The 60,948-nt window shown below is 45.8% G+C and overlaps 1 protein-coding gene across 1 annotated transcript; it reads right to left on the bottom strand.

Annotated features, from left to right (window-relative positions):
• Nucleotides 1-3,224: 3,224 nt before the first annotated feature.
• Nucleotides 3,225-58,221, bottom strand: phf14 (PHD finger protein 14; the record flags this gene model as incomplete). Its single annotated transcript, XM_083684898.1, is given in 18 exon segments — nt 3,225-4,509; nt 16,793-16,910; nt 27,415-27,536; nt 27,831-27,887; nt 30,961-31,111; nt 32,206-32,337; nt 32,634-32,740; nt 41,115-41,210; nt 42,526-42,632; nt 43,183-43,453; nt 43,655-43,801; nt 45,733-45,870; nt 46,595-46,706; nt 47,552-47,711; nt 55,362-55,506; nt 55,986-56,671; nt 58,171-58,203; nt 58,206-58,221. Coding segments are annotated over 18 exon segments (2,709 nt in total). The 3' UTR covers nt 3,225-4,398.
• Nucleotides 58,222-60,948: the final 2,727 nt, after the last annotated feature.

Here is a 60,948-nt window from a genome sequence, read left to right as displayed (position 1 = left end):
GGGGGGGGGGGGGGGGTAGAGAGAGAGAGGGGGGGGGGGGGGTTAGAGAGAGAGAGAGAGAGAGAGAGAGAGAGAGATATGTTTTGTACAGTATAAAGGTCCATCGAAATAGACAAAGAACAGATGCTTCCATCCTGTCCTGGAGGCAGTAGGCCCCTACTGCAGTGCCGGAATGATGTAATGTAATTGCAACCTCCTTAAAGGGATAGTTCAGTTAAATTATCAAATTCCTTCATTTTTGGGGGGGTCAACTTGTTCACTTGGTTACAGTCACCTAGCACTACAGCTTTATAGCTTTATCATTTTTATGCCTAATTATGCAATTTGGGTGAACTATTCCTTTAAGTCTTACAGTCTTCCTGAGTCTGGATATGGATACAATATCTCAAACCATAACTACAGTCCCATTTTCCCCTGTTGCTTTTGAAATAAAAAATATGATTTACTGTTATGAAAGGCTTAAAACATTGTATCTGCTACAACAGTTAACCATAGAACAAACATATCTTCCATAATCTCAGGCAGATCGATATGCTTTTTACTGGTCAAGGCAGCGTGTGAATGTGGCTCAGTGATCTTTTGAAGGTAGCCAGTAATCTCTGAAGCTTGGTTGTGTCTGTCTGAATTACACCTCCCATAAAGATGTAATAGGCAGACAATCAGTACCTAGTATCTGTACAGCCTTGCAGGGTAGCCTATTTACCTTTTTATGTGGGTGTAAATTTGACAGATACCAAGGACAGAACCTCTTTCCAGGCATTGTACCTTTATACTGAGAAGTACTGGATCAGACACACACACACACACACACACACACAGACACACACACACACACACACACACTTCAATAAAATTCTACTGGACATTTTACTGCACAACCAACCCTGTGAAAGCATAAAAACACAACTCTGAACAAAGGGGGAGACAGGAGCACAATTTGGTAACGTTGTCTGGAATTGTATCGGCAAGATGTAATGGTGAAATAATACTGTGTGCCTCTCCTCTCCCTTGGCTCCATAACACGCAAACTGAATTTAATACAGCTCAAGCTCCGTTACCCAAGACAACTGTCTCCCTAACTCTAAATATATATGAATTATAACCCTGTCCTATCTGCGTCAGCGTTCTGATTGCTCCTTGTTGTAGCTGTCATAATAACACCAGGTAAGAGAACAGACTGAATCACGGGGTAGTTGTTATGAGTGAAAGTTCAGCGGGTGTTGCGGCAGCACTGGGAGGAACAGTGTGGGCCCTTCGCGTCCCTCTCTGTACACGTGGTCCACGCTCGGTTCTAATTCTGTCCAATCTGTGGGAGTTATTAATTTGTCTGAGTGAAGAGGGAGATTCAATTGTCTCAGGAACCTTTTCAGGACCCCCATCTCTTAATGAGTGTCTTCATCCCGAGGCGTCAAGATGGAGAGATTATATCCCTGTAGAACACACAAACACACACACACACACACACACACACACACAACAATAAAGAAGAAGAAGACTGTCATAACACGGTAAGCCTCGAAAAGGTCACACAGGCACCTCTTACATACTGAGAGGTTGTTATCGTAGGAATTATCCGCAGCAATTAAAACTGAGAGACACGGAGAGAGAAGGAACTGAGGAGAATATTCAAATGCCCTTGTTAATGTCGCAGTGCCACTTAAGTAAATCTTTACTGTTATATCTCATGAGCAAACAGGATGGGTATTAGTTATCATTGAGGTGGAGACTTGGAGAGGGGAGGCTTATGATGGCAATGCTGTCGGAACAAAGATCTGCCTGATTAAGATCCGGCAGAGTAATAAATCTGGAAACTTACCTGGAGAAGCCCCCACATCGCCCCCACATCGAAAACTTTTACAGTGATGCTGGAAAGCAGGCCCTTCTCTTTTATTGGTCTGCAGTGTATTAAGTTTGGTGAGAGAATGTAGTCTCCTTTGCTAGTCAAATATTCCCTGTTCTATTTTTGTACACCCGAATGGCAGAACTGTAAACGGTGTAGGTTCATATTAAAAAGTATTTTGGAATTGACTGAACAAGTCTACCATACAAATGAGCGACACAAACACTCAATTGTAATAACAGCACAAACCAATCATCTAAGCAAATGATCTAAACATACAGTATGATTAGCGAAGGCGGCAGCACATCACCTGCTTCAGCAGCCGTGACGTTGACAAGTCGGTCAAGAGGACCATCAAGGTGACAATAAAGACACAATTAAAGAGGATAGTGCTTCTGTTCTTTTTGTTCTTGACAGCTAGCACAGTTCCGTCTCCATCTCTCCCCCTGTAAGGATATCATTAGGGGCTGTTTAGTATGCGGCGGGTGTAAATGGGAGATTGGCGGGGCACGGGGCGGCGGAGCGGGCCACTCCGTCATTAATGCGCCCATCGCTGTTATTACAGGCCTAATGACATCCTCCTCAGACGGCGTGCTGTGAGCTCGACTGCAGGGAGCCCGGCTCAAACGTCTGCGGGCGCCGAAGCCTCCCATCAAAGCGCATCAATTCTTACGTGTCTCTACCCCCCCCCACCCCCCACCCCACAAAAGAATCAGAGCCCTCCAGATAATGTCTTTCACGGTTCAGCGGCCTTACAGGGGTTCCCTCCTGCTTGGCCTTGAAATGGGCAAATTAATAGTTCCTTTGAAACAAATTGGAATTACACCCCTCGATGCATTAATGTCAGGATGCTACCGCCTTGACATGGGGGGTTTGTGAGGCGATGAAATATAAAGATCCGACAGCTTTTCATTTTTTTTTCACCCTTTTGTGGAAGTATGAGAGAGATTTGTGTGTGTGTGTGTGTGTGTGTGTGTGTGTGTGTGTATATGCACGGGTGTGCACAGCACCCCCTACTAGGCTGTCCATGCCATGTCTGCAGTGTGAATGGAAGGGTGAAAGCCTCTGACCCTAGAATGCTCGGGAGACCCCTGCTGACTCAGGCCCCAACCCAGCACCCTACCAGATGATCTCACTCACCAACACTCTATTTCACCAGCACTCTTCATCACATTACAGACTGCTGTGCAAAAGGAGGCATCAAATTGAGCAAGGAGAGTTTAGCTTTGTATCAACAATAAATTAAATTGAATAACATTTCAATAATAATTTGGCAGTAAACATATCTATATGAAACAAAATAAGCAATATGGTTTAATCATAATCTAATCATAATAATGCATATCACTCAGAAGGCATGTATTATTTCTGCATTGTATGTTTATTGACACTTTAACATTTACAAAGTATCTAAATACAGACTCTTGGTAAACGCATATGCTGGAAATTCCACCTCATTCCTTTTATCTCAAATCGAATGAGGACATGGACTACATTGGTAGCACATAAAGAGGTAATAAACACTGTAAATCAAAGGCTAAAAGTGTGGACATGGATTGTAGTTTCTGAACAGGCTGTGCAGAAAGAGAAAAATCTGTACTAAACAAAATAGAGAGTGTGATTATTCCCAACATTTAGTGCTATAACAAAGAGAATACTTGTAATACTTGTAAGTGCCACCTATGTCGAAACCATACAGTACATGCATAAAAATATAAAAACCAATTCATAGAAAACAAAAGGTAATGACAACTGAGAGAGAGAACAGAGGCCAGATAGAAAAGCTATTTTGAACTGGTGTCACAAGACCGTGGTATTCACATGCTGCACAGAAAATAGTGTTTCAACAAGGGCCATAAGAGTTTAGTAAGACTTATCGAGACTTAACGCACTCTGATGACTTCACATAGCAAACAGTGCACTGAGGATAGACCCTCGAGTCGCTGTGAACACCATTTATACGCCGGCTAGTGTATGAAAATAGATTGCAGGGAAAGGGTTTGGTCAGCCTCATAAATACATCGAGTGGACGTGGCCTTTAACAGTCGAGACTAATCCAACCAGACACTTTCCCTGGGTTTATCTCTGCTGCAAAATAATACCACTGGTGCCCCTGAAAACATTCATCATCAGTCACTCACGCGGGGGCCTCACTGGACAGAATACTCTTCTCTGAATACATTGATGTGCTGCTTCATGAAGATGTTAGAATACAAACAAGATGTCAGTGTCATCATCTCCAGTTACTATCCAGCCAGCACGATGATGTGAGCGCTTTCCTCTGAAAAATACATGCTATGCTGCTTTCTCCCTAAAAGATACCACCATTCAAATACAATCTTTTTCTAAAATATACGGTTCCTCTGGCTACAAAACTAGCATGGGTGGTACCTCAATCCTATAAGTGATTGATAAGTAGAGATGTGTGCAGTAACATTGTTAAAATTGAGAGACACTACAAAAGTAACTCTGCCGTTACCTTGAAGTCCTGAGCCTGGAGGTGATGGCACTGACTGTTACAATTTGATCACTATGCTTTATGATAAGGTCACGCTGTTTCAGTTTGGAATTTCATGCCCCGCCATTTCCTCTTTGACACAATCCTCATCCTCCTCCTCCTCCTCTTGTTCCTCTTGTTCCCCCGGTTCCCCCTCTTCCTCCTCTTCCTCCTGAAAAACACAATCAAATACTGTAAAACATGGATCCAGTATTCACAGAGACAAAAAAACAAAAAAAAAACAGATACCTTTCGACAACAGTTCTGGTGAATCCCATCATGACTGTATATCACAATGACAAAGAAAAGTTTTTTTGTGAGAAAACGTCAGTTGCAATATCAACACCGCGAGATGACTTTCCGGGGTAATGACGAAACGCAGCCATTTCCCCTCAGAACAAAGTCACGATGGGGGCAGCGCTGCGTTCGAGAGAGCCAGCTGATTTAGCCAGGGAGACAAAGTGAAACTGACGGCGGCGGTGGCTACAGCGACGATTAAATGAGTCTGACAGATGCAATTATCTCCTCCTCCAGAGGTTAATAAACACATCTACACACTCTAATGTGTGATCACCATGTTAGAATCACCCGGCCTGGCTACAACACCTCCTCGGCGCCTGCCCTCCCGGGGGCCCCGCGCCCGGCCACCTACGCTCTTGCAGTCAGGATACACACACTCCTGAGAGAAGCGTGGCTGAGAGGAGCCCGTCACCTGTCACTGTCGGTACATCTAGATGGGGATTCTCGTATCGGAGAGGAGCTACGGTGTCAAATGCATCTGGATCTCTCTCTGTTTATATACACTATATCAGATTAGGTCCTCTATGGTATTTCAATACAAGAGCATAGTGCACTCCCAAGTGCACTTCAATACCAGCTAATTGGGCGAATTCAGTCTCTAGGCGTCGAGTCCCCAGGTATCTCTCTGGTATTTAGATATCAGAGCATTATGACTTATACAGTAGTGACTGTAAACACAGGAGTGGAAGTCCCAGGCTAGTTAAGTGTGAAGTGATGCTACGGGTTGTAAATCAGCTGGAGCCGAGTGCTCTTCATATATCAGCTCTTTACTCACAGAACCTTGTCTTTGTCTCACCATGACTTTTGATATGCACCCCCCCCCCCCCCCGCTCCCCCCCCAACCTGATGAAAAATCCATTACTTTTTCCTGAACTCTGGATACTTTTCCTCCGCTGGCCCATGGGCCGATATAAATCTAGCTGTGGGGTGACACCTCATGAACCCCGCCGCTGTATCCACCCGTGCCATCCACCAAATCTCCCTGACAAGCCTGCCAATTTTCCAATTACCTGTGGCGCCATCCGTTATCGGACAACCAGTCAGCTCTTAAATGGGAAACAAGAGGGGAGGTGGGGCCCGCGCATGCTAACAATCTCATAAAGCCAGGGCTGAGCTGAGCTGAGTGTCTCCCCCCTCCCCTCCCCTCCCCTGATTTACAGTCTGTCCCTGGGGAGAGGGGTGACACCCATGCTCCTGGCCTCTGGGGGCTTGATTTGCGGGGGCCTGCTGCTGATCCCCCCTCCCCCTCCCTCTTTCCTGTTTTTGCCTGAGGGAAGGGAAAGGAGACGGTGCGTCTCTGCTCCTGAGAAAGGCTACACAGACGACTGCTCCTCCACCACAGCCACAGTCCTGCTTGCAGCAGCAGCAGCAGCAGACACTTACAGAGCTCACATCTCCAGTTTAGAGAGGAGGGGGGAGAGAGGGGGGGGGGGGGGGGGGTAATCTTCATTTGTTTTCATGTTCCAGCTGCTTTGCCTTTGGAGGCGATGCTAGCAGTGAAGATTGCCTTCCGTTAGGACCCAACACTCCATTCATCCCCCATAGTCAGGCTTATAGAGTGAGTCTACAGAAATTGCCTCTGCGGCATGCAATTTAAGCTGCCAGAGAGATGGAGAAGACTAGCTGTTAATCATATTTGAAATACACATATCACCTGGGGTATCTGAGGAATTCTGGGAGAATGTAATCCCTGTCTCTGAGAGCACACACACACACACACACACACGCACACGTACACAGACACACAACTGCACGCACGCTCACACATACACACATACACACACACACACACACACACACACACACACACACACACACTGCAGCAGATCCTCTTAGTCGAGCGCTGCATGGAAAGCCTCCTCTACAGTATCTGTATGTGTGAAGACTATGACAGCACTATGCATACATACACACACTTAACACTTTATTAGGAACACCTGTACACCTTCTCCTGGTGGAGGTGGTGGAATCGTGTGGGAATGTTTTCTTGGCACACTTTGGGCCTGTTAATACCAATCAATCATCGCTTGAATGCCACAGCCTATTTGAGTATTGTTGCTGACCATGTGCATCCCTTCATGGCCACAATTTACTCATCTTCGAATGGCTACTTCCAGCATGATAATGCACCATGTCACAAAGCAAAAGTCGTCTCAAACTGGTTTCATGAACATAACAATGAGTTCAGTGTTCTTCAGTGACCTTCCCAGTCACCGGATCAGAATCCAATAGAACTCCTTCGGCATGTGATAGAATGGGAGATTCACAGCTTGAAAGAGTACCTGAATAATCTGCAGGAATTGCGTGACGCAATCATGTCATCATGGACCAGAACCTCAAAGGAATGTTTCCAACGGAAGAATTGAGGCTGTTTTGAGAGCAAAGGGAGGCCCTACCCAGTATTAGTATAGTGTAAATCAATGCTGGAGGAGCTGAAGGATGACTGTTTTAATAAACAGTTGGGCCAGGAAGGGTGAAGGGGTATGTATGGTTGTACTTTTACTGATGTGAAATTGTGTGTCTAAATGGCCACACTGTATGAATAATACCAAAATTACCATATACCATACTGATGGGTGAGCCACCAGACAAGGAGCAGTTACAGAAGGCATCCAGTGACCACCATCCCTTAATTCCCTTTGAAGTTTTCTTCCTCCATCAGTAGAAGAGATGGAGATAGTGGGGGCTCGGTGTTGTATCAGCAGCCACCCCAGCCGCCCCCCCCCGACAGAGTGATATTTGCTTTGTGAGGAGTTGACAGGAAGAGCCACGAGGAAGACGCTCCCCCCTCCGAGCTTCCCAGGGCCTGAGAGAAGATGACGCACTCTGGCATTGTGGGATATCTCCATCACTTCCCTCTGGGGAGAGAGAGGGGCGAGACCCCCCACACCCCCATCTCTCCCCCCCCCCCCCATACACACACACACACACACACACACACACACACACACACACACTCACTCACTCACTCACTCACTCACTCACTCTCCATGGAGTAGCGGAGCCCTCTGGCACTTGCATATACATGTACTGTATGATAATGAAATGCCACATTTTTTATTTTTTTTTATTTTTTTTATTCTAATTGAGTTTGGGCGTCCTTAAAGGGCATGAGAAGCCTGTCTCCTGTTCACTGCTGCTGCTTCTCTGGCATGTGAGGCAGGACGAGGAGGAGGAGGAGGAGGAGGAGGAGAGCGTCGACTGAACCCTAGGTGGCAACAAAGGCCCGTCGAGCGCTAATGCGTTTGAGGCTGAGACCCCCCGCTGGAATAGAGGAATAACCCCCCCCCCCGCCACACACACTTCCCACTCCCCTCCCACCCACACACCCAAACGCAGTCAACTTCATAAACTGGGATTAAAATAATGCTGTAAAAAGAATTCAAATTTACAACGCTGCATGTACTTTAATAAGCTTTAGCCTCCTTTATCAAGCCGGCGCAGTCCTCAAAAGAATTACCGACCAATTAGTATGACTTATTCCCTTATCGTGTTTTCTGCTTTTTATTGTATTTACGTGTGTGTGTGTGTGTGTGTGTGTGTGTGTGTGTGTCTACAGTGAACAAGCTGCATGAGGCGCCCAAGCTGCTTTATTATTTCTCTCCTCTTTGATGGGAAGGTGCTGCTGTGACTCTCTGAGGCTTACGGCTCCCCGTACGCAAGACTGATGCTCCCCAAACCCAGATGAAAACGCACATAACACACATCAAAAACAAACAAGAAATCCCACCAAATGACCCCAACCTACAAGTCTGATCAGAAAAGAGAGAGAGCACGCTACAAAGACAGACGCCGGGTGAGGCTTTTGTGTAGATTCCGAAGAAAACGACAATCCTTCTCTTTTCAAAGAGGCAGCACTGGTGTGTGGTCCCTTTGAAAAGCCACAGACGGAATTCAGAGGAAAGAAACAAACAATTCAATAACGTCAATGCTTGGTTTGGGGTGAGGTGAAGAGAGAGAGAGAGAGAGCCATCAAAGTGAGAGAGCCATCAAAAAGTCAAATCAAATGTGTGTGTGTGTGTGTGTGTGTGTGTGTGTGTGTGTGTGTTGCAGCACTGCTGTATGGGTGTGAGTGTGTGCTTGTATTTGCGTGTTACTGCTTGCATGTTAGTGCTTTGTGTGTGTGTGCTTTGTGTGTGTGTGTGTGTGTCCAGTGGTGTGATTTAAAGTTCCTGTTGCCATTCAGGAGATGATACACTTGCAGTCAGTCATAAACAGTAGGTTCATTAGCTCGTTCAGACTGTGCGTTACGCGCTACATTTACCCACCTCTGCCCCTTCCCGCCTCCTCTCCTCTCCTCTCCTCTCCTCTCCTCTCCTCTCCCGCACACCAGTCACCCAGCCACCCAGCCAAACCAGCCACCCAGCCAAACCAGTCACCAGAAAGCACAATTAAATTTCATGACTGCGCATATTTGCGATTCCCATTTCGTTTATTACAAAGGGCATTCATTAATCTCCGGGGTTTTTTTCTCTCTCAGAGAAACGGATTTCCATTTTAGTGAGGCGTGACAGACACTGAGGTGAACTTACCAGGCGATGCCTAATTTAATCAGAGGTAAAATGCACAAGCGGGGTTTTTTTTAATTTTTTATCCCTTCTCTGATAAGATCTGATGCTCCGAGTTGAAAATATACGTCAGGGAGAGGTACTTTCTCTCTGGTTCCAATCTGAACCATTTACAATAAAGCGCTAAATCATAAATAGGTCTGAGTGCTTGAAACTGTGGGCAAATTGGCCGTGCGTCTCAACCATTACTGCTGAACGCTGGAGAGAGAGAGAGAGAGAGAGAGAGAGAGAGAGAGAGAGACACAGAGAGAGAGAGAGAGAGAGAGAGAGACACAGAGAGAGACAGAGAGAGACACAGAGAGACACAGAGAGAGAGAGAGAGACACAGAGAGAGAGAGAGAGAGAGACACAGAGAGAAAAAACTAATCAAAAATCAAAACAAAAATGTCACGTAAGCTAAAAATAAGTGACCGGGGAAGCGTCAGGTCGGGGGATTGTGTATTGTGTATTGTGTATTGGGTTGTGCTAGACTGGTTCTCTGTGGTGAATAATGTCACTGGAGGAGGCTACAGTAATGAGCCACAAGCAGCAGCCAAGGCAAGGCGTGCTGGTCCAGGTGGGGAGCCGGTCCTTTATCCCTGGGTGCTTATCATAAATGGTTCTGGTCGAGGTGGGGGACCCGGGTTGCCAGGTTCCAGAGGAATGGAGACTTCAGGAGAGAACTACTGTACAGTCTATAAAGAAGAAACCTTCATATTATGAACAGGAGGCTTTCCCCTGGTCCCCATTACTGTGATTTATGGCATCGATGAGACACACTCCTCCACAGAGGCATTTGTTAAACGGTGTGTTTGTGTGTGTGTATTTCTGTGTGTTTCCATGTGTGTGTGTGTGTGTGTGTGTGAGTGTGTAAGACAGAGCATGCCACACTACATTACTATTGTATCGTACATTGGGTGAAAAAACCCCCCTCAAAAAACAAGCAAATAAACCCATGTCCGACAAAAGACCCTTGAATTCAAAGTAATGAGAACAAATCGAATCAAGCTGACAAGAAGCCCACTTATATCTGACCAAAGGACTAGAAGACAGAACCAACATCCACATCTCAATTAGCTGGGAGCCCTGTGTGCAGAAGCAGATAACTCCTCCTGTGCCCAATGTCACCTTTATGGAGGTGATAAGGCAACTGTAGCCTACAGTCTATTTATTAATAATGCATGCCCTGGCTGTGGAGAAGAGCTGGGCTGCTCCCTGTAGTCTCACTGTCACCTGGGAGAGCTGACATAACTTTAACTCAAAGGCAATCTTCCAATACTCCTGCCTTCTCTAATACGTCTGTTGGCTGAGCTCACAAGCAAGTGCAGTAAACGCCGACCGGCCTGATGTGTGCTCTTACTGTACTGTGGCTCTGCACCGTACTCAGTAGCCCCAGGGCCCAAAAAACGGTTTGTTTTTTTATATCAGGCCTAGTCTGATATTGAGACGCGAATTACAGTAAGTAAACAAACAAACAAACAAACAGACAGATTTGGTGCTGAAGAACATTACATCACCTTAACTATGATCAGTGCTTAAACCCAAAACATATGGCCACATATGGGAAACGTGTTTAAACGCAGGAGGGAAAGCCATGAAGCTCCGTCTTCATGAAGCTCCGTAGTCACACAGTAAGGGCTTCAGCCTACGTGTCTTGTCCCTGTCTTTATGACCGTTACAACAGAGTACAGTATGTAGGGGGGTCCTGTAAGTGTCTGGCCACATGCAGTGGGCCCTGGCCTGGTCTCTAACAGGGTTATTAAAATGGACTCAGGTCCTGAGTAATGGACCAGCAGGCCTCGCTGGGGACACCCGGCAGCAATCACACACTCATGTTTACTCCGCAAATTGGCCCCAGAGAGGGGCGGGGTGGTCCGGGCTCGCCTTGTTAAAGTGATGGAGGTGACTCCTGCCCATTGATTTTCTCTCTGTCTTCAGCAGCCTCCCCGACCGGCCACCCTCGGCTGTGACCTGCCGGTCCCTGCTGGCTAGTTTAGCAGTCCGCGCTAGCCTTTAAATCACACTAAACTGTGGTTAAACTTGGACCATGTCTGAAATACAACCATTTATGAGTTTATCATGGCAATAGTCACTTGACTGGTTTACATTTTACATCTACATTTATGGCATTTAGCAGACGCCTTTATCCAAAGCGACTTACAACAAATACATTTGTTTAGGTAAGTGAATCATCTATCCAACAGTCATCATAAGACAAAGTAAGCAATGCTCGGGCTAGGGGCCAATGGCAGTCGTAATGCCAGAAGCCTTTTTTATTTATTTATTTATTTTGTATTAACAGGAGAGAACTTGTACAGGGGGGTAGTGGGGGTGAAGAGGTCCTAGGGTTGGGGTTAGGGTTAGTACAGGGGGGTAGTGGGGGTGAAGAGGTCTTTAGGAGGGACTGTTAAGATGTAGCCTGAAGAGATGGGTTTTCAATCTACGGTGGAAGATCGGTAGTGACTCTGCAGTCCTGACAGTGGTGGGAAGCTCATTCCACCAGCGGGGCGCCAGGACAGTGAAAAGCCGTGACCGAGTGGCGCGTCCGCTGCATCCACGTAGAGGCGGCGGTGCCAGGCGGGCACCCGAGGTGGAAGAGCGGAGTGATCGTGCAGGGGTTTGGGGGCTGACCATTGCATGCAAGTAGGGAGGGGCTGTTCTCTTTACCGCCCGGTAGGCGAACACCAGGGTCTTGAATCTGATGCGAGCCGCTACCGGGAGCCAGTGGAGGGTGCAGAGGAGGGGCGTGACATGGAAGAATTTGAGTGTGAGTCTCTGGTATGAGGTCCATTGATCTGGTGATATTACAGCACACTGGGTCCTTATGGATGGAATAAAGAGCACAGTATAGGAACTTCTTTTTGACATTCCAAAAGAGGACGATAGGATTCTCAATCCAGAAATTATAGCTAAAATGTTCTACGATCTGATACAGTTTTTTTTTCTCCAGAGACAAAGTCTATTTGATGTTAAGTTGGTGAGCTGATATGTTTCTCTCACATATCACACGCTTTATGAACGCCATTACATCCGATGAGTAATGATCCCTATTTTTCTTTCAATTTCCCCTCTACAGTACAGGCGACGGAGTGTGACACTTCATTAAGTTAATTAGGCTAACTTAATTAGGCTGTTTCACAGGTCAAGCCTTGAAGCTTCTGATTGATGGCACTGCTTGTAAAGGTAATCTTCCCCTGAATTGGGTCCAACATCAAAAATGACAATAACCCGCGAGCTTATAAACATGATAAACACTTAGGGGCTTTTACATGTGACACGTAAAAATGCTTTGTCGATCGTCAAACGTGAACAGCAAAAATAACACGCAAAACCAGAACTTTCCAACACACAATATGAAGGTCACGCCGGAACTTCACTAACAAATTAGCATATTTAAACACCGCCGGCTTTGCCTTCGGAGGAAGTGGGAAAAAAACCCTTCCGCCCGTTTCACGGGTGGTAAATTGCAAACAGTTACGAGCCTTTTGATGACAACAAGTCCAAACTGTGTCTAAAGAGGCACTTCCCACACAAGCCCTCAGTTGAGCGTTTTAACTACAGTACACTGACTGAGCAACTTAAAGCTGCTGGCATTTCAAACCCCCCTCTCCAGATCCTCTGGCCCGATTCATCACGGAGGCGAGCGGAGCCGGAGCGGAGCCGGAGCGGAGCCGGAGCGGGCTGCAGCGCCAAAAGCCACGCGGGTGTAAATAAAGCTTTAAACAAGCCCCTCTCGGCCCGGTAACGGGCTCTCGAATTAAAGGCCATCCGTATATTACGGCAGGACTGTCACTTTATTACTGGAATCAATTCGGCGAGGGCCCAGGGTGACAGCGGGAGGGATGTGGCCTTGGTTGGCCGGGGGTTTATCTAAGCCAGGCAGGCAGAGGAAGACACAGCCTCCGTAATGAACTCCTGCCTGTCTAATAAAGCCTTTTATTGCCCCAGTCGCACAAGAATGTGTGTGTGCGCTGACACCGACACGACATTCCCTGACCACAATGTGTTTTTTTTTCTTCTTCTTCTTTTCAAATCCTTCTTCAAGACGGGGACAATTAATAATACAAACAATTTAATAAACGCAAACTAACCAACATAAACAAATCATCCTCGGAGACGTTTTTGGGGATAAATCGAGACCTCAAGAGGCAGAATCCCATTTAGCGTGACCTTTAGAGTGGGAGAGAGTGTGAAAGGAACACACAGAGATATACAGAGAGAAAGACAGGGGGAGGTTAGACAGGCCAGGCCGATCACATGGAGGTGGCAGTATTCTCCACTCAAGCAGGAGGTCAAATCCTGCCTCTACTTTTCCATAGCTACCTCACCCTGACCTTTCCCTCTCAGCCCACACTTCTTGTTAAAGTACCCTTGGTTTACAAGTGGGCGAGGACAAATGCAGTACCAGGAGAGCACCACGCGGTGCCGTGACAAACAAGTGCTAGATCCTGCGTTTCTTCTCCTTCAACTTTCGATTCTCGGGGCGCTTGGTGGCGTAGCACACTAATACGCATGCCACGTAATCGCAAGGTTCCTGGTTCGATCCCGACCCTCGACATATCTTGCATGTCATCCCTCCTCTCTCCCACCCATCCGTCCTGTCAATCTCTACTGTCTCTATCCCAATAAAGCAGAAATGCCCTAAAAACATATTTATAAAAAAAAATAAAAATAGATTCTCATTCATCCTTCCACTCACATAAGAGTCAACGGTGGGAGATAATGACAAATGACCTTACCCTCGCTCACACGCACTCACATGCTAAAATGACTACACCTCCATCCCACACCGCCAGGCAGAGTGGAGTGGAGTGGGTGACCCCCACTATCTCCTCAAACGGCTAAATCACAGTCAAGACAGTCAGGTACGATTCTGTACTTAACGTTGGCATTTCAGAAACATTCCTACCCCACAGGCAAAGCCGTGTGCAGCTTGGCATTTACAAGCAGATCATAAAACATTCCTTTTAAATACAGCTCTCATCTCCAGAGTGCTTTCTGATGCCCTGAGTGGAGTCAATTATCTCCCACACTTCCTGTCATTACTGGGGGGACTTCAAATAACCTCACACCTTCAAAAGGTCCTATATACAGTAGGCTTCATCACAAATGGGACAATGGTTTAGTACGCGAGCAGTACTGTATATACAGGAACGATTGTGAGGTGCCTGTTCGACGAGCATTTCTAACATACATTGCTACTTTCTCATTGACATTCAATTGAATGAAATTCGGGTCCAGTTGTTTAATACCTCTGTACTGTACTGTGGGGTAGCAACTGTTCTGATCTCTTCAGTAAGCTGGGGCAGTTTAAATCCATAGTAGTATTCAAATAAAAAACATAGTTTTCTTGGTATAAGCTGACGGAAGTAGAGTAGTTTAGCAGTTGAACTGGGGGAGACATGTTAACATGAAGCTGTGGCGCTGAGATTTAAATGGTGTGTGTAAAAAGAGATAGAGCGGGCAAGTGTACAGTGTGTGTGTGTGTGTGTGTGTACAGTTTGTCTACATGGTTGTGTGCAAACCAATGCTCATGTACTCAAGTGCACACATGCCAAATAACTTATTTGTTTGCCTGTGAGTGTTTATATGTGTTTGTTCCAGTGTGTGTGTGTGTGTGTGTGTGTGTGTGTGTGTGTGTGTTTGTTTGTGTGTGCGCGCGCTTGTGTAAGAGTGTTTTTTCCAGTTTGTGTGTATGTGTGTGTGTGTGTGTGTGTGTGGCGGGGGTGATTAAACAGGATTGGGTCTGGTCTTGGGGGTCTCGGGGGACTGCCTGCTCTCTGCAGGCTGCCAGCGAGCACATTTAAAAAGCAAAGACTAGTTTAATCCCTGTGCCCCCTTCCACCTCCCACCATTAAAAGCTCCTTTCTCTGCCTCTCCCAAGATTCCACCCACTCCTTCTGTTAACAACACACTCCACACAAAATAACAGCGGGTGGCCGATTTGAGCCTTTCTTCTGCGCCTTTGACTTATAATAGCCCTATTAACGACACGATTGTAGACTTATGGGTCATAATGCTCCAACATGTCTCTTTATGATGGGAATTTAGAACAATGTATAATGGGCTTCATCTCTATATAAGGCCTTATAAAAGTCAGTAGCTCTTCACTAATCTCCTCTGACTCTCTGTGAAACAACATGGTGCTACATGGTTGAAGTACCAAGCTCTGGTTAAAACCCAGACAAGAGTAGAACTCGATAGACACACGGGAACATAACGGCAGGCACAAATAACAACTGTTCCCTGTGACATCTATGGCATCGTCCCCTCAGATGGAGGAATAATTGCTAATAATGCACACTGATGCATCTTCATGCCTTTCCCGAAGGGGCTGGAGCCACGATCTTTACGACAGCACAAAGTCTCTACTCGGCGATCCAACATTTTAACTGAGCTTTAACCTTTTCATTTTTCCCTGTAATTTAACGTTTCATTCCCGTTATGCAGCATTTCCAGTCTGCCTTTTATGTGTCGCTTCCTCTTTTGCAACATCAATTAACCCCCATTTTCCACAAAGATAGAGCCGGGCAGGACAGGCTGCCCTTCTCCAGATAAATTGAAATGCGGAAACATTTAATCAACCGAACTTGGTTCCCGAGTAGCTGCACCTTACCCTTGATTACAGTGTAATTCAATAAGAAAAACATTATTTAAATGTAGGGGGGGAAAAGCACTTCTGGCGGGACTTGCCATTTTTCAGGGACATTTCGATGAAAATGGAGCACCTTCACATCGGTGTGAGGTATGAGGGGGGGCAGCCATTTTGGCTCTGCCACTTTTGGTTTCTAAGATAAAAAAGGAGACGCGGGTGCTGCAGTTGTCATGTCTCAGCCCTAGCTGTCTCTTCCTGAGATATTCCGGCCGGCGCTGAACATAGGGGAAGCGGAGCAGGGAGGGATCAGGGAATTAAAACGTAGCCGTCGCTGTTGTCCGCGCCGCAATCGGAACACTCTTACGACTTCAAACACACTCCATTTCCCTTTGATCCGTAATTAAGAAAGCCAAGGAGTGGATAACTCAGGCTGGAGTATGAGTCTGGAGATGTAGGGAGGAGGGGAAGGGGGTTAGTGAAGCAGGAGCGCTGCAGAGAGAGATTTAACACGCCTGTGTGCCCTTCATAATGCACTGGAGATTCTCTCAGTAAAAGAGGAGAGGTTTCTGATTGAATATGGTTCTGCAGCCTAGGACCACTGAGAGTTACACAGACCAAGAGCCAAAGCAACTTCATATACAGCTCTCACTAAAACAGCCCTGGGCTATATTTTTTATGCACTTGCTCTATTCCTATTTGAAACTTCAGCGTTATAAATAAATAGTCAAAATCATTTAGCTTCTGATTCAAGAGTGAAAAGCCATAAAGCAACTGATATAGCAACAAACAAAAAATATTAGCAACAAACATAAAAATCATCTATCTACTAAGCCCAAACCCGAACGAATAAACGAGGAAATATTCTTCACCAGACATGACAGCAAATTTGAAACGTCTATTTTCATTTAATGCTTCAATGCTGTGATGACGTCAAAACAAAGCGGCCTGCATATCCCTCCCCACCCATATGCCGTTTCACACACACACACACACACACACACACACACACTCACCTTGGACGAGGACGTGTCACACTCCTGGCAGATCCAGCCGTAGCCCGTCTGCTTGGGAGACTTCTTCAGAGGAGGGTCCAGGCACTCAAAGTGGTAGCAGAGATGACACTCGTCACACCTACAGGAGAGAGGTAGGGCAGGTGTTACACTCAGGGGATGGGTGTCAGTGTCTGTCTGTTCACACACACAGATACACCCAACCGCTCACACAGACACACACAGGCGCACGCACACACAGACGCAGACACGCACGAGCACGCACGCGCACGCACGCACACACACACACACACACTGATAGATGATGACAGATCTATGAGTTGTCAGGGATGGGATCCTTAATAGATTCAAAACACACTCGAACAGCTCACTGCCTTGACCTTAAACAGGCATTACACAGTGCAATATTTATGACTAGATATTAAGATAGATAGACAGATATGCATGAGCTTCGTTATTATCAGACAAGAGCCTGTGACCCCACCCTGAAACTGTACTGCCTTTGTGTCATTGAGAAAAGCAACAGGGGTCAGCAAACAACACGCAACATGAATATTGACCATCACGCATATCACTATGCTATGGGGGGGGGGGGGGGGGATTGAAGAGTCATCATGTTCAATAGATTTATCAGCGTAAAATTGTGAGATAAAAAATTGAGATATATAAGAGTGGCTAAAACGCAGGTGTGTGTGTGTGTGTGTGTGTACATGAGAGAGGCGACCCCCCGTGGTTGGAGCAAGATGAGACTGGACAAGTGTTCCATTAATTAATGATTCATGAGCTGCCATTGGCGAAGCTGAATGTCCTTCAGTCCAGCTCCAGCTCCCCTCTCGTCCCCCCCCCCTACACCCTCCCTCCCATCCCGGTCCATGATTAACTAATTATGTCCTAATCAATGGAGTAGATTTTTCAATCGAAATCTGATAAAAGGAGATAACAGCCGGGGAGAGGTCAATCTGTTCTCTCTCCCCGTCCGTCTCCATTAACGACGAGGCGGGGTTGAGGGCGGGGCGGGGCGGGAGGCTGAGGGGAAACGGGAATGACTGGGCAAGGAGACAGAGACAGAGACAGACACGCTGCTGCCTAGAGAGCAGAAACACCACCGAAGAGACTTTCATTGAGAGACCAGTGAGACTAACTAGTGATCAGGAATCTATTGGTGAATGACTACACGTCAGAGCAGAGCTTGGCGACTGTAACACACACACCCAACGTACAGAAACAGGGAGAGCAAAACACCACTCAGGATGGGGGGAGAGAGAGAGAGAGAGAGAGAGAGAGAGAGAGAGAGAGAGAGAGAGAGAGAGAGAGAGAGACACACACACACACACACACACACACACACACACACACACACACAGTTGCAGTGTACTATTGTTGTAGAATATTGAACCCAGCACCTCCTGTCAGACGAGCCCTTTTCAAAGCACAACCTACCAGAGACCCCCCCCCCCCCCTCCCCCTAATTAAAGAGAGGCCTGGTCTACATCACACACTAATAAGGAAGTACCCCCTGCATATGGCACATCACCCAGGCTGTCACACAGGTGGCTGTTGTCTGAATAAACATCTTTACAGCGGTGGTTAGCAAATGTTCTCTAGATGAAGTTGAAAGTTGAATAAAATGTTGGATGACATGTATTTCTGGAGAAGAAGCAGCGCTAGGTAGCAGTCAGAGCGGTCAATAATGCCTACGGAATGTGTGTTATTATTAAAACTATGAGGTGAAGCTGAGAAGTGTCTAATAGGCCGTTATGTACCGGCAGACAAACGATGAGCTAACTGGTTTAAAAGGCAAGGACGGCATTCTAGCGCTCCATACAGAAGTTCTCAACATTCTCCATGGATCTATCTCCAAATTCTTCTTCTTTTTTTTTTCCAAACAGACTTCAGGCTACTGTGGGTTCTGAATCATCTTAATCCCTAAATGGGATTGGTGGACTACTGAGACCATTCTGATAGACCACCCGAAGGTGCCCTTGAGAAACAGATACCCACCAAGGGACAAAAAGTCTCACCTGTGTAACCATGCCAACAGTGGCAGTTTCTCCTATTAAGTCTGGGAGGGACTCGTGATTCTGCGCTCCACCACAGCCTCTCCCAGACAAGACAACACTAGCCAGCTATTCCCACAGGATCAAAAACCATTCTGGATCCTGCTAAGCCCTACGCCTAATCTATTCGTTCCACTTCCCTGTCGATAAAGCGGACAGGGTTCATTGTGAAATCTATGGGTGATCATTCACTGCTTCTCCAAATTGATTCTGCTTAATCATGTCGCACTAGTGGGAAATGGAGAAGTCAACCCTTTCCTTTGATGTGAATATGAATACATAATAAAGTTGGTAGAGTATGGAATAGCTTCCAAGGCAACTGGAATTGTGTGGCTGACAGCCTGTGTTGGATGTTCATAAGGAATTACACACTAGTTCTAAAGCAATGCTACAATAGCCAAGGGCTTAAAATATAGGGCTTGATGTAATACTAAATCTAAATTCAGCTTGTCTTCATTGATACAAGCAAAACATGTAAGAAATACATTATACTGAGAGATAAAATGGACAACATCCAACTTCTACGTGGCTAAAATTAAAAAATGTAGCCAACGGTGTACTAAGGTGTTCATCTCATGTAAAAGAAGTGATCTATCTTCAATACCCCGCAGTTATAAAATACCATGTTCATATATCAATGTGATTGCCAATTCATTCCACAACCAGATCTTTTACATACTAGCTATACGTTCAGTATCTCCCCCCCCCCCCATATATTCACTGTGACAGGGCCATGAAGAAACGGGTTGCCCTCGGTGACAGCCTGTCAACTTGGAGCAGCCTCTATTACAGTACATGCTCTCACTTTAAAGTAAAAAAAGAAAAAAAGAAAAAAAAAGAAGAAACATCAGAGGAAACCGCCACTTTACTCACATCCTATTAAACGCAGCGATAAACATTTCCCACCAGTCGTTAGTCGAATGGCTAATGAATGTTATGTCATTTTCTTAACTAATTAAGTGTAAATAAGAAGCATCACATATACATAAGCCCAGAGAAGGTGTGCCTGTGGGACATGGAGATGTGGATATAGGGGTTAGGGTTAAAGCATGGAGAGGGGGGGACGGGGGACGGGGACTAGGTTGCTTCTCTAAAAGCACATCAAGCACGATAGATTTACTGAAACCAGTGTAACGGAACTTGTGCTGGGAACATCATTTCATTGGCGTAGATAACTGGCATCTTACTAGTTTGTAGAAGCAGAGTCCAACAGCTGCTGCACATTAGCAGGGATCTGCAGAGGCAGGTGGATGACATACATACACACACACACACACGCACAAACACACACACCTTTGCACTCGCATAGATGGGCTGAGCAGGCATATCTGCCTCGGAAACGATGGGAATTTAAAGCGCCCTCCGGCCGCCCAGAGAAAAGAAGACAAATTACCACAAGTGTGTCTGCACCACTAATGAGCACACTCCTATTGTTGCACACAAACCGCCAATTGATTTCACATGAATCTCCCGCTCTGCTTGGGCGAACGGAAGGAACAGACTGGCCCGATTCCCTGCTGGAGACACTTGAAACAGCCCCAGACCCACAGGAGGGTTCTGTTTTATTAGACAAGTGTGCGACAATTCCTCCACTCACTTCTTTAATTACTTTACCTTAATGAACCTATTGTTATGTTTGTTGTATATCACAGAGAACATCTTTGAATTAAAACACTGCTCGTTGATGCAGGTCCCATCCGGCTGCGGGTGGGTGGGGGTGGGGGGATGATTATAGTTAATTGGAATTCAAAATGACAAGACCTGCAGTTTTTTTTTTTTTTTACATATTTAAGAGGAAGTATAATCTTTTCTGTACTGCTTGGCTTTCGTTTTCCTCTTCTTCCTCAATGTGCTTATATAAAAATTATCAAATTAATTAATTTTTCCATCAAACTACTTTATATCTTATAGCATTTCTTGGTAACATTTAACATTAAGTTGCCCCTATACCTGTGTAGTAACACTGTAATTACAGTGTATTATTTTTATTATTATTTTTTTCTTTTTACATAGTAGCGGTTTGGAGCTGTTCCTGGAGCTATGGCTAATGCCAACTTATACCTGGTTGACTGGGCAAGCCCTCCCAACCTCCTCCTCCTCACAGTCTCTGTCAGCGGTGGGCGCCCACCTCTATCTGCTCTGAACACTGCCCTTACGGACCCAGTCACACCAAGGTCCTTGATGTTATCAAAGCAATTTAGCTCCGCTTTAATCATTGGGAAAATTGAGCAGCTCCCCCCCCCCTCTAGAAGCAGACAGAATCCAATCACTCATAAGAGAGGTTATTGATTGATGTAATCTTATTGGGTATGAGGTGGTGGTGGCGGTGGGGGGCAGAAGGGACACAATTGATTGCTTTTGTCTGCTACACATGTTGCTCTCGGCTGGCGACTCGTATCCCCTTTCATCTGGTGTTTAATCTCTGCGTGGAGTTCTTAGGGCCCCCTCCCCTCTGCCACCACCCCTGGACCCTCTCTCTGAGTGGGTGGCTAAACTAGGCTTGATCTGGTCTCATCCAGATCCCCCCCCCCCCCACCACCACCTCTCTCTCTTCAAAGTTTGAGCTCCAGAGCCTATGGCCCTGCATGGGGCTTCCATCCCTCGCCCACTCAGCTATGGACATGCCCGTCAGATCAAATTGATTCCAGAGGTACTTAAGCAAAGTTATAATTGGATCGGGGGAGGCTGGTGGAGGTATAAATCGGAGGACGGGCTCATTGTAATGCATGGAACTGAATGAGGAATGGTATCAATGGTATTGTGTTTGACACCGTTCCTCATTCCATTCCATGCATTACAATGAGCCCGTCCTCCGATCTCTACCTCCACTGGATATTAACTGGATATTATAGGGAAACTGGGCAATTACCAATGTTGTTGGATCTGCAGCCATAGCTCTCGACCTGAGGTAAGATAAGCAGGGCTCAGCAGGCTTTAACATGGCTGGATGCTTGTATGCTTAATCTGGTGAATGCACACAGGTACATGGTCACAAGCAAATATGAAATTAAATAAAAGAATGCCTTAATGGCGGCTTCAGGAACCTAGACGTGGGAGCTCTGCTCTGGGGACTAGTGATAGTAGAAGTGCAGCGCTGTATTCAAAATCTGATAACTGACAAAAACACTTCAATAATAATAAAACTAATTAAGCACTTTTTTGTATTTCTTTTTTTTTTAAACTGTAATTAAATGTTGTTTACTTGTTTTGGGAATAATCTGCTTGACAATTGTGATTATCTTCTTTGTGGATTAACGAAAAGCAGAGAAACTCTGAGTTATCCTTAAACAACACACTTTCAAGTTGGCATATCTTTCTTCATCGTTCCCCACATTCTTGCGGCCATCACAACCACCGTCACAACTGAACACATTGTATTCCTCGGGGTAAAAAATAAAAAGTGCAACAGCCAATAAACACCCCATGATGACAACACATCGACGCTGGAAGTACATTGAAGTGTGATTGCTTTGGAACTCCTTTGTGCGCCCACATAGCTACAGCCCATGTATCGACAGCGGGCCTGTGGCTCCAACTTCTTTTCTCTCCCGGCTCGGTGCCTTAGCCCCAGTGGCTGTAACAAGGTGGTGAATTTATCATAAGAGGGCAGTGCAATTACCTGGGGAGTGGCCACGTGACAGGGATCAATATGGCACAAAGCGCTCAGCCATTGACTCCCGCCGATGACAAAGTGCGCCGGTGGCTTTCTGTGAATCCTCTCTATAGTAAGGAGTGGATTATCGGACTTTCCTAGCCTCCCACTTTTTGATTTACTGTTGGGGCCTTGCGACATTATTAAAGAGCCATTGTTTTACAAGGGGGGAGGTAATGAATGGGCAGCTGGAGTCAGGCCTGTGGAGAGACCCCTGCCAGGCCAGCTGCCTTTATTAGCTCATTAGGACACAACTCATTCACCGCTGGGACAGGGCAGTGGAGGGGGGGGGGGGGGGGGGGGGATACTGTAGACGAGACAGATGGGTCAGGAGATAGGACTTCTACCTGGGAGGCCGTGTGGCTGGTGTTCCACTAGTCTGCCAGCAGGGGGCCTCAGTGTGCTGAGCTCAGACACAGTGTTGGGCAGGGTTTTCTACCAGCAGCTGGTCTGTGGCCTCTGCTCTGCAGGAGGAACCTTCCGCCAGCCGCTTCTGACCTAACCAGAGCCCCAGACTGCTCAGTGAGCGCCCGTGTCACAGCCTGGGCCACACAACACCTCTATAATATTAGAGTCTGTGTGCTGGGGCAAATCTTACACTAATTAGGATATAAGGCACCTCTGGGGTTACGTGATTCATCCTTAGTGTGTAGTCAGTGAAACATGGGCAGGTGGGGGTGGGTGGAGATGCACTGCAGAGCGAAAAAATGGGGACAGGAATAAAATGGGGAGACTTAGAGGAGGAGAGAGGGAGGGAGGAAGCAGCATCCAGGGAGCAAGCAGAGCTGACACACACTGCAGAGGATAAAAGAGGCAGCTAGGGGAAGAAGACGCTGGGTGGGTAGTAATAGATTTGAACTGCTTGGCCACTCTTCCCACACAGCCCCGGCCGGCGCTGGCGCTTGCCTTTTCTCTTTTAATGGCGGGGGGGGAAAAAAAAAAGGGTGAAGTCAGCAAAAACAAAATGCCGCCATTAAATCATCTCCCCGGATCCTGTGTCAGAACAGTAATGGGAAACGCACTCATCATCGGAAAGGTTACTGCTCTTCCAGAACCTCCCTCCTTCCTTCCCTTCCCGTCCCCTTTTTCCTTCCTTGCTCCATGCCCTGCAGAGAAACCTGCCGTCTCATCCCCTGAACACAGCTGTAGCAATGCCCCGCCCGTCTCCACCCTGCTCCTCCCTGGTCTCTGTGGACCCAGGGGCTGAGGATGAGGGATTGGGGCATTTACAGTTCGCCACGGTGTTCTGATTCCATCTCTCTAAGACGCACTCAAAGTGAGGCTGCCACTGGGCAGAACACAAGCGTCTCTCTCTCCCTGGACTAGTTGGGGCTGAAGTATACTCTATGCACAAATGCTATCCGTCTGTGGCCAGACACATTGGGCTTTTGTTATGCCGTTAACCAGATTGTCCATGAAAGCCTCTCTATTCTCTCTCTCTCTTCTCTATCTCTGTACTTGGCAGTGTGTGAGAGGGAGATGCAGAGAGAGAGAGAGCTAGAGAGAGAGAGAGAGAGAGAGAGAGAGAGCGAGGGAGGGGTGCTGAAGGAGTACACAGAATCAGGACTATGCTAAAACAAACAGATCAGCTCTGTGTTGTATGAGAACACCCTCAGCTTCTCCTCCAGCCCCACTCAGCCTGAGCCAAGCCGACCCACGGACGAGACAAGACGAGGGGCACTTCCCAGGTGATAAATCAAAGATGACAGAAGGCGTTAAACGCACAAACGGACCGCCGCCTCCACACCTTCAGAAAAATTAATTAGCTCACTGACACTCATTTATCACTGTGGCAATAAGGTGAAAAAGTCAAGAGTTTATTAAAGCTCACGTAATGCTGAGGAGCTACTGTAAATGTCGGGAGACGGAGGTCCCGGATACTTCATAGACACACATGAGAGCAGCAACATTCACATTCTTACTCCATTATCACAGTTATGAATTACACAATGTCTTTACCACAACAATAACATATAGGCATGTCTGTAAACAATGAAATAAGTAACGAATAAATAAGCAGGTAGATTCAACCACAAAAGTAAGTTCAACTATTTCTTCACGACACATTAATAATAATAAAAAATAAAAAAAGGCTTATGATATAATCAATAATCAAGTATGTAGGCACAAAAAGAGTAGGAGAAATGGTTGGCCTCTTCAATAAATACTGTAAACAACACATCACACAACATGGCTATCACGTGTTCTCACACTATTAGAACACATCACATATTCTCATGTTCAAATTAATGTACAGAGTTAGCTAAGGGTTAAATACAGAGTAAGCTAATGAACGGGTTAGTTACAGAGTCAGCTAATGAACGGGTTAGATACAGAGTTAGCTAATGAACGGGTTAAATACAGAGTAAGCTAATGAACGGGTTAGTTACAGAGTCAGCTAATGAACGGGTTAGATACAGAGTTAGCTAATGAACGGGTTAGATACAGAGTTAGCTAATGAACGGGTTAGATACAGAGGAGGCTAATGAACGGGTTAGATACAGAGTTAGCTAATGAATGGGTTAGATACAGAGTTAGCTAATGAACGGGTTAGATACAGAGTTAGCTAATGAACGGGTTAGATACAGAGGAGGCTAAGCTAGCCATGCTGTAGCACTGACAGTCCTTTAAATGTGCAGTGGGGCTCATGGGAGTGACGCGTCGGTAGGCAGCAGGTCACCATGCGCAGGGACCTCTTCATCTCCAAAAGGATAACCAAAGCACCATCTTTTTCTCTGGGCTGATTTTCCAGGACATAAGCAATATCAGGGGTTTTGTCTGCTCCCAGAGGCATGCATAGAGTCCCGGGATGACCAGGGGAGTGACATACGAGGGCAGGATATGACACTTGTCAGCAACCATGACAGGCCAGGAGGCAGCTGTTCAGTTGACTGACTATGGGACACTGGGGAGACGAGAGCTGGGGAGCTGCTTCTGAAGACGTGTCAGTATAAACTGTCAAGTTCTAAACGATAATGGAAAAAGGAAGACTTGTAAAAAATGCCTAAACACATACCACTCACACTAACATTTAAATAAGTACACTTACCAATTATCATTATGTTGCTACTATTGCTGTTTTAACTGTGACGTTGCTATAGAAATGTGGCTACATCTGAAAACACCAGAAAGGGTAAATCATTCTACGAAAAAGCACTACTATTCCTAAGTCTACTTTTCCCTCTACTCTAGAAACTTCTACACTGTGACGCAACGCTATAAAGATGAGAGCTTTAGTTCAAGTGCATCTGCAATTAAAGGCATTTACGCAGGAAAACACAGGGGTGATTTGGGGCACAAATGACTTCAGTCAATACCACTGATTGGATGTGCTGATAAGCTGCCTTCAGGAGGTCAAAAGAGCAAAGCACCATCGTAGCGTAAAATGGTAGAGGAATAGTCCGAGGGGAGGGTAGAGGGACACAGGGAGTCTTGATATGAGTTAGTTTGGCAACTTATAAAGGTAAAATGAAGTCATGATGAGAGAGAGCACCTTTCCTAGAGGAGTAGGGAGGAGACAGGCGAGAGAGGACAGGACAGGGATGATATGTAGAGTTTGAGAGACTACAGGCCTCTTCCAATGGAGAAGATCAGCATAGCTTCAGAATCACTCCACAGTCCAATAAGGCCATAGTCCAGCGAAAGGGCAGTCCCCAACAATGAAGTGTCTACAGCCCCGACTCCATACTACTTAATAAGGGCCGTAAGGGATGGCAATGAAGAACACAAAGACGCACCTGTGTGCCTTTCTAAAACTACCACAATGTCCTTATAAGAGTGTCCATGGTAAGAGAATGCAGTTATACTGACCCCCCCGATCCCCCTTGAAACAAACGTCATTGGCTCACGACAACGTGCAAGTACTTCGATTCCTCAAGTTCATTTTTCGCTTCGCTCATTTTTGCTTTGTCCCTCAATTGTCATTGGACAAGATGGTGGTCCAGTTTGGGGGTCAGAGGTCGGTTGGTCGGAAGGTGACGGTCAAGAGGTGGCCATCCACGTGCGACTCCTGCCCCCGCGACCCCACCGCCATTCTTCAAACACGTTAAATTGCCTCAGTCTCTCTGTCTCTAAGCCAAAGGTCGTCAGTCCGAGTATTTAGGGGGAGGTGAGGTGGGTGCCCCGGCTCTCACAACCTGTGCAATGCAAAGATAGAAAGAGTCAGGGCAGCACACCTCACACCCCGACCGCCCCACCTTAACCTTCAAAACGCAAATACCAAATCTCACAAGAGGCTCAAAGAAGACCATAGTATTGGGATCTACATATGATTACATCCTGTCAATTAAGTCAGATATTACAAAGCCTGATAACACAAATACTTTCAGTTCAAATGAACCAATGACATTTTTTTAAACCATATTGAAGAAAGACATGAGGGAGTTATTTTCAGTCAATTGACACTCAGAGTTCTGGCCTACATTGAAACACATAAAACGATCAAACTACTGTGTGTTAATGCTGAGTGTTGTGATTCAGACACTATTGAAGGATTTCTACTAAACTCAAAAGTCCTGAGTCCAGTTAAAGGGACGTGAGACACCTGAAACTCTGACAGAAGACAAAAACAGATCATGCTGTTCACTATGTCTTAATGAACTGTGCAAATGTATGTGGCAGTTCAATAGAGGGGGCCTATGGAGCAGAACCCCTCAGCCCCCTCATTTTGCAGACGCAAGGCGGCCACAGCCTAATGAAGACTGAACTTTAATCACCAGGAGGATATGGCTCCTACACACACACACACACACACACACACACACACACACACACACACACACACACACACACACACACACACACACACACACACACACACACACACACACACACACACACACACACACACACACACACACACACACACACACACACACACACCCCTCCCACCCCTCACAGACAACATGCTTACCCACCTCACTAGGTTCTCGTTGTCACCTGGCCCTGTGCAGGAGGTGCATTCAGTTCTGGTGTCGTCTGCTTTGGGCTTCTTCTGCATTGCAGACTGCCGCTGACGGCGCTCCCGTGGTGGTGGTTCCTATGGAAACACGGGTGATTAGAACCGACTGCTGTATGTGTGTGTGTGTGTGTGTGTGTGTGTGTGTGTGGTAGTAGGGATGTAAAAGAGGTGGAATGTTAAGTTGTGAGGAAATTTGCAGCGGATATAGCCAATGTCCAGGTGTAAAAAAATAAAGACAAGAAAAACTCTTTGGAGATGGACGTTATAGGAGACATAGATTGTCAGTGAATAGAAGAAAAAATAATTGGACGTGTGATCATGAGTTGTGTGTGATAGAGATTTTCAGTTCAGGACGAACGCAAAGACACACACCTCAATCTTTTCATCCTCGCAGATGGACACCCTCTTCCTCTTCTGCCCCCTGGTTCTCTGTGAAATACAAAACCATTACTTTTAAAACAGAACTATGACACCGAAAAAGCAGCTTAGAAATGGCATGCTGTTTTACGTCATCTTATTTTCCAGCCGAAGGTTGATATCTGAGGGAACCGATCACTCCATATCAATTTCATATCATTTGTGTGAATAATCAGTAACAACATATCTGATACAGCCCAACTGAGAGAAAGTGTCATCTCTTCAAGAGATGTTTCCAATCCACTTGAGTTTCCTCACGTCAGTGTTTTGTGTTGAGATAGTTGGGTGAGGAAATGAGGTGCTTGTGGGCCTGTTTTGCTCTAGTCTGGACTAATGCCCTGATCCTCCGGGTGAGCCCCTCTCTGTCCCATTACCAGGGGCTGCTGTCCCTTTGTTCAGAGCCCAACAGATAAAACAGGCCTGTCCTGACATGGGCTAATGGCTGGCCAGTCAGCACGAAACCCAGCCCGGGTCATGCTGCTGCACTAAACGGGATTGGCTGAACACGCCAGGAAACCAAGAGGGTGGATCCAAACACACACTTCCTCTGGTTCTCTGTCCCAAAACCCCACACTGGCTCTTTGGTTGAGGTCCTTCATGAGATCCACGCTGCCCTGGAAGGACTGTGCACTACAAAGGCTAGGGAAAAAACGCTTCATCTAGCTGATGTTGGAATAAAAACCAAAGGGATGATGGGAAATCAAACGTCTCCTTGTTGACGCGAGTGACGGAGCCTGGTGGGTTTTTAAAAAGGGGGAAGAAAAATCGACAACATATTTAAACAGATTGTGAAAACAATTCCATCTGTCGCCTTTGGCTTGCCACCACTCGCCAGATGGAACACTTATCATTATAAATGCTAACTGCAAGAACGTTGCCAATTGGCTCCTCGACGACTCCGCCACTTCTCCTGCGACAGCACCGCCGCCACCAAACAAAGGCCCAGGTTTAATTAATTATTTCTCCATTACGGCAGACTCCATTAAGGTCAGAGAAAGATCAACACAAAATCCTACAACCGAGAAAAAATCGCTGAGTTCAGCAGCGCTATGCAAGGCTGAGGTAGAAAACCCCACACGCAAACACATACCTAATCAAGAGCTCTGCTCAGGTGAGGAAATTAAAACTGGGGGCAGTTTATAAGACTCGGGCAAAAATCAATCTTTTAATTAAGTACATCATTGCATCTTTAACAGCCATGAATCATTTCGCACAGGATTAGCGAACTTAACGGAGCATAGGAACCAGCGGTAACTAGATGTAGTAACTTAATTCTCATAATTCTCAGCAGACTAATGACATATGTTCATACAGGATGTTCCAGTGTAATAAGAGAGGAGTGCTGCAGGATGCAGTTAATCAAGACCGGTTAGAGATAAGAGTCAGGAGATTCTGTAAGAAGCAATGACCAAGCCTCCTTGAACATAGAGTATGTTTTTGGTCTGAAAACTTTGGATATATGAGGTTCAGAGGTTTTCAACTTACATTGAAAAGATTAGGCATATTTCAAACTAAGAGACAATTTGTGTTACTGAGTACTACTGTTGTGTTTAGGGTAGCTAACACATTTCATAAATGCTTGGTGAAATTCAGGGCAAAGGTGGAATTAAAAGGTTAGGCACTACACACAACAGGGCATGAAGAACGGCCAGAGAAAGCTGGGATTCATGAGAAAGTGGCAGTGGGCCATCTTATTTCTCTCTCTCACTCACTCACTCACACAGACACAGACACATACAGACACACACACACACACACACAGGCCAGCGGGAGGTCGATTAGCCGGCCCTGATAAATTGAAACAGGGCTTTCGAGCGGTGCCAATGCTGGGGCGCCCTGGTAAAAGCATTAAAAATGCAAAGCAGGGCCCTTTCAGCGCCTGCCATCGCACGCCTTGCATTTGAAGATAAATGCTGCATTGAAGCTCCTCGACTGGGCGGACGCGGTGGCGAGAAAAATCAGAAAAAGGCGCTTAATCCCTGAGTGCTCCAGCAGGGTCCTGAGCACACTTCTGGGCACGCAGTTTTCAAAACCTAACAGAAGAACACATTAACCCAGACTGGCACTGCCGGTTCTTCACAGTGAATGCCCACGGAGGACGGCTGCAAGTTCCCCAGACTTGCTCGTTCCATTCAGGTATGGAGGGGGCTGGTTACTGACAGAGTCTCAAAACAAAAGGGGAAGAAAAAGACAAAGGGAAGGAGGGTTGGAGAGCTTTCCCTCCCCCCTTCTCAGATGCGTATCTTGTGTTCCTTAAGGGAGCTGGAAGGCAGGCAGGCCTGTAACGGAGGATCAGGGTATGGTGGGTACAGATAAGTGGGATCCATGGAGAGGTGGAGCAGCTGTATCTCCACAGCTCTCAGGGCTGACTGACAATGTTATACTACACCCACAGTGTGCCTCTTTGTATGGCCACATAAATATATGTTTTTGAAAACAGTTTTTCTTCTTCTGAGGTTTTCTTGGAAAAGACAGAAACCGGGATGGGTTTTCTTTGTTTGATTTTCAGATGGTCAGTGTATTTAGAAAAAAATACTTTTTCTCGGAAAACCACTTCAACAACCCTCAAACACAGAAAAATATTGACATCCTTTCTCAAGTGAACATGCTGTGCCCTTGCAAGCTAACTGATAACCTTTCAGAGGTTTCAATTATCTCTCATCAACACAGGATCAATCAATTAGCAACTCAATTATCCCCCAAGTCTAGGTTGGCTAAGAGTGACTTCAATTAAATTCTAACGTGTTGGAAGACAGGCCAGCAAGGCCGGTTCATCAATCGACAACAGGGATTAACTTAAAACCTGAATTGACCAATGGATTACCATCCGCATCCCCAAGGAGGCAGGCCTACACATGAGTTACAGATGCCAAGACATTTCCAGTGGCCACAATAACAGCGTATGTGTATGTATCAACATTAGTGAAGGATAGACAAAATAAAAGCCAGAAGACTACCAGAGAGGGGTCAGAGCTGCAGACGTCTCTCTACGTTATGTGAGAGAGGATATACATTTCTACGATATCTACTCATTATGTATCTACTAGGTATAAAGTTGTGTGTCGATACACACCGTGCCGCTCACATCTCTCTTTTTGGGCTCTGGTGACATCTCCTGAGGGATGAATTTCATTGGCCCCTTGATCTGCCTCCTGGACCTCTTGGTACCATCTGGTAGCGTCTCCATGGCGATATCTGCTTCGTCGCTGCTGGCCTGGTCACACTCTGAACATTGCCTGGGGGGAGGGCGAGGGCGAGAGAGAGAGAGAGAGAGAGAGAGAGATGAGCTTTCAGGATTCAAAACGTTCTCGCTCCTCTACGAGGTATCGATTTTACTATCAAGGAAAAATCTTATGGATTGGGCTCCTGTTGCACTGTTTCTTATCAAAATGTAAAAAAACCAAGATTCAGATGCTGCTGATAATGTTTTATATAAGACACACAACACTGATACTAAGGCCTTTGTCTTTATGACCATGACAATAATATGCTTTTTGACCTTATCTAGACCGATCGAAACACTGTTGAGACAGTGTTTATAGCCGTCTCATAAGCAAGATAAAGTGAAGTTGGGATCTTCCGTCTGTTTCTGACAGAGAAGCTCAGGCAGCACCTTCTTGCCTCTCTGAATTCCTAGGCATGCAGATCCTTGTAATTAGCTATGACTTGGCCTCCACACAATTTTATCTTTCAAATGCTTTTCTAATTTTCACCCAGTAAAGCGGAACGGCATCACGCTCTCCTTATTCATGGATTAAAATGAATTACTCCAATCACAGTCTGGCTCAGGTTGTGCCACACAAACAAACACACACACACACACACACACACACACACACACACACACACACACACACACACACACCCTCTTTATTTATGATAGAAAATAAAAGGTTAGACTTCTCCATGGAGAAAATCCACTATGCAGTTTTTCACAAAGTGACCGAGATGGAATACAACTATTGAAACAGATGCGGAAAAGAGCTCTATCTACCTACAGCAGATAAGGAAATCTAGCACTTCTGTGTGGAGTGTGACATTTTCCACCATCTCTGTATCCTTCATCTGATAATCCAACTGCCACTGAGTAGGCTGAAATGTCACCCTTGATAAGTGCGTGTGCGTGTGTGTGTGTGTGTGTGTGTGTGTGTGTGTGCATGCGCGGTGCATGCCTGCTTTGAGGCAGGATACCACTCAAAGTCATTCTCACCCATTCTCTCCATCTCTTTCTGTTCTCCTCTATACATTTCCCCTTTTTAGTCTTCCCTGTGTATCGCCTTTCTGCCTTTCTCATCTTTCATCCCCCTTTAAAACTCTCTCTGTTTCTCACCAGTAGCTGTTCTTGGTCTTCTTGGGCATGCGGGTGAGTGGCGGCTCCAAGCAGCCCAGGTGGTAGTAGAGCTTGCAGGTGTCACAGAGCAGCAGGAGGTGCTGGTCCTGGTTTTTCTTACAGATCCCACAGCTGTACGTAAACACACACACACACACACACACACACACACACACACACACACACACACACACACACACACACACACAATTTACTATACTCTATACAGAGTGGATGAAAGGCTAAATATAAATGAAAACCGCAAGCAATATGGTTTTAGGCCATAGTGTCCTCCTATTGTGTCCGCAAACCCTAACCCTCTGATGAATGATAGGTCAAATAATTAAACCCTGTTTTGGGTCTCACCATCGAACTAACTTCTCTTCTTCTCCCTAGCCACTTCTTCTGTGGTTGTTTGTTCACTGTACCTGTAGAGGACTGCTGGGAGGCTGGAGGACTTCCCTGGAGCTCCACCCTCTTTCTTGCTGGGCTTCCTCTCTTTGGGGGCTTTCAGCACGGCTGGAGAGTTGAGTTTCTGTCACGCAGCAGAGACAAATGTCACACAAACACTTTTAGAAAGAAGCAGGTGTTCAAATCTGAGTTCAATCTAACCTAAAATGACAGTTAAAAAACCCCAATAAAGAAGCATGGCACCGATCATTCCAAAACACTGTGTTGGAGAACAACTGCAAACTGATTTTGTACAACTTCTTTCCAAGTCGACATCAGAGAGAAGCAGTGAAGGACAGGCGTCCATGGAGGGAGAAGGAACCTGTCGTATGTGGCGGGGGAGTAGCATACAGAGGCAGTTTATTCTTCCCAGCATCTCGGCTGCATCGCTGCTGTCTGTCCGGGTTAATTAGAAAACTTATCTTGTAGGGACCGACTCCGCCACTAAACAGACAGGCTTCTCCCTGGGGCGGCTCTAATCTGAGCTCGCTCAGTCCACCCACGGCGCACAGAGGGGGCCTGAGAGAGAGAGAGAGAGAGAGGCCAGGGCTATGGGGCTTAAGGGGCTGGGAGGGGGGGTTATCTCCTAATTGTGGACCAGAGTCCCCCTCACATCAACGCAGAAAGGAAATGTCTTCGCCACCACTACTTACACAGAGCAGGTTCCCATCATTTGCAGCTTATATTGCAGGCATGAAACAGTATTAAAGTATTGGCTATAAATAAGGAGCGTAAACAGGACGGCTTCAGGCCATCTACCGTCTGCCGTGTGGGAGCCAGACGGGCTCGGTGGCCACGGGGGACTCAGCGGCCTCCTGCGAAGGAAGGGTCAGCTGACTACCATGCCTTCCGGGGGAGAGACTCTGTCAGAGCGACGTTTCAAATCCCTGGAAACTCAGCTCTATGTTTGTACATTCAGTACTTTGTCAGTTAATGTTTATACAGTAACTTATGGTGAAACACCGTACACATTCAAATGACGTAGTAGAAGTTGTGTTTTACTGTAGGCCTTCAAATTTCACAATGTATTTTCTTTTTTTATTATTATTATGAATGTTTCCTCTTCAGTTTAGAGAGTAGTGTCTCTCCCTGAGGCGTCCCAAATGAAAACACTGGCTCTGTGCGGGATGAGGGATGTGTGCCCCGGTTGGGGACATCAATAATTTCTGGTAATGTACAGGCGGAATGACAAATAGGAAATGAAAATGTACCAGATAGATGACACAAAAGCATGCGGCGCCGTGACTGATGTTGCTACTTAAACCTCACACGTTTCTAATTACGTGATTTATGGCGGTCATTGCAGATTCACCAGCCGTCTTCCCTCCAGTCCTCCTCCTGCTGCCGCTGCTGCCTTCCCTCCATCCTCCTCTACATCACTCCGCCATTTATTTAGGCATTTATCTGTCCAGCTCAGCCCATGCTCTCTCTCCGGCAACTGTACTTTTAATCAAGCATCTTATGCATTCAGTTAGCTGCTCACAGAGATGGTGCATACGCATTTACGCATGCAGTCCCGGGCGCCACGGGGCTAACATCTCCTCACCTCACTACCCACAGAACAGCCTATGCTTGTGGTCCCCAGAACCAAACACCATATGGTAAATGTGATGTAAAACATGAGCTTGATAGGGCACAGAGGGGTCTTCAGTCCTGACCATGACTACCTGCCTCTGAGAGAACGGGTACAGGTCCTGACCATGACTACTGTGATAGAAATATTATTGATAGAAATGTTTTAGACAGAATACTGCTGTATTGATAATAACAATGTACTAGGCCTTGCCCTTATGGTAAGGCAGGTTGTGGAAATTTACTTAAGTATTGTTGCTGGGCAAAACGGGGTTTGAAGGTTGGAAGTAGACTGTGGGAAACAGTACTTGTGGCACCTGTTATTGACACAGTATGTTCCAACTGCCAACATCCCTATCTTTGTCCTTGATTGTGTTCTTTAAGGAAGAAGGTTGCTGAGCTGCGTCTCAGAGATTTCACTGAATTTCACTGAGATTTCAGTGTCTCTCTGCTTGCCAGTGTAATAAAGACTTATATTGTGGCTTAACAAGACCTTTGACTCTTGACAACTTGGGGGCTCGTCCGGGATCCCTAACCTGAGTGTTCCACTTCCCTTCCAACAGGTCAACTGTGCACGGCCAGAGACTGGGTCCTGGAGCCCGAATCCTTCCCCTGAAGGATTAGACTCCGCCAGGGGTAGAGTGGAGGGCGCCTAAAAGGGGAGAGGAACAGGACCACTTAGTACGGGATCCCGAGGGAAAATTGAATTCGGAAAGGTGAGAAAGGTGAGACCACAATATTTGTGACAAAAACCCTCCTGTTGAACGGAGGTCTCCTGTTGTGGGAACGGAGTTAAAATCTGGATAGAAACCCTCCTGTTGTTGAACGGAGGTCTCCTGTTGTGGAAAGTATTCTCGCTAATGGGCTGACGGGATTATTAACGATTGTTTGGCATGGGTTAATCGGGAATAGATACAAGGTTTGGCACCTTTTGTTGTTGAACATGATAACCAGACAAAGGTAAAGAACTGACAAAGACGTCTTGAAATGGGAAAAAGACAGATGACTGCAGACAGATGGTTTGTGAGGACAAGAAAGTGACTGGTTACCGACTGCGCTTTGAAAAGATCGACCAGCAAACAGAGCTAATGACAGTCCATGGGAACAACAATGCAAACTGAGAATGATAGCAGGATTACTACCAGATATACAGAAACATGTAAAAAAGAACTGTGTCACCTATGAGGCTGAGCGGATGGTGGACGTCTGGCCTTACATAAAACATGCAGAAAAATTCATAAGAGACCAAAAGGGTAAGGAGGACAAGGTCAAAGAGAAGATGGGCAAGAAGCTCCAGATGGCCCAACTGGCCCACTACAGTGGTCAGACAGGCAGAGGACGAGGCCGTGGAGACAGAAGAGGTGACAGACCAAATGGATGTTCTCGTTGTGGATTAAAAGAACATTGGGTGAGAGACTGTCCTGAACCAACAAGAGGGGTCTTGACGGTCAGAGGAGATGGGACGGGAGGCATCGACTGGTGAGATCAAACCAAAACAAATGGACACACAATGTTTAGAAATATAGGCTGTTAGAGAGAATTCAATGCACACACAATGTTAAGAAATACAGGCTGTTGGAGAAAGTTCAAGGAAAGAAAATTACCAATATGATAAAATAATACCTGAATTAACGTTAACCATAGCTGGTAAAGAGGTTACATTTCTAGTAGATTCAGGAGCGGGGTACTCAGTCTTGACAGTAAGTGAGTGGAATCCCAAGCCAAAACTCAGTGGTAGAACAGTGGTAATAATAGGTGCAACAGGCATAGGGATGAAGGAATGATTTACTGTCCCTCTGTCTGTAAAAGATGAGGATGACAATTCATATCAAAAGCACTCATTCATACTCTGATTGTTGCCCTGTTAATCTCTTAGGAAGAGATCTAATGTGTAGCTTGGAGTTAGCTCTGTTCTGTACTAACAAAGGTATACAATTAGAGAAATGGGCAGGACAAAACATTATTTTGGGCATAGAAGAGCTAAATTACTATTATTCATGGGATCTTGTTGGATCTGGTCCAAGGTCGATAACACAGGACTTAATGAGAGAAGCAAGGCAAAGAGTTAGAGGTGTATTCATGGATGAGGATGAATTACACTGTACTGCTAAGGTGACAGAATGTCAGGATGCAAAGTTTGAGAAAGTTTGGTTTAGAGAGAAAAGTGACTTACTGTCAGGACACAGACTTTACTGGAGTGAGAATGGATTTTGTGCCCTGTCAGTAAGAAGCACTGAAACAGTACTCAGGCTTCATGAAGTATATGGGTCAGACCCACACGTATCATTGGCTAAGCCTATTGAGGCAAAATGGCAGGATGTGGGGTCTTGCGTGAGACACTGTAATCTGGCAAGGGACTGGGTCGCATGTGAGGGTGGGGGGGGGAATACTTGTCCACAGTAAAGGCTTCTAGACGCCCATATGAGTATACATTTGTAGGAATACGGAGTGTACGTCTGATCCCAGAGCGAGATGAGCAATCACGGTTTATAGGGGCAGTGATGACTGCAGAAGACAGCTGTTGGGGGTACCACCCATACTTTGGTCACAGCACAAATATGACATTGGTCTTATGAAAAACGTGCAGCCGTTGGTAGTCACACCCATGGGACCCCATAGGTCGTGCCAAGCACAGTATCCATTGAAACAAGAAGCTGTAGAGGGGATTACTCCAGTTTTTGAAGCATTATTAGAGAAAGGGACAGTTGTTCCATGCCCTAACAGTCCATGTCGCCGCACTCCCATTTTCACAGTAAAAAAGGCCAAACAGGAGGGCCAAACACAGGCGTGGCACTTTGTGAAGGATCTTAAGAAGGTTAATGAAGCAGTTCACGTGCTTGCGTGCACCCATAGTCCCCGACCCATACACAATTATGACACAGGTACCTGGTAAGAGTACATTTTTCTCAGTGGTCGACCTAGCTAATGCATTCTTTAGTATTCCTGTGAACAAGGATTCCCAATATTGGTTCGCCTTTGAATTTTCTGGCCAATTATACACATGGACACGGCCCGCCATTTGCTTCAGCTCTTAGGGATAATTTGGAAAATGTAAGATTTGATGGAGGGAGCACTTTAATACAATACGTTGATGACCTTTTAATTTGCTCACCTGACAAGGAAACATGTGAGAGAGACAGTGACTCTGTTGAAGTACTTAGCAGAACAACGCCATAAAGCAAGTTTGCAGAAACTACAGTTTGCAAAAGAGGAAGTGATACACAAGCTCACCCCTGAGGGAAAAAGTGTCAGTGGAGACAGGATTGAGGCATTAACTAAGATACCTAAACCAGTGACGAAAAAGCACCTCATGTCTTTTCTTGGCATGACAGGTTTCTGCAGACAATCAGTCCCCGAATATGCTAAATTAGTACAGCCACTCCATACCATGGCACATGGCCAAAAATTTGCCTCTGCAGATAAGGTTACATGGACAACAGAAGGGGAAGATTGTTTCAATAAACTCAAAACTATGTTAACAGGGGCCCCGACCTTAGGATTGCCTGACCCAAATAAGAAATTCATCCAGGCTGTATGTGAGAAAGATGGTTTTATGTTCTCTGTACTCATGCAAAAACATGGCGATAGATGCCACACTCTGTAGCCTAAATATTATTAGAACACAAGACAAGCCATCTGTCGGAGGAGAGGTTCCTTCACTACCACAATGTTCTGCTATCTCTCCCAAATGTTACTGTTGTAAGATGCACAGCCCTCAATCCAGCTACATTTCTCCCCACAGAGGAGGATGGGGAGCCTCATGACTGTTTAGCAGCAATACACCAACAATGTACACCTAAGTAAGATTTATCAGATGAACCATTAGAAAACAGCGATGTGGTTTATTATGTAGATGGATCTGCATCAAAATGTTTAACATCGTGTTACTCTCTGAATAATGTGGGTTATGCAATTGTGACTGATCATGACACGGTGGAGGGGCACAGACTGCCTCACCATCTCTCCGCCCAGGCAGCTAAACTCTTTGCATTAACACAGGCTCGCATATTAGGGGAGGGGAAAAGAGTAACAATTTACACAGACAGTCGATATGCATTTTGGGTTGTGCATGATTTTGGAACATTGTGGAAAATGAGAGGGTTTATCACGTCATCAGGAACTCAAATACAACAAGGCCAATTGATACATAATTTGTTAAACGCTATACTTCTCCCTAAAGCGATTGCAATATGCAAGTATGAGGCACACACAAATGGAAAAGGTACTGTTTCATTGGATAATCACAGAGCGGATGCTCACCCGATCGTCTCACTCACTGAGCTGATAGAGGCACAGGCTAAAGCCTCACAAAGAGAGAAAGCACAGTGGCGAAGTGCTGGGGCAACATATGCAAATAATAAGGTTTGGGTTGGCCTGAATGGTAACCCGTGTTTACCAAAATGTCTTATTTTTATGCTGTGTTGTCACGTGGGAAAGATCATGTGTCAAAAGGGGGGATGACGGATATTGTAAATAGATACTGGTACACGAGGCTTCTCAATATATTCAAAAAAAAATTGTTCAAAATGCCTTGTGTGCTTATGACATAACGTAGGGCGGGGACAAGCGGTCCCCCAATCAATCCTCCCTCTGATGGCCCATTTGATCATGTTATGATGGATTTCATTGAGTTAAACCCCTGTGAGGGAAAAATATATCGTTTGGTATTTGTAGATATGTTTTCCCATCTAGCAAAGCAGACTCCTCAGTAGTGGCAAAAGCATTGTTAACTGAGATTGTGCCATGATGGGGAGTCCCTAGGAAACTGTCAAGTGATAATGGCACACATTTTGTAAACAAGGCAGTACAGAGAATGTCTGAATACTTAGGAGTGGGCTTGAGAACACACTGTGCCTACCACCCACGGGGGGGCAGTAGAAAGAGAAAATGGAACAATTAAAATGAAACTGTCAAAAATGTGTGAAGAAATGGGACTGAACTGGGTATTAGGCCTTGCCCTTATGGTGAGGCAGGTTGTGGAAATGAACTGAGTATTGTTGCTGGGCAAAAGGGGGTTTTGAAGGTTGGAAGTAGACTGTGGGAAACAGTACTTGTGGCATCTGTTATTGACACAATATGTTCCAACCGCCAACATCCCTATCGTTGTCCTTGATTGTGTTCTTTAAGGAAGAAGGTTGCTGAGCTGCGTCTCAGAGATTTCACTGGTTTGAGACACTTTGGAGTGTCTCTCTGCTTGCAAGTGTAATAAATCTAAACAACAAAAACGTATATTGTGGCTTAACAAGACCTTTGACTCTTGAATCTCACCTTTTGCTGAAATACTACAGTGAGAAATTTCCACGACACTACCTGCCTCTGAGAGAATGGGTACAGGTCCTGACCATGACTACCTGCCTCTGAGAAAATGGGTATAGGTCCTGACCATGACTACCTCCCGAGAGAATGGGTATAGGTCCTGACCATGACTGCCTCCAGAGAGAATGGGTACAGGTCCTGACCATGACTACCTGCCTCCAGAGAGAATGGGTATCGGTCCTGACCATGACTGCCTCTGAGAGAATGGGTACAGGGGTTGAGGGCTGAAGGGTGTAGGGGAAGAACGACAAGGTGTAGGGGTGGGGCTGCCTGGAGTGTCAACATCTGAGGATCCCCCTTCAGAGGTGCCCTTGGTTCATCATCACACTGTGCCCTGCCCCCTGTGTGGAGCCCTGTGCACCTCACTGCTCCTGTGCCTCGGTGATTAACATGGTGACAGAGCAGAGACGCTCTGCGATACCTCCTACGTGACAGCTCTCCCTGCTCTGCAAAAGGCCAAGTATCAAACAGCTCCTAGCCAGAACGGGAGGCCTCTGCCTCACTGGACTCATGGACTGATGTGTGAATGTGTTTGTGTGTGTGTGTGTGTGTGTGTGTGAGAGAGACGATGAGACGGCTGCCTCTCCTGCTTTAGCAGCCTGTCAGAGCCCCAACTCACCACAGGTCTCTTCACCTCAGCAGCTCTCGTCCTCACCTCAACACAGTAGCACCTCCACGGGTTACCAAACCGAGAGAGCCCGTTTGCGATGGAGGTAAGACACTGTCAGGGCGGTACTCACTGTCTCCATTCACAGCCCCTCCTTTGGTTAATGATCTCTTAAGCAACTGGTCTAACAAGATATTTCATCGAACTTAGATGAGCGCATGATTGCGACACTCCATCGATACGATACAATTCTGTCCCTCTTTATATTTGGACATGTCAGTTCATATTGACACTTACCCCATGCTTGGCTCGTATACTGCTTCAAATGTGATCATCTTGGGAGTCGATTTAATAATTCACACAGCTAGTGAGTGTGAATAACAGTGGCTGTTGCCAATGACGTTCTGCCTCAGAAAAACCTTGTTAAATGGCACTTCAAAAACAGCCTGATATTAAAGAAAAAAAAAAAAGGAGAGAGTGTTTTTCTGCAGTCTGCATTTCGCACTCATTAAATGACCCGTCACCCATTGAGACGCACCTGGGCGATCCGGTTGCCATGGTGAGCTGGAAGCAAGCGGACAGCTTTTACCTTCTGAGTCAGGTCTGACTTCATGGCAAATGACAGGTCAATCAGTTAGTGCAAATGAAAGGATTTTTTTACAAACAGGAGAACCATTACAGGCTGGAGGATTACCCCCCATGCCAGCCCATGTGGGTTGCTACTGGCAATCTGGATTCCTCTCAATCACAAATCATTAGCCAGTTCCCCAGGAGAACACGTCAGGCTGGGTTTTACCTCCAACTCCTCAACCAACCCCTTCTGTGCACGGGTGTAGTGAAACCAGAGGAGGACAGATGACGACGACAAGGACGAGGGGGAGGAAAGGAGGAATAAGAGAAGAAGAAAGATAAAAGAAAGAGGGATTGATTGAACGACGTGGTGTAAGGAGGTGAGATGTCATACCCGGCCGAGGATGCCTCCCAGCACGGTCCATATGGCCTGGCCTTCGCTCCGCAGAACTCCGTTGACATTCTGCAGGTCCTCCAGAGACTCGCAGAGCTGCACGGGAGAGAGAACGGCAGGGCAGAGGAGATAACGTGAGGCAAGGACACCAATGTGCTCTATTAGCACATGCAGAAATATGCATACACACACACACACACACACTCACACACAGTCAGACAAGAAAAAGCAAGCAAGCAAGCACACACAAACAAACACACACACACACACACACCAGGGTTTTGCATTCACACACCATTGTACTCCCACTTATACACATACTCACTTATTTAAATACACACACACTGGCATATAAAGCACAACACATGGCATTTTATATTTAGAGAAGTTACTCTGAAACAAGATGGATAAGACCCAGAGCTCTGACACGGACCACAATGAGAGAGACGAGTCGGGAGGTGACCGTTTATTAACTGGATGTCAATCTAAAAAAATCGGCATCTCCGCTCTCCACCACTCTGGGCTTTACTTTATCAGCGCAGGCAGAGGAGGAGGTGGTAAAGGAGAAACACTTCACCATAATCTCTCTGAGATGAGCCCTCCCCCTCCTCGCCGAACACACAGACCATGTCAGGGGGCTTTATAACTGTATCAGTCACAGCGAGACTTCTCCCCCCACCACCCATTCTTCTTCTCTCCGTCTCTCTCTCTCTCCCAAGGCCGGGGCCACGTAAAAGCAAGTCGAGCGGCGCAATTAGCAACACACACTCCATTAATAACGCTGAATACCCGCGCAGCAGAAGACCGAACGTAACATTAACTCCTCTGACTTTTACTCCTCTGGTTTATTCCCTTCTTCGTTCGGGGGCTGATGGAGCGACGCAGCCTGGGCCTCCTGACGGAAGTCACATGTTCCAGGAGAGAGAGAGAGAGAGAGATGAAGGAGGAGCTGGGACTGGAGTGCGAACGAGGCTCTTTAAATAACTCTTTTTTTTCTCGGTATATAGCGAAACAGTGGTTTTACTGTGTCGTTGCCTCACAAAGCGGCACCGTTTGAGAGGAACCGTGCATATTTATGAACAACAAAGTACGATACAATCAAAGACACAGTAAACTATACATGTTGTTAGTGGTTGTGTGCCTTCAGCTGCAAGCTTGGAATCTGTGCTTTTTGGAGGATTTCTACTACTACTGTAGTGAGTGGTCAGTACCAGTGTAGGGCTGATAGAGGATGAAAAGTTGTGCATGTTGTGTGCTTGTGTACGACACAAAGGACCAAGCGCAGCACGTTAGGAGGGACTTGTCCCTAAACAGATGAGGGGCCCTTCTGATTGAACCTTTACGTATGGACAAAGGTAACTTTGTAGAGACAGGCTGGAGCGCGTCACCTCAGCGGCCCCGCACCACGCACCTTGTTGTACTCCACATGCAGCTTCTCCTGCTCGCTCTCCAGCTTGTCTTTCAGGTTCTTCTGCTCCGAGATATTGTCCTGGATCTGGATCATCCGCATGTTCCGCTCTGAATATCAATGGAGGGCGGGGGGGGGGGGGGGGGGGGGGGGGGACAAATCAATATCCACGATCGCAATCTATGTACAGGAAAAGACGCTATGAGAGAGAGTGTGTGCTGATGGTAGATAGAGAGGGCTGCAGGCTCTTCTGCTGCAGGCTAATGGAGTGTGTTCTCAAGGTTACCTCACATCTGGCATCATCATCATTCATTCTAGAGGAGAAAAGGCATTTATGCAAGGCTACATGCTGAGATCCTACATAAGTCTGACGGTGGCACACACTCTCAACATGTCAGGTGGTACAGGAGTGAGATGATAGGGGAGAGATACGTGTTCAAATGGGGGGGGGGGGGGGGGGGGGAAACAGCACAGGTTATAGCAGACGTCCGTAATGCTGAGTCTTCCCTTTATCATGCTTCAATAACATCCTAAGAAATCATTTTCAAGTACAGAATAGTGTCATTCTTGACACAGAAGTATTTGGGCTGTTCTAATAGAAGCATAATGGTGCATTCAGATAGGCGTGCTAGTTCAGTCAGGTGGTACTATTTCCCTTACCCAGGTAGTAATTGACAAAGTCTGCGGTGAGGGCGGGCTGCTTGTGTTTCCTGCGTCCATCCACGCTGGCGGTGATGTCGGATGTGTCCACGGGGAAGATGTCCGTGCTGATGCCCATAAGCTCTGCCTTCCTCATCAGTTTCCTGATGGCCGAGGCGCTGGAGGTCAGAGGTCGCGGCAGCTTCTCGCGGGGGACCCATGCCTGCGGCCGCGTGTTACGTGACAGCTCCGCCTTCGCCCGGTACTGCTGCAGACGGGTAGTGATGCGGGCCTGCACACACACACACACACACACACACACACACACACACACACACACACACACACACACACACACACACACACACACACACACACAATTGAAGAACAAACTAATAGAGAATAGGCAATGTTTTCCATAAACACTGACGAGCATGAGCTCTTCCTACAAGAAGAGGCGGTTTGGTATCTGTAGGACCTTGTGACCTCTCACCTGGGCCTCAGGAGCCAGCTGCTTCTCCCTCTCCTGCAGGGACACCTTACAGTACGACTGCAGGGCCAGGTAGTTCTTTCTCTTCCACTTCCTGTCAAAGCGGTCCGCATGCTGCTTGCAGTAGGCAAAGAATGGGTCTGCTATGTCCTGAGACAAACACACAAACACATCTGTCCTGAAAGAGACAATTACAGCTCCTAACCCTAATTCAAACGACAGAGCCAAACCAAGCTGAACAGAGCTGGTTACGCATTTACCATAGTTTTTCAAAACAGTGCGTCAGGAAATGACAGTGTGAAAGGAAAATAGCCTGTACTGTTTAAAGCCCCCTACTACTAATCATTTCAGCACTCAAAAAAGTCAACAGGTCTGTTCCGCAACAGGGTCTAGTTTTCTGAATCGGTTTTTTCTCTAGAGGAAAATTGAGGCAATTTTCGGTGTTTCAGGTGGTTGGCACCTGACGCACATCATGTTAGATAAATTTGCCAAGAAAAGAAACATTTAATTCTTTGTTCTCCTAGAGTAAAAATAGGTGCTCAATGCTAAACCCAAACACATTAAGGATGACGTTGTATCTACTAATAACTGAAAATTCCATTAACAGAGAGAGTGAAAAAAGAAAGAGACACCGTATTGAGGTAATAATCAGAGTATGGCTACAGTGTTTTTCCTGTAATTGTGCAAATGAGGTACCAAAGTATGCCAGAACAATGGGAGTCTGTTATTGCTAGTCCACAACAACACAGCTCATCTTCAAGGCTTCAACAGTAAGGAGGGACCTTCTACATTTACCTCCCCTCTGTCACCCTTCCTCTGTCACAGTAACAAAATATTTTAAAAAACCCTGCTGCCATCTCCCTGCCCCTGGCTCCCCCAGAATCGTTTAGGCTTAAGGTGTTTCTGTGGATGCTATCAGCACCCTCGCTTGTTGATAGGGGCCCTTTGCACAGCTGACTGGATTAAGTGGATTGCGGTGAGTAGGCACTTTCTGGGCCAGTTTATCGGTGCAGGCGATAGCGCCTTTATGCCGCAGAAATAAGTGACGCGAGGCGCATACGTGAGCTCTGCGACAGACTGGCCATGAATACCCATAAACAGGGTGACACTGCTGGTTAAAGGAGCCACAACCGCTTTAAGAGACCATTTATAGCCCACTTCCTGAGACTACGATTTGTAAACTAAATGAAAATCTTGACTGTCTATTGACGAACCGATGCCAGTTAATCAAGTTAAATAATTGATTCGATTGATTAGTGAAGCATTTCCCCAAAGAATGTAAGAGGGCCGCTGCGTCATCTTGTCAACTTGGCTTCTCCGCTATTTAACAATTTCAGAGCAAATTAAACAGATATTCAGTAATGACAGAGTAACTATCTTTGATCGCCAATGAAATCATTGTTAAGAGCGAAAGTGAAAGCGTTATTATGTTTCTCAGTTAATTCAGCATTTTAGCCGTATTTTTATGCATTTTGACATTAATAAACGCAAGTCAATTTTGATAATGCAGGATATCCTACTCTGATGGATATCCTACACAGACTTGTCGTGGTAACAGTATAAGGCTTACTGTCATATGAGTGTGTATCATGAAGCCAGTGAATCTGATGATGCCAGATAGACAAGACGTCTTCAGCTCTGTTTAAGATCGACACCTCCCACTAGTAACCCTGTCTGCTACCCCTGGTCCAGTCATATTATTCACTGACATGGTGCAACTGACCACTTTACCCTGATGATGAAGGACTTAATCCTGCTTTATCTCATGTCCAGCTCAGCGCTCAAGATGGACTGGGGGTTATCAGAGAGATACAGTCTCATCTGGAGAGGCCAGTGCTACTGCTGCCATGTAACTACAGGGTAACATCTCTTCATCTGAGGGATGACATTTACCCCAGTGTAAGCTTAGCTCCTACTCTACAATGTTATTTAAACCCAATGCCATATACAGTGAAAACAGCATTTCACCACATCATTCTCCTATGTCTTATCTATACTAACAGCCAACACCTGCAAACGTCCGTCAAACACAATGAAAGAGAGGGATCAAAACAGTTGATTCATGCCCCTTCTTCTCTCACCTCCTCCGCTGCGGCCTCAGAGAGAAGCCCTTCCCTCTGAGCACATGTGACGTGGAAGTAGGAGCGGCACATGCCTGCGTCACAGCTGATGCAGACGCCCGTCCGGGCGAAGCGGGCGTCCTCGCAGAAACTGCACTCCTGGACACGAGGAACAAAAAACATTTAAAAAAAAGAAAGAAAAAGAAACCCGAAAGCATTATTTGACACTGTATTCAAAAGTTTCTCAAAGAGGGGAAAAGGTGACCACTTGGAAAACTTGAAAATGTGCAAATTATTCACAAAATTAAAATAATAATAGTCATTTTTAGCAGCAATCTTCAGATTTAAAATAATTGCAGGAATCCTTTTCAAGTGCTTCTAAAAGTCATCCACTTCAGTAAAATGGTCTTGTATAGGCTTAGTGCCCCTCAAAAAGGGTCCAGCTGGAATAAATGTCAGAGCGACTCCATTCTGATGGATCACTTGTTCAGTTGGATGTAAAGTGTTGGACGGTAACCAGACAGGAGTAACTTTATCACTGTGTTTATATGCTGCTTATGAAGCAGACAAATTCATCAACAGACACCGGGATGCATTTCCTGCATCCGAGTGTAAAGATATATTTCTCTCGAGCTGTGACCAAGCAAATCTGAAGCAGCATGACGTTAAGTCAGTGATGAAGTTAACAGTTAACTTATTTTTTTGTTTACATGAATAGGCTTGAAATAAGTGATAAGAGTCATGTAGAATACTGGTTTATCCTGGACAAACCATTGCAGTGCTATAATGCGACATTGAGTCCATGTATACAGGATGCAACATTGTTAACAGAAACAGACATCAATCATGATTACTCTTTGAAACATAAAAATATGGTACTTGCCTTGGCACCATACTTTGAGTAATTCATCTCTGTGAGAGTCACGGGGCGCAGTTTATCAATGTCCCCAAACGCCACTCCAGGGACATACAGTGCACACACCACGTGGACCCATCTAGAAATGCATATGCAAAAAAACAGCACGTAAACAAACAAACAAACAAATCGGCAATTGAAAGATAAAGTTGCAAAAGATGAGTATACATTACACACGTTCGTGAAAGATAGATTGGTTGTATTTACAAATAGCCTTCATGCAAAAAGCTTTCTTGAGCATCACAATTAAGACCAATTCATGAGTAAAGAGGTACAAAAAAGAAAGAAAAAAAAAGAAGAGAAAACTCAATACAATTAGGGACTGGATGTGCACAATAAGTACTCTTGAGAAGCAATGAGTTACTTAAACAACACTTCTAAAAGGGCAAACCTTCAGTAGTGGATTTCAGCAGCACCCCACACTCACTGGCTGCACTTGTGCTGTGACTGTGACACAATTTCAAATGCGGACTTTAGGGAAGAGAATCCGAAGTCCAATATAAAGATATCCATCTCTAGCAAGCAAGCGCTCCACAGTTTAATTTGCTGTGTTTTTCATGCTCTAGTGAAGTAGTAAATTCGGGTGCAGGCTGGCTGAAGAGCACTATCAGTGATAACGTGGCTGGAGCCTACACGCTTCACATAACACACTCTTTTCTGTCCCTCTCTTTTTTCTTCCCCTATCTTTCTCTCTCCCTCACTCTCTTGCTTTATTTCTTCTTCTCCCCCTCCCTCCCTCCCTCTCTCTCTCTCCAACTTATACTTTCCCCGTTGCTGAATGTACGCACATTTAAATGGAGAGAGAAGTTGTCTGGTTGCCTACAGTACTTGACCGATGAGGGTCAATTAGGCCTGCTGTAATCGTTTGTGTGCATTCAACATCGACATTAAAAGAGCACTGAGCCAATTGGGGAAAAGGCCCACCTCCCGGCGTCCGTCTCTTTGAAGATCCCGTCCTGATTGGGGCAGAGCTCGCAGCTGGGCGTGACCCCATTCTTGCATGCGTCGCAGAACCAAGGTTCCGTAGAGTTCTCTGAGGCAGAGCTCATGATAGAGTCACTCTCCCCGTCGACACCATAGCAACCTGGAACGCACACACAGAGATTGTCATTGTCAGTGGTATCAGGTTTAAATCTAATTCATTACACGCTTCATCTGAATATCAATGGAAAGTTTGCAGAATTCATTATATTGTCTCTTAATCCTCACAAAGGTGCAATGTGTTTGATGTATTTCTTGAGGGTCTTTGTTGGTCTTCCACCGAGGACCACATTGGAAATTTGAAGTTTTTTTTACCCAGTCAATCTATCAATGGCAATGTCCCACCGGGAAGGTCAGAGAGCAGTTAGTACCCTTGCAAGCACACTCCACGGTGTTCATCTGCTCACTTGGTAGAAAACTTTCAGAGGCTTTTCAATCTACTTTGAGGCCAGTACCACTCTAGCACCGCTAATGGGAACATTTGATGGTAGTATTGAAGCCTAAGACTAGAAGAGGGAAGGCCACAAGCAAGCATGTTAATGTTGTCTTCTTAATTTTCCAGGGTTGCCAAAACAATTACTTTGTTGATGCGGTTTCTATTGCGGCTATTACGCTGGGCAAACGTGCTCGATGGTACCAATGAGGGCAGCAATCAGCTCTCTGCCTCCGTTGGAGAGATAACACCACTAACTCATAAATTCAGTGAACCAACCTCCAGGCTTTCTGAGCAATGGGAGAGACTTGCAAATCAAACACTCCAACGTTCTGCATGCTTGTCACCGTGGACCACACTGGGGAGTCGACACACCGAAAGCAAATATTGAGCAGCAGACAGCAATGTTTATTCAGTTGTATATTCTTTCAGAGTGTGTGTGTGTGTGTGTGTGTGTGTGTGTGTGTGTGTGTATGTGTGTGTCCTCTATAGGTCCTTTCTGATGGGGGGGGGGGACCATTCGCTCCGCATCACGGTGAATGACTGACTCAATGTTGAACTTGAGGGGCCCATCCATGCTGTCCTGCAGGATTTTACAGGTCCTTCTGACTACCTTTCAAGAACTTCTTAAAAGTCAGGATAACATCAACGAAGCATGTGCAATTATGACACGGCTGAAGCGCCTTCCTGACCTCCAAGTGAGCATCTCTGCTTCATTTTTCCCCCCCGATTTTGTCAACGAACGACCAAACAAGTGTCCTTCTCTCCATCTACCCCCACAATTACGTGACAAGGGCAGAAGTCCTAGGGCTCCGATTTATAGCCAAGCTCAACGTTTATTTTCTTAAAAGAAAGGAATCACCGAAATACTGCTGGCAACAGTTGGGCGCTTAATTCTGATTGGGCTTTGAACCACGAAACTGGGGCTCTGAACGATCACCATGCTGGTTTAACCGACTTACGGATGAACCGTCGTGCAAATCTCCGATGTTCCTTTTGAACTGAGATACAAAGCTGGAGCCGCTAAGCCATGGGGTGCTGGCTAATATGAGCTAAGCTGACAAAAAAGTGATGACTACGGGATAGCTTCATAATCCCTGAAGTGAAGATTATCCTTGTCAGAAATGACGAGCTTGGCAGTTAAAGAGAGGCGGTAGGGGTGGTGTTGACTAAATCAACAGAAGTACTTTCAAACAGTATCAAGATGTAACAGCGAAAGGTGTGGCTGTAGAGCGCGAGGAGGTCACTCCAGTAGCACATTAAGTGTGAACACGTGAAGGGTTGAGTATGTGATCTGCCTCTGTGTGTAACAATGAGGGTGATGAGGGGCGGGTGTTTGTTCACAGGATCAAAGGAGACGTAATGGGCACCTCATATTGGTGAGAGAACAATCTGTTATTTTGACAGTGCATTGATGCTTTCCACATTCATGTTGGCAGTGATGTCACTCTAGTAATCTTTCTACAGTTCCAAACACACCCGACAGAACAGCCTGCCCATCTCTCCCTCTCTGAGTGTGATGTAGAGTGCCAACACCATTAGGGCTACATTTAGTTCAGTATCTGTGGTACTGCAGTGTTACCTATTCCATTATAACATCCCATTTAGAGTCATGGTTTTAGATGGAATGCACTCAATCAGTATGCCCCATTTCTATACAGTAGCATCTCCAAATATGCCCACTTCAGCAGTGCTCCCTCAATGCACTTTACCTTTAAGTGAACACATTTTTATCAACACAATAAATCCCCCCCCCCCAAAAAAAAGGGGTAAAAACATTTAAAACATATTTTGTTTAAAAAAAAAGATACATCACATTTTACTTTGTAGAATCTTTACTTCAGTGGAATGACACGAATCAATTCATCTTACTCAGCGGCTGTCAAAATATTTCTTCACTCAAATAGAAATTCAGCATCCATCCAGCTTGTTCAAGATGGCTGCTCTTAGATTAGTTCAATTACATTTGGTAACACTTTTCATTCCGAGATTAAGTAGACCTATTCAAACGCACTCATACAAGCAAAGTCAGCGTGCCAAACACCACCGCAGAGAAACACAACGGAACCGACTCATCGGCTGAGATCTCCTTCAATAAGGCCAATTAGACATGATGTAATTGGTGTTTTTTCATGACAGATGTGTTTGTGTGTGTTGGTTGGGGAGGGGAGATAAAACTGCCAGCTGCTTTCCTTTAAATCAGTGGCACTGAATTAAAACGCCATAATAAGATGAAGAGCGATCCCTGGAAGGCGAGCGCTCTCCTCCGTCTCTAAAAACAATGCAATCATTCCCATGGCCAGCAATCCGTGGAATAAATCATTCCCTCGTTATGAATGGAGGAAAAAAAAGCACAAGCTTGTATTATTGCTTGATGGTGTTTTCATTTTGCATTTCAATATGATTTTTTAAACCTGTTTAGAAAGGAACCAAAGAGAAAGAAAGAGCTTTTTCAATAATATGTATTATTTAATGCTCTCGCCTCACAAAAGCTTGATAATGGGTTAGCACACCATTTCTAAAAATGCATTTAAACTGTCAATAAAAAGCTTCACAATGCCGGTTGGACCTGAGCTTGTACGTCTGAGAACAACAGATATATAAGACACACTTCTATACTCTAAGGGGCTTCAGGACCTGCCCTTGTAGCACTAAGGGTCCTACTGTAGTTGAAACAGCATGAGGGAAAACATGGTTTTAAGCCTCAAGCTACGCACTTAACCCATACTAATGCCATAATTACCCCGCTGTCTAACTGGATAATATATAGGATGTACAGAGGGCTGCATGCACTGCCATGGATGAGGGCATCTGCTAAGCAGTTTAAAAACCTAATCTAAAACTCTGCCTTGCAATGGTACCACTTAACCCCGCCTAGGAGGTCTGCATCGGAGGGAAACTACAAGAGCAGGTATTTCTAATGACTCTACCCAAATCACTCAGCCTTTAGTGTAGGCTCCTCACATTTCTGCTACAGACTAACCTGTGAAACATTCTGCTACACTGTGAAGTAGACCTACAGTGAATGGGGATAAAAATAAATGTAAAAAAAACCCCACTAGATAACACTAGATAGGATGTGTGTGTCTGGAGCCTATTGGCGGCGGACATGACGTACTGGCAAAGTCCGGCTTAGTCTTCCGTATCCTAGCGTAAATGGAGTCATGGTAAATAAACTGCAATGTGTAGGTCTGGCACATCGCATTAGGCTAGCCACCTCCTCTGAGCCAGACGTTCAAAAAACAACCCATTTCCGCTTCTGCTCTCTCTATCTATCTGATTTACAGCAGAGGGACCTGAGGGCACGGCCACAGAGACAGGCTCGTGTCATCTGCTGGGATGTCTTTCATCCCTCTTGCACTGACACACACCAGACCCAACCCGTCACAACCACACACATCAGCATCTCGTCTCTCTGCCTGGTCACATTACAGCTCGGGATGAGACTCTGATAGATGTTCAACTCCTATAGACGTTCAATAGATGTTCAATCCCATCCCCTCACCACTGTACTGTACGCGGCTCCAGAAAAGTTTGGCGGTATTTCAATGTGGTAAAAAAATAAAATAATAATCATCACACACTTATTAATTAGTTGGGATTGTTAAATCTGAACTTTTGGAAACCTATTCTTAGAGAATGCGCACTTAATTAAATAAGCCGGAACAATTAATTAACTTTACAGTCCAGGACTCGTTAGAGGCTCATCAAAATTGATACCACCATTGTTTAATTGGTGGTAGAATGAGAACAGGACCATTACTGACCATGTGATGTTTTTTATTAGGGTTCCGTTTTAATAGCCGCGCGCCTTCGAATGACAGTAGGAACCATTATCACTGAAACAGTAAACCGAGAGCAAGAAAAAGTCATTCTCAAGTGGAAGAAAATTAAAAAAACAACAAACAATTGAATCTAAAAAACACCAAAAAGTGCCGTAATTAGCCAAACTCGTAAAGCAGTCAGAGCTCCTTTAATGGGCGTAGTAGTTAATGATGCCCGTGCTGCTGTGCCGGGGCCGAGGAAGCCACCGCTCATCAAAATGCGGCTAGTTTGCGGGGTCCGGGGCTCTGATTGAGGCTGAGGGCGGACGACTGGCTCTCTCTGGGCCTCTGTCCGCACCAAGGCTTTTGATCTCGCAAGACTGGGCTTCCCGTTCCCTCCTTTCATCTATCCGCTCCTCTTGTCCGTGGAGGAGAACGGCTGTCTGGACCGCGTGGAGCGTTCGGGAGAACAAAGAGCGACGCTGTAGCTGGTGAGACGGACTCACATGAGCGACAGATAATGACTCTCTCTCTCTCTCTCTCTCTCTCTACTGGACGTCTCTTCCTTGTTCTCTCTCTCCCCACCACCATTCAAAATTGAATGACCATTTTGGGAGAGTAACATCATGAAAGGCACTGTGTGTTCCACCCCAGCGGAAGACTAATCTCTCTACACCCAGAGAGAGGGATGGACTTAGGGAGAAGAGGAGTCAGAAAACCCCTCGGTCCCATCTGCCTGGTATGCTCACACACAGACCCCACCTCTAACCCAAACGTTCACCTCCTAATCCAAGTTACAAGCTGAAAGGCCTCTACATTGTATAGCTATTCAGCATGTTACAGCTGAAAAACAAAAACACCAGCACATTTCCCCTCCCCTAGGCAGGTGGGCGCAGAATCTGAAAAAAAGGTGTCTGGCTGTTACCTGTTCCATGCCAGCATCGTAACGCGCATACGACAGGTTATGCACTGACGCGCCCATGTGGGTCACCTTTCCGAGCGAGTGCGCAGGGTTTAGGTGAGCGTTTGTGACACAAGAGGCAGCCGTGTGGGCTGCCCTCCTCCTGCCCCAATCAACCCCCCACTCCCTCAAGACTGGTGGCACTGTGGCGCAGCTGGCACACAAGGGTGGCAGGCGGCTAAGTGAGGGAGGGCCATTTCAGATGAAACAGCTGTCCAATCAGTTGGGGGCAGCACTCCTGCTCGCCCCTCATAACAACAGGGGGGGGGGGGGGGGGGGGGGGGGAACGTGAGGTCCATGCGGCAAATGAAGGAGAGATAGTTACTCGTCACTCCCCTTGCTCTTCTCCTCCCACTCTCTCTTTCAACCCCTACCATACTCTTGTGCTTCATTACGCTCGCGTGTCCTTATCTCCACCCCCGTCCCCCCCGTCCCCCCCCGTCCTCTCCCTCGCTTTCAAACAAACACGCATCCTCGATTCCTCACTCTCTCATAGCAATACGAACCGTTTGTAATACAGTACAAGCCTTCTGCCTACACAAGTACCATTCCAATCCAATTCATTTCCCATGAGTCTGGTAAATGGTAAATGAAATGCATTCTTTCCCAACTGTAATTGACCAAGACAGACACAAAATGGACAGAACATGCATGTACATACAGTGTGTGTAGGAGGGGCAAAATAATTGGACCCTTTTTGTTTTATTGTCTGGAGGCAGCGCAACTTGTTCTAGGCCACATGCAGTGAAGTACAGCAAACGGCAGAGTTTTGAGCTGGTTAGGGAAACCTTAAGAGCATCACTAGGCACTAAAAACACTGTAAATGGCTTAACGCCTTGAGTTATATCATCAACATCAAAAGCAAAGCAATTACAGCAGGTGGTATAATACACCTATAGAGGAGCCGTACGGTTTTAAATTGCCTAAAATACGGTTTATATTCTTCTGTACCTCATCAGAAAAGAAGACAACATCCCTGTCTTCAGAGAGAGGAAGATAAGAAGTAGCCACAAGTGGTCCTTGTGCCTGCGTTTGTCTCTGAAGGCCCACACTGCAGCCACTCAGCCTTCCTCCTGCCTCCTCTCAGGGAGATTAACCATGATGTCTCAGAGGAACATAATATCAAGGGAGGGAGCCAGCCAGCCAGATAAATGGAGAACCCTGCTCCTAGTATCTTGGGTTATTCATGATTAAGCCCACGTTCCCTTCCCTTGTTTCTGTGTGTGTGTGTGTGTGTGTGTGCGTGTGTGTGTGTGTGTATGTGTGTGTGTGTGTGTGTGTGTGTGAGCGGGTCTGTGTGTCTTTCTTCCTGAGATCATCTGTCGCTGTGTTGCTCTGAGGACTGACTTTGCAACAGTACTTGGCACATCAAAGGCCCAGGCTATTTCAAGGTTACCCCCTGATTCAATGAGGCCAATGGCCGTGGCATAGTAGCTTGTTTCTGTGGGGATGGCAGCAAAAGTGTGTGTGTGTGTGTGTGTGTGTGTGTGTGTGTGTGGGGATGGCAGCAAAAGTGTGTGTGTGTGTGTGTGTGTGTGTGTGTGTGTGTGTGTGTATGTGTGTGTGAGAGAGAGAGAGTGTTGGCCTCAGAGCCTCCAGTCTATCTCTGTAACTTCCTGCTTGATCACTTCTGTAATTCTACTTGTGAGGAAAGTGCTAGTGACCCTTATTTTATTGTGGGTAATAATAAGTGTTTGCCTGTTTCAAGGGGGCACACACTAACACAAACCACAGCAAGGCTACCACTGAAGAGAGTCAAACTCCAAATTATAAATAGGCTTTGTTTTTCAATTGCAATCCAAAAATACAATATGGGGAATGTGTGGGGAGGCTGACACCATTTGCAACACACTGTACAGGGGATCTTCAGATCTCACCTATCCAGTCTGAATCATACTCTGCATGCAGCACCCCTGCCATGCCTCTGAACTGAGGACAAATATCCTCAAGGTGACAGAGCCCTCTCACCGTGTCGAGACTACAGGACAAAACCGGGAGCTTGTCTGTTATCATTGTTTGTGGCTCACATTCATCTCAGGAACCAGCTTCAAGGTCTTAGGAGAAAATACCTCAGAGACATTCTCTTCATCATTGTATTTAGAGGTTAAACTGTTTAAAAGGTGGGTTTTTTTGCGGTAGAAACCCCAACCTAGGTTTTTCTTGGGGTGCTTTAAATCAGTAAAACATCAGCAAATAAAGAAATAAATTGAGTCATTGAAAATTAGCAGTGTCACATTGATCCAGCCTACATGGGCAGTGCTAACTATGCCTGTCCAGGAGAGAGGGCCAAATCTAAAAGGACGACTTCTAAAGATTTTGTTTCCAACCAATCAGAGACACTATGGCCTTATAATGCTAGATGATGAGTGTTACTTTCCCTTCGCAGGTTATTCCCCGCTTCCAGAACGACGGTAACGCATCAACGCCATCAAATAACACACACAACAATTGTGTACCAGTTAAATACAAAATGGGGCTCAACCCCGTTTACCTGTACACCATGACAGGAACAAATGACCATTTTCTGAGCCACACATCTGAATGGTGCAGCCACGGTAGTCGCAGCTGTGCTGAATAGCGGTGTTTGGTGCTTACCTTCATGCACGGTCACTCCACAGTTGTCACACTGGATGATCTCGTCTGCGTCCTCGCTGTTGTCTCCCAGACACACACAGCAGATTAGGATGTGGTCCATCCTCTGGGAGCTCCACGTCTGGGCTCTGTCCAACAGCAAGGCATCCTGGGGGGAATCAGGGAGAGAGTGAGAGCCATAGTAAAGCTTCCCACCATCCCTCAGTCTCACAGATCCAGTTATTGACAGTCAGCAAATCCCATACACAATGATGAACGCCGGGCTTAGCTAAGTCGATTAGCCTAAATCGATCTCTGTGGTTCTCTCTGATACTATCATCTTCTCGCTGGATTATACGATAACTTTGGTGACGCACGACAGAGTGTCGAGTGCCGGTTCTAAAACTGTAAAACAGAATTAGCCTTTTGTCATCGTCTTGGCCCAGAGAAATGCAGCACTCAACTTTTCCCTCATAAAAAAACTTCACAAACAACTTCCAGGAAGTGCATAATGTACCAAATGATAAGGCTGGCTGAACACTAATATCAAGGTCATGGTCACATACAGTACCATGGATAAGAAAGATGCGCGCCTTGTATTTGCTTTATGCTCAGATGCTTAAGTTAGTTAATTAACTGTGCACCAACCTCGTTGCCCTTTCCCTGGGACATGCTGTCATTAGTCAGTTCCTCGTCAAACGCGTGACTGCTCTTCCCTTTCCTCTTGGGCTTCTTCACGTCTTTGTCAGTGTCGCTGCTGCTGTGATCATTGTCCTCCTCGTCATTGTTGTCGTCGTCGTCGTCGTCGCTGGCGCTGCCTTCGTCGTCCTCCTCTCCCTCGCTCCCGTCTTTCTGGGCAGTCGTCTTGCCTTTCTTCTTCCCGGCAGTGGGCCTCCAATCGTTGTCGTCCTCGCTGTCGTAGTCGTCCATCTCGTTCAGCTCTTCCATGGTGGTGAAGTCTAGCATGGGCCGATTCCGACGCAGGTTCCACTTCTTGGGTTCTGCCGCATTCTCCTCAGCATTCCCGCTCCCGCTCCCGCTCCCACTCCCGCTCCCACTCCCGTTCCCACTGCCACTAGCCTCTGTGTCCGAGGTCTTCTCGCTCCTCCTCCGGCTCTTGGAGCCTCCTGACGTAGGGTCTTTGGTGGTGCTATCGGAGGAAGGCTGATCTTTAGGTTTCTCATCTTCCTCGGTCGGGGTGTCGTCAGCGGACAGGTCTTTGGCCTCTTCCTCGTCGATCCCGTCGTCTGCAGACACAACGTTATCTGAGTCACTGTTGGAGCCCGCGGCACTCTCCTTGGACCCTTCCTCGTCGCTGCCATTGCCACTGCCCTCTGACCCTAGAAGAAGGAAGGAGAGAAAGAAAACAGAGGCCATATTTGAAATGGAGAAAGGAAATTTTAACTGTTACGATCACCTCATGATGATAACTGCAACAAACAAAAAAAAACATTAGCCTGTGAGTTTGATTCACTTCTCCAACTTTAAATCATGCAATCTGTAATGCAGATCAACAAGAACATCTGGATTTCTAGGCCTCCTGTCAGGTCCAGAGTCCAACAGTGTCGATCCCAGGAGGTTCACAGTGCAACAGAATCTCATTATCAGCTCCTGGCCTGTGTGTGTGTGTGTGAGTGCCTCTGCAGACAGAGGTGGGGATAGAGTCCTCAGGGCCGACAGGGCGATTAGTCCAGCGGCCTCGCTGCGAGGCAAGATCACCTCAGCAGCCAGGTCTCATGGCCATGCAGTGTGTCGGTGCGAAACACCCGTTCTATCAGTCTGTGGACACAGACATGCAGGGCGATGAGGACTTCATTCTCGCCTCTGCATGCGTGTCTGAGCAGGACGGCAGACGCGCTAGACGCCTCGGACCACTCGAACAGCAGCAACGTCCATCGTAGGGTGGATGTTTGCCCTACAGAGTCACTTGACACCCACAACATGCACGTCAAACATATAAGTCATAGGTTTATTCACCTCCAACGCTCATCCAGGCAACTTTGATAATAGTTTGCAGATGTCTTTTCAAACAAGCATATCAAGGAATTACTAATCAAGAAGCTCTTTTGAAACTCATGTTATGAGGCTATTTTGTTTTCTAGACTATGTTGTATTGCAATAATGAATATACATATAAATTGCGAACTGTGATCACTTAGGATCACAGATTTCAAAACATGACGCCATCACTTTGATCTCAGGCACATCAAAGTAAACCGATTAATATTATAGAAGACTTGCAACAACAGTTTCACAATAACTGAGGAAGCTAACCGACGCTTGCCACTTGTGTTGAGATGCACTGCCATAGGTGGAAATAAGATCTCCAAGAGCTGCACTCGTGTCAGTGTCACTTATAACTCTTCATAGGAAAATTAAGAATTGGAACAGAGAAAGCTGATCTGTGTCTGATCTGAGTGCAGTGTTTCAAGCCTATCGATGATTCATATTTAATGTACTGTATGCTCCTCTCTGGTCTTACAATGCTCTTAAGATGTACTTAACACAGGTTTTCTCGACAAGGTGTTTTGGGAAACATGTTACATCGTTGTTCTTAAGGAACAATGCATCACTGAAACTCTCGAAAATGCTTAAGTTCCATCACTATCGGGAAACGAGTTGTGTTTGTGTTGTTACCCAACCTTATTCCACTAGTATGGAATAAGTATCCAGGAATATGTAGTAGTATCCAGTAGTATGTTATTACTACATAGAACACTTTCATTTGGGTTTGACATTTCTGAGAAATTATGAATAATATCTGGTAAATGTGTGGTGGAAGCATGCAATTTTAGGTTGAGTGGAGGGAGTGGCCCTCACTGATGGTGGCTACCTGAGGCATCTGCATCTCCCACTTCGAAATCACTGTCATCTGAGCTGTCATAATCCAGGGCATCCAGGAGCGAAGCAGCCAGGGGCTTCACCTGCCTGCGCTTCGACCCACGGTCCACTAAGGAGAGGAGGAGACAATAAGTATGACAGAGTCATGGGGGTGATGGAACAGACACAAACACCATCAAACAAAGCAAGGCCTGTGTGTGGTCCACAACAACACAGCCACTAACCATCTGATCGATTTTAGTATTTGTGTGTGATGTTCAATGTATTTTTCCAGGGTCAAATTAGTTAGCTAGCCAAATGTTGTATTGTGTTTTGATTTGAGCTTCCAATGTCTTTGTTTGTTTTGGTTGGACACATATTACATTGACAGGATGCTCATTTTAGTTGGGCTTATGAAACACCATCAGTTATGGCCACGACCATACTCTACCTCACCAAAGCTTTGTGATGATACACAACAATGCAACCACCTGGGTTGATAAATAAATGAAACAGAAAATGACTTAGTTAGCCTACAATAACAGCAATAGCAATATGACAGTACCTACAGGTCAGGACTTTAATTAATTTGCTGCAAACATAATTTTCTTAGACGTGTAACTCTAACATGCATCAGGCATGAAACTTTCAAAAGCCAATGTCTTGTTATGCAAACATACTAGAACATGCATGCAAAACAGTTCTACTTGAGCTACAGTAATAGCTAGCTAGCTAACGTTAACCTAGCCTTCTAGCCGCTTGGTTGATATGCGATAGCTAACATTGCTAACTGGTTAGCTACATAGCAAGCTAGACTTGCTACAGCGTCTCCAACGACACGGGCATATAGCAAGTAGCTGACAGTAAGCATTTCGTATTGTTGGTTTGTTTGTTAGGCCGGGGTCGAGAAAGACATTTAATTAGCTAGCTAGCTGACTACCAACTGTCAGTCTGTCAATGGAAGCTACGTTAGCTAGCTAACTTAGCTAACATTAGCAATGAATGAATGATTCGAACCGCTAATATTCATGCAATTCTTTACAAAATAACATGTTTTTGGCTCGACTGTATACAGATCTGTGTGCCCCTTTTGTCGATGATCATGATATCGAAAGCATAACTCACTTTATAGGTTTTCTCGCTTATATTTGAATGAACAAAGGCACAAAGAACGCCTCCTCAAACCATGTTCTGGTGCACAAGCTGCCTGCTTCGTAGTGTTTGCAGCGGTGACGTTTGCTGCAAGGGGTGGATGTTGCAACCATGGCAACGGTCGATGAAGAGGGCTCGTAAATCATATCATGATGATAAACATGATGCGATGAATATTCTGCTATATCTATTTGAAGTGGCATACGCTAACAGTTACGTTCCTAGTCACCCTGAGACACAAATATATTGAAATAAGTTCATGATGAATATTATGAATACTTTTAGAATGTTGTAACAAATGATAATGACCCAATTTTAACTTTTTTCATTTCCGTATGACTCTTTTCCTTAACATATGACACTTAGCAGCAGTGCATGTTTACATGTTCCTGATGCTTATGTTGTCAATGTATTCATTCAGGTTCTCTTGCCAGTCAACATCCTGCCAAGGCGGGATGGTTACTGAGACTGAGTACCAACGCCACATTTCCCCATAATACTAAGCCAAAGTGCTACAGCATCCAGTCAGTGTTTTGCTTTGGCTTGGAGCCCCTTGGCCTGCACAATACTTGATTTGCTAGAGACTTAGTTAGATCCAGATCGGCATATCAGGGGAATGCTTTGTTTGGACAAACCAGTCCTGAGAGAGCTGAGGTCAGTAATGTCCATATGGTTTGGGGGATTTAGAATAGTGTGAAAAAATCGACAGTATTAAAACTCAGATTTCTCTGCGTCATCCTATCACCCTAACCGATTATTTCCGAGTTGAGGACATGACTGTCATGATGATGCGTTCATCTACATCCATCATTCGTGGAACATTCAAACGCGGGGAGAGAAACATCTTCGAGGTATTTTGGAAAGGACCAATGGCACTTCTTTTTAGGTTTACCCTGTAAGAATGTGTGGTCCGACGACATTGGATTTGATCTTCACTTTGATTTCCCTTTGCTCTCGACTTTAAGTGCAGGACCTGAGAGTACTGTTGATACCATGGTTACTGGTCTTTTCTGTTTGCACAGCCGGTTGCCACCACAGGGAATTCTGGGAGTCAATAGGGTCAGGTGGCGAGTATCTTATCTTTCACTCCTTCATTTTCTCCCCATGAGTCTCTCTCTCACTGTCAACTGAGGAGGGACGTTGAATGATAAATCACTTGAAATATATCACATAGCCTAATTTAATAGACTACTGGTAGATTGAGAGAGTAATGTTATGCATATTATGCAGTACATTAAATCTAAAAGGTTTTCCGTGCCTGCAGGTGTGCTGTTTAATTCGGAAATAGCACTGGTTATCATTATTGAATTAAAACACGACATGTCTGATGAGGTGTCACAACTACAGTATACTGAGATATATTAATTAAAAATCCTATATCATTTCAAAAATGCCCAAAGCAACACAAAATAAGTACATGTTCTTATCTATTTCAATACAAGCCACAGTGTGTCTGACAGTGTAATTGCCTGAACAGCAAACATGGGCTAAAAGTGCCTGTTTTGGCTTGTTTTCAGAATGAGGTTTGTTTCCATTGTCCTCCTTTGACTTTGCCAGTTTAGCAAACAGGAGACGATTAAAATAAATGAGCCTAGATTGATCGTGATACACATCGAGGGGAAGACTGATGGGGGAGGCG

Source organism: Argentina silus, assembly GCF_951799395.1.
Source record: "Argentina silus genome assembly, chromosome: 14".
NCBI classification, from domain to species: domain Eukaryota; kingdom Metazoa; phylum Chordata; class Actinopteri; order Argentiniformes; family Argentinidae; genus Argentina; species Argentina silus.
This window is presented reverse-complemented; position numbering and strand designations above follow the sequence as displayed.